Raw genomic sequence first — 71,914 nt, 5'->3', positions numbered from 1 at the left:
GAGAGGGACAGGGTCGGAGGAAGGGTCGCGTACCTTGTAAAGGGATAACAACTTATCTGCTTCTTTGTTCTCTAAAAGACACCATACCACGGGGAATTTAAAACTTGTAACGAACTTAGTTTAATAGAACTTGATTTATACTAACATATGAAACTTTTCCTTTTTCGAGCATTTCTAGATCTGAAGTATGGATTTATAACATAATAACAATTAATTTCAAAAGTGAACCTTGCGTTAATTAATGAATTGTTAAATAAGAATAGTATTTGATGTTTATAGAATGTTAAATAGGATTATTATACTTTCATGTTAAATACTGAAATCTGATTGGTTTAGACGCAGTTGGTAATCCGTTCTATTACCCTCAGCGTTAGCAACACACTTGGCAACGGGTAACACAACGAATTGTAACATGCGCGTACATTATGCGCGTACGGTTCGCCGTAGAATTCACTTCATTTCTATATAAAAGCAGTAAAATTTTCTTTAAAAAGGAAACATTCAGTATAATAAGATAAATAGTGCCTGTTTGGGAGGGTAACTGTTGAAATTGAGACCCCTCGAAAACCATTGTCAACCTCCGCTTCGCGTCGGTTGACAATGGTTGTCTCGGGCTGTCAATTTCAACAGTTACCCTCCCAAACAGGCACTATTTATATAATAGCATTTGATGTTTATAGAAGTAATAAACGTAAGGCCACACCAAAATTAAAATAATTTCTTTTTCGTCGGACATCCAGTGAAAAAAGGTATGAGCGGGTGAGCCAAAATTTTTAGGCGGTACATATAATAATTAGTGCAAACGATTATATTTTTTCTTCTTTTTATTGATCTATAAATTAAAACTATCTAAAATGCAAAAAATAGAGCCATAATAGAGCAGAAAACGGTGCAGAATTTTCTGGATGCGGGAAATTAATAATAATATCATTTGTATAGTTTTATTTAAATATACGAGCACGCGGGGTCCGACGAACAAGAAATAATATTGATGTGGCCTAACTATATGTTTAAAAAATTAAAAGGAAATATAAATCACATTCATTTTACTTTATGAAAAAATAACCAACGCATTACCTAGTGAATTACAAACGCCAGACACCAGTTTGATATTGTCCAATCCAATTATGTCATATAATGAATTTTTTGTTTTCCCTGTCCTGCTTATAAATCGTATCTATGTAATTAAAAAAAATCATTAAAAAGTGTCATGCTTTTCAATTATCTATGAAATAAAAAAAAATACTTTTCTTGAAATACAAATGAAAACCATGGAGATTTTATCTAAATATTTAAAATTAGCCAAACTTAAATGTATCACCACTATGAAAAATATTAAAGAGGTTTTGTAAATCGTGTAAAAATGCATGCAATAAAGAATTTTTAAAAGATACCAATGCTTTCCGATCAATATAGTTGATGGGTCAAAATGTCACTGAAAAATGAATAGACTGGACTTACGCGACTGTCTGGCTGACCAATGGTTACATTAATGGCGGCACACTTCCACTCCTTCCCCTGCTCTGTAACATTTCGATACCAGATCGCCGTTGTTTGGTCGTTTAATTTCACTTCTAGTTTCTCTACATGCGATCCCAGCATATGATAGTTAAAGAGCAAACAATATTTGGAAGGTGGAATGCCAATGCTCTCAAGAGTCGCAGTGACGTTGTGGCCTATCTTCCCACCGTGTGAGTATATATAATAAACTGTTTGGAATAAATAATTCATTTGAACTCATTTTTTTATAATGTGTATTTTCCCCTGGGCTTTAAAATGTTTTTTCAATGATGACAGATGATTGAGTAAATGCTAGTTGATTTTTTCTAAAAAGCTATATGTATTTTTAACTGTACGTTTTTCGAAATGTTAACAATATTTTCACGAATATATAATGACTGAAGAAAAAAAAATAAACAAATCAAAGACAAACGCACGTCCATGATAGGCGCTCTCAGGGCCCGTTTTTTCCAAAGGTGACTTATCGTCGGTTCTACTCCAGTTTTGGTTGGTCCAGCCACAAAATCCATCCTCAAAGTCACAACTAGTGAACACATTTCCTGCAACCGAATTTAATTCGTTCTAGTAATTTTTACTTAAGTTTTAAAAATTTTGTGGATGCAAAATGTTAAAACAGCTGCAATCTGTTAACTGCTATTTAAACGGCCCACTGTTCCAAGGAACACCCCTTGTATTTTGATATTGACTAGTGTACAATACCTTAAAACAGTTATGGCTTTCCTTACTTCTTCCAACCCCCAAGCACGATATTTACAAAGAATATCTCAAATAACTGTTTAGTATAAGAATGCAGTGACGTACCCTGTTAAACGTGAACTTTCTTTCATTCATTACAAATGGATCCCATTTTCCTACATGAAAATTGTCTTATTTGAGTCTATTAAAAAATTTAATACGATCTTTTAGGGTTTTTTGTAATATAATAAATCATACCTTCTATCATAAAGCCTAAGGTGAGGAAGTGGACAGAAATCAAGAGACATGGCCGGCGATTCAACTTCTTCATTGTTGTTTGTCAGTCCAACCAGGAAGAGAAATACATTGGCATAGGACCAGTTATTTAAAAGAAAATGTTGAATGTCTTTTATTATACATGTACCTTGAACACGGTATGAATTCAATGCGGTTTATCCATATTTAATTGTTCGAAAATTTGACGCTGATATTATAGAAAGTCTTCAGGTCCCTTTATGAAAACTTGTGTGATTTCAAGAAGTTAGTGAAGTTTATATATATTAACTTACTGTCAAACTGAAGTATTGAATATAGATCGCTTGAATTACTAGTAATACTTAATTAAAGAAAAACCAGAGGAAAATTCTGATATATTCGGGTGTAAAAAAAATACAGAAATCACACAGTGTTTTGATCCTTAAAGGTATAAACAATGAATCGAGACATTCATTTTTCATTCATGTCGACGCTTATACAGCAGAATGGCATGCAAATAATAAAGGGATTCTTTAAAACGAAGCTCTCTTTAAAAATATACTTGGAAGTAGACTTGATTACGTCGTTCATTGCTGAAAGGCCGCTTTTTTACGGCTTGAATTTTTTTTTAATTTAGGGTGTATGTGGATTGTAACCAGAAAAACCTAGTTGAATGGATGTGTAAGCACTCGTTCATTTATATTTAAAGACATGGTGGTTTCAAAAATTAAATTACGTGTTGTTGAATAATTATTTCTATTCATATTTAACGCAAGCCTTCTATGAGTATTCAGTGGTCGAATTACATCAATTTGGTTGTCAATCGTTTATTCAACTGAGAGTGTATTTAATTAAAAAGAGTTTAGTTAAGAAAAGCAAGTAATCCTTACATTTCCTTCCCTCCTTTCTATTTGTATACAAGTACATGTTAACATTCGTGGATGTAATAAATATAATTTCTATGACACAGAATGACGGCATTTACATGTTTAAACTAAACAGGAAAATGTATAAATTTCAAGTCGTGAGTTTACCAAGAGAGCAACTGACAAAGTATTCCTAATACGGTTGTGGTAATTGTGCGAAATATATCCACACTAGCTCCTGTTACGTTGGGACATGGAAAAAATAAAACCTCATGATCTGTCCTCGACCGAACACTAATTTACACATCTTTTTCAAGATGTCTGAAGAAAAAAAGTAACTGATTGCAACATTAGCAGAGATGTTTTTGAATATCGAAGTTCCATGCCATTTAAATTGGGGATTGTATAAATTGTATAATAAGCGTAAGTTTCAATGCCATCAAAGTTAAAATGGTCTAAACTATATATCGCGTCTATAAATACTTCTAGAATATTAAACAGTTTTAAAATCGAAAAAAAAAATTGGAAAAAATACCTTTTAGAATAATTTTTAATGTAACATATATAAAAGTACAAAAAAAAAACAATACACAGCAAACATGTTACTACGAACCATAGCAATAAAGTTTGTTCGTTGCAATATCATGATTCTTTAAAGTGAACTAAATTTCTGATTTTGATCCCAAATCAATATCACAATCATTTGTAATGTTGATCTTGATTTCATTTACATCCGGCCAAAACTGCGGACTTAACGGCTTGGAAGATCCATCGATATGACTGGAATTGCCATCGAATTGCTTGGAAACTCGGTATTTCTCTTGACTTTTCCCTTTTGGTGAACACCTAGTAAAGATTTAAAAACAAACTTTGTATAGATAATTAAATTTAACATTTAAAGCATCAGTTATTTGCGAGAAACAATCGAACAAAAACATCGATAAATTTTGTTTGAATATTTTCCTTTAAAATGAAGTTGAATTTCATTTAGTTAAAAAGTTGGACGTTGAATTACGAAACTTACTTTGAACATCGGCGACAACAAATAAATATCCCGACAGCTATCAGCATCAGAATAAACGGACCAGCAATCGCAAGACCCATGAACATATATCTCCCATATGAATCTAATGAATATGAAATAGCTACTTTGAAAACTTTTAGATAAATATTTTTGACATTTTAAATCAATGGTCATATGTAGATTTCTTTCCTTGAAACAGAAGAATCATTTATATAAAGCAAACAAATCTAAAATGACTTATAAAAATGTTTCCTCACTCAATCAGTTCAGATTAGTTTCATTGAAGCATAATGATAATATATGAGAAATAGCTGATGTAACACCAATGGCATTTGTGGTCCAACAACAGCTAAAAATGTATGATTGGGTATGATAGATGGACTAGTACCTGCATCGTTGATCGTGGTAGTACTACTCAAAGATACTGGCGTGGTTGATTTTAGTGATGATGACGTAGAATTAAACGTAGTGGGACTTAAAGTAGATTCTAGTGTAGATTTAGCGGTCGTTATTTCTTCTGATGACGTAACTGTTGAAGCTGAGACAGTTGTGCTGGTCGATGTACCTTCTTTCGATGTTGTAAGTTTTGTTGTTGTCTTTTGTGTTGAAGTTTCGGTGTCAACGGGAGTTGTTGTCGTCATGGTTGTTGTTGTCGACGTGCCCACAGTTTCTGTTGTACTGACTGGCGAAACTGTTGTAGTATTTCCAGAAGTCTTAGCTGTTGTCTCTGATGACGCAGTTCCTGTCTCAGTTGTTGTTGTGATTCCAGTCGATAGAGTCGTTCTGATCTCTGGCGTAGATGTGGCTTTAGTTGATGTTAAAGTTGTTATTGATGAAGTTGATTCTGTGGTTATTGTAGGGCTTACAGGTGTTGTTTCAGATCCAGAGGTGGTAGTTTCAGTTATATCTTTAATTTTAGTTGTTGTTTCATGCAAATTTGTAGTGGTGGAAGCTACAGGGTTTGTTGTATCCTCTTTCACTGTGGTTGAAGGGGTTGTGAAAGTTGACTTTGTAGTTGACACGAATGTAGTTGATGTTGAAAGGTCCAAGGAAGGCGTGACACATGAATCTAGTAATAGAGAGAACAGGAAGCATTAACAGTGGGTGTTATTTTTTTATAAACTGATATATGGCGTTGAGTTTTTTCTTACCTTCATCGTTACAATATGAATCTTCGTAATAAGAAAGTTTAAGGTCGTCCAAAGAAATTGTTCCCGAATATCGAACTTTTGTTTCACATGTTATGCGTATCTACAGGAAAAATAAAATATGATTTATTTTTTTAAAAATTTCTAGATGTCACAATCATTTTATTTAAATTGTATTATAATTAATATTTAAAGGACTGGTTCAACCAATATGTTAAAGAACATGCCAATTGTTGGCTTATAGATATTACAATTTTTATACATTCGTGTTGATTTGTTAAAAATGATTACAAATTTGCTTCCAAGTACCTCGTATTTTTCAAAAGTGGTGATATTCATTGTTGCAGACTTCCACTCATTGATCACGAGCTGTGACGAATCTACAGAACTCCACAAAACACTGGTGTTTATACCACCATGCAACGACACTGTAATTTTAGAACCTATTCCGGTGACGTGATAACTTAAGGATAGATACTGGTCATAACTGGTTCCGTGAATATTCTGCTTAGTTATGGTGGCTGTGTTGTCAGTGGTTAAACTAGACATATGGATGAAGTATTCTGTAAGATAATGAAGCAAAAAATAAGCGTTACTTTAAGGTATTCGATGTATAACGACCACATTTTGTACCTAATAAATGAATGGTCCGATATTCTTAATCATGATATCATTTTGAAGATGTTATCAAATAAAATTACTCCACCAAAGGAATTTTCAAAATATTAATTATGGTCCAACTAATTACACCTTGAATTTTGCATTGAAGTCTATGGGCAACGTATGTTTTATTAAGATATTGTAAAAAGTAACATAAAATTGGTAAAACTCTCTTGGTTAATACATGTATAAACTTTCTCTTTATTAAAATATGAAATAAAATGAATCATTTACCGCAGATACTTTGGCGAAATTAAAATTTTCTTTTTTTCATCAAGGGGAGATAACTCATTAAAAAATTAAGGTGCAAAATGACCGGCTTTTTATATGTTGTCAGTCATGTGAATTTGGTTCATTTCACTTTCATTGTTATCTAGCAATACATATTTAACTAGTTTAAAATGGTTCAAAATTGTTCAATACCCCTTCGTTATACATTGAATACCTTAACAAAGGTGATACAGAGCATTGAGAGATACGTATACGTGTATCGATGAAATACGTCATATATTATAATAATATGACTGTTTTTAAATTGCTTATTATATTTTCAACAAGGAAAGACTCAAGTTTATTAATTTGGCTAAGTTCTATATTTAAAAAACAATGAATGTGAAAAAGCAACATGCCTCCAAACTCTTCATCTTGATTCGGAACGGAGGATTCGTTTGATCCATACTTTATCCTGGTGAAATTGTTAATTGACCAATCACAGTTCTCTAAGCCCGACTCAAATCCACACTTGTAATTAACTAAAGAAAACAAGTAGTTCAGTAGTAGTATTATATGTTCACTTCAAAGTACTTGAACTTAATAATTTATTTTATTTTATTTTTTTTTTGGGGGGGGGGGGGGGGGGTAATTTAATATTTTTCAGTTTAAGGACAGTTAGAAATTGGCAAACACTAGTAATATCTTATCTAAAGACAAACTGTAACTCACTATATTTAATTACTATATGTTTTCTTCTGTATTACCTGCCAAAGGCTCCGAATAAGTAAACGAGACTCCAGTGTTGTTGTTAACACCAAATTGAAACAGCTGAAAAATGCACAAATAAACAATTAGATTTTTAAATTTTAACTACATAACCTATTCAAATTCCTGTTATATATATTTATAAGATGTACACAACTACGTGTAGCAGACCTTGATCTCAAAGGACTCTGTCAGTGGCCCTTTAGCGTACAGGTATTGGCCGTAGAAGAAGTAGTACCACTCCGTTCCTGCAAAAACCACCGGACTTGTTCTCGCATCCCAGACCCACGAGCTTGGAATTCTACTCGCCAGGATGACGCTCCCATGTTTGCTATAAAGCTCTGTAATAGCAAAATTACTGCTGACATCACAGGGACTAATCTGTGCCAGTTTTGCCCCAGCTCTGTGTACATGAATACATGTAACCATATCTTTATTCATAGTTACGTAGAACTTGGGAGACAAAATGGGCTTAGCGCATGTGGTTGATTTCTATTATTTTAAAATGAATCAATGCTTGTAGAAATGATACCTAAGTAGTTGTCTGCCATCTCCTTGTATGGAAACCAAAACTGAATGTTGAAGGTCCCCGCGGGCAATACGGCAAGTGTGCGACGCTCGCCTGATAAAGATGGTAGTCAAACAATTCTAAACAATTCGATATCGTGTGTTAATTTTTTTTTGTTTTATTACAATATTAAACTCTTTAAGCAACAAGAACTCAAGATTTTGGAAGATCAATATGACTATCACAACAAATCAGCTGATCGTTTCCATGACAGCCAATGTCTTACCTTGGTTCTGTTGCTCGGTGTCAGTGTTAGCAATGACAATACAGGTCGAGTTATCTCCCCCGCATACTCCACATTCATCTAGAACTTGCCCATTCAATACATTGTCACAACCAAATCTCTTAAAAATAGAGAAGAGGTACCTCATATACATGTAGATGTTACTAAACATTACTCGTCGAATTAAATAATCATATAATTTAATGTAAGTACATGTTATTCATTTAGATATACCTGGCAAAGACCATCCAGACATAGGTAGCGAGACCCCGAATTTCGAGGCCAATTGTATAAATCCCAGGGGTCAGATCCTCCAGTACAAACCACACCGTCCGGCATAAACCCGAATCTTGTGAAGGTAGGAATGGTGTGCCCGGGGGCGGGGTCACAGGTCACCTCGCACTGACCATGGGCTTTTTTGCAAAAAAAAAAAAACAACCCTTATTGCGTCTTAGCTACATGTATGTATTATTTACATCAAAAGAAGTGAATTAAAAATGGATTTTAATTAAATATCAACTGTGATAATGTACTAACAATATCCATGTCAATAGCTTACCTGTGTCGGAATACCTTGACCCCGTTTCGTTGTAGAGGTCAGGGTCGATCACATTGTTGTCTCTTAGTCTCTTGCACGTCTCACTTGCCCGCTGATTTCTCAGTGTTAACTCATCAGAACTGTCATTAGCGCAAGGCTTTGTAAAGCACAATTTTGTGTTAAAATGCCCATATTTACTTATCATTGCAAATAATGTTGATGGAAACAGTAATGCACGCTGGTTAAGTGTTTGATCTTTTATTACCTGTGTATTGCAGATTTTCGCTTCATACGCTTCTCCAGCGCAACCATCTAAGTTTATAGGACTTTAAAAAAGAAGATGCACTAATATTTTATTTATCTTTACCTCATATGTACATTTTGAAATAAAAAAAAAATATATATATTTTAAACCGATTGAATATGAATAAAAGTTCGTTTATGGGGAAAAAAATGTTACTAACGCTGGATTGTCACACTTCCGTTTCCGGTAGTTGATGCCACGCCCACATGTTCTGGTACACCCCGTCCAGTGCCCCCATTGACTCCACCCACCTTCACGCTTCACCAGATTGGTTAGTTTTGCGGTTGATGCATCGACACAGCCCATTTTAAAGCAGATCTTTAAAAACAAAGCCCAATTTTTAGTTTTCTTAGATGCATATACATGTATACAACGAATTGGTAAGACATTGAATCAACCAAACAGGAATCTAATGAAATCTCTCGAAAGAAAGGAAATACCTTATCTTTTTCACAATACATGCCAAAGATAGAAGTCCATTCTTTGAACATCTGACCGTAATTTATTTGAGCACTGTTGTGATTGGCACAGCTGTATAGCACACACACCTATAAAATCAAATTTCATTTACAGCAGTCTCTTGAATATAAAGAGAATATATGTAATTATTCGTCTGGGTTGTCGTCGATGGTCTTCAAAATTACAATTATGATAATATATAATTAATTGTTAAAAAGAAAGTTTTAAAAAAAATCATAATATGAACATCGTCATTTTACTGTAATCGTTTGTTTTATTTGTACAGATAATTATACAATTGAAGTTTCTATCGCTGGCATCTTTTTAAAGTTGATAATCAGTCAGAAATTCTATTCATGACTATCCTCATAACATTATACAACACTTTTTTATTATAAATATTTTACCCCTAGTTTTGGATATTTTCGAAATTGATATCCGGTTCCATATTTCAGCTCACAGACCTGATCTGGAGAATATATTTGACCTGGAACACAAAAAAACCCCCAAACTGCTCGATGAAGTGATGACTTACAATTATGTTAAAGAAGTCAACACAACTTGATCATACTTAATTATTTCGTTAATGGTTCAGCCATTTTTGTGATAATATACCTGGTATCGCAGAGATTAGAGTTACGTTTGCAATACTTTCAGGAACATCTTCTAGTGGAATGTTTTCTTCCCATAAACAGTTTTTATTTCCAGAGCTGTTAACAAACAATTTATGCAATACATTTAAATTTGAAATTTTGGTCAAGTTATGCCTTCACAACTTTTTTCACCGATAAAACTAGAAACGTATTAAGGAGTAATTCATATAGCATTCGTTAATTCTTACTTTAACAAAACAGCCATGTCTTCTTTGCTACAAGTGCTCCAGCCGGTACCAAATCCTCCCATTAATCCTATGTTATTTCCGGTACACCCCCTATCAGCATCATGGTACATTCCTAACCTTTATTCGAAAAAAAAAGATATCTCTGATAAAGATAATAAATTACGATAAAACTCCATGAATAACATCATATTGCATTTACCTTGTAGAAAGATTATTTTAAACAAGAGGCCCATGGGCCACATCGCTCACCTGAGGAACAATAGGTATGATAAAATCAGCTTAATGGAGTCATAATACAAACTATCTGGACAATGTACAATAATACATGTAGATCCTGTATAAATAAAATCCATTTTCCCCTGGATATTCTTATGTTTATAATCATTAGTCCCCTTTCTGACAGGATGATTTTATAGTCATGTCATATGTTGAGTATTGCAGTTCTCAAAAAGATCCTTAACAATAGTTTATACATCGGATATAAACGTACATCAAACTCTGAACCTTCTCGTGAGGCCAAAGAATTGTCCTGGGGCCAAAGTCTTAATAATTATAAAGAATCATCTGGCTGATTAGTTTCTGAGAAGATTTTTAAAGATTTACCCTATATATTCCTTTGTTAAACTTTGACCCCCCATTGTGGCCCCACCCTACCCCTGAGGATCATGATTTTCACAACCTTGAATCTACACAACCTGAGGATGCTTTCACACAAGTTTTAGCTTTCCTGGCTGATTAGTTTTTGAGAAGAAGATTTTTAAAGATTTACTCTATATAATCATATGTTAAACTTCGATCCCCCATTGTGGCCCCAACCTACCCCCAGGGGTTATTATTTTCACAACTTTGAATCTACACTACCTGAGGATGCTTCCATACAAGTTTCAGCTTTGCCGGCTGATTAGTTTCTGAGAAGAAGATTTTTAAAGATTTACTCTATATATTTATATGTTAAACTTCGATCCCCCATTGTGGCCCCACCCTACCCCCGGGGGTAATGATTTTCACAACTTTGAATTTACACTACCTGAGGATGCATCCACACAAGTGTCAGCTTTTCTGGCTGATTTGTTTCTGAGAAGCAGATTTTTAAAGATATACTGTATATATTCCTATGTAAAACTTCGATCCCCCATTGTGGCCCCACCCTACCCCAGGGGGTCATGATTTTCATAACTATGAATCTACACTACCTGAGGATGCATCCACACAAGTGTCAGCTTTCCTGGCTGATTAGTTTCTGAGAAGAAGATTTTTAAAGATATACTGTATATATTCCTATGTAAAACTTCCACCCCCCCCCCCCCCCTTTGTGGCCCCACCCTCAGGTGAGCTAAAAAGATTAAGTTTACAATACAATAAGTTGTTAAAGTTGGTTTCTGGAAGAACAGACTTTGAACATTTTCTTAATAAATATTGACAATTTTTTTACTTTTTTAATCTTTAGTTTTTAAGATCTGTGTACAAACATAGAATTGTGAGCAAATCTTTGTATCTTGCTTATAATTCGAAGCTTAACACTCAAATATGGTTAGTAAATAGAAATTGTAAACAATTAAACACAAGAAACATGCACTATAACAATTTATTTTTTCGAAATGAATCATATATATATACATGTATATACCTACATATTTCCGTCAGCGATATCAAAAGAAAAGCCGAATTACCGATAGAAGGAATTGTATTTCAGTACCCCTACATCAGATTTTGCTTAATTTGCGCAGGTAAACAGTTAACTGTTTGATTTACCGAAGTATCTGTTTGAATTGATACGTAAAAATCACGAAATACCTGTAGACGATAGTTTCCAGGTTTAAAAGCGTAAATAATGAAAACGAAACGAAAATCCGAACAAGCTAACACCAACACACTTGTTTGATCCTTGTTGGAACAATTAGAAAATTAATCAATAAACAATAAAAACAGAGGGAAATGCACTTTAGTACGTTGTTAATGCATCAGATTTAATCATTTTCGCAGGTAAACATTTACCGAAGTCTATGTTCCAAATACAAGGCGATTGTTTCCCAAGTTAAAAAGCAAAATGAAACGAAAAAATGAAAACAAACTAAAACCAACATCACAAGTGAAAATGACAACGCGTTGAAATATTTAACCTCAATTTACTTCACAATAATCGGCACCAAGGTTATTTCCATGTTTCATAGATTATATTCGCACGTGAACTGTTGCACAACAAACTGCCAGCTTCAAACAAAGAACCTCGTTTTCGAGATGCGGTAGACTGGCGATGCCTGTCATAAGACCAGTCTATCGCAATGAATTGCCAGTCTACGATATATGGAATAACGAGCCATTCTTTATAAGTATTTTCGCAATTATCTCAAATTTGGAACAGAAATCGCCTATAATTTTTGCAATTTATATTTTCCTTTCCCTAAGGATGATTTATGCTAAATTACGTTAAGATTAACTCGGTAGTTCTTGAGAAGAAGATTTTTAAAAATGCACCCCCCTTTTTCTACAGTTTCAAGGTTTTCTCCGCTTTGAATACAGATCGGACTTTTATTTCTGCAATTTATATTCGCCCTCCCATAAGGATGCTTTGTGCCAAATTTGGTTGAAATTGGATAAGCGGTTTTAGAGAAGAAGTTCAAAATGTAAAAAGTTTACAGACGGACAGACGGACAGACAGACAGACGGACAGACGGACGACGGACAAAATGTGATCAGAATAGCTCACTTGAGCTTTCAGCTCAGGTGAGCTAAAAACGTAAGAACATATTTACAGATGTCCAATTTCGTGCGCCGTGGCGGCAAAACTGGCGGCGCCTGTCGCCGTGTCCACGGCACAGTTGTAGGTCGGGTTACACACAGAGTTCTGGTAGGCTCGCCCCAGGACGTCCAGGTTGGTAAGACTTTGTAATAGAGGAAAGACTGACCATAGAAAAATTGATACATAATCATAACTACACGTCCGGGTTGGTCAGACTTTGTAAAAGAGGCAAAATTAAAAGAAAATTTATTACAAATATTATAATATCTAAACGTCCATGTTGCGGAGATCTTTCTAAGGAGGAAAGAATAAAAATTAGACAGAAAACTATTATTGTATGCCCGGTCCCACCATCATCAATTTTTTTTTTTACATAACTCAACTCAGTCCTCAACCTTTTAAAGGAAAAGTGCATGAATTTGTAGTAAAAACTCAGACTTAAGGCTGAGTATTGACTAGAGGAAAGTTGTTTTCGGTGGGGCCAGGTTTGGTAGGATTATTATCATGAAATGGAATTCCCGAAGAAAAAAACCACTTAAAATATTTTTGAAATTAATTTGCATTTGTTAAGTATTTTAACTTTTTGTAGTTAATTACACATGTAGTTTTTAAAGCATTCAAAGTTCAATCTTACCCAACATGCATGTATCGTATATCGAATGGCCCATCACCCGCAGTTGCCATGCAGAATTGGTAGAGCACGCTACCAAGGAGACTTGTAGATGTGTTATACCATGCCTAAATATTACGCTAGTTATGTAGATATTGCCATATCTTGTATTGCATATGGTAGAAAGGCAAGTCTGATTATAATTAGTTTGTCTGATTGATTGATAATAAAAAGTTTTTTAAAAAACGTGCAATGGTTAGAAACAAGTACATGCAGAATTGTATATATTCATGAATTACAAATACAGTACCCTTCAAAGTATTTCGCAAAAAATCCTATTTTTTGCATAAATGACGGTAATAATTGAAACATACCGGATTTTCCTCGAAGAAGTGAACTTTCTTTAGTACGATTTGTACATTATAATCAAGAATGTCGGCCCTGGACCATTCCATCTGAACCTATAGACATATTTTACAGGTGTTAAAAATAATGTTTCTGATATTTAAAGTTCTGGGTGAAAAGTTTCAAACCGTAGCTGAAAAGTTTCAAACCGTAGCGATAATGCGAACTTGGTCTGAAAAGTACGTTAACACAGTTTAATCCTACATGAATGTATAATACGAAATCATAAATATAATTTGTTGACTAAAATATGAATTTCATTCCGTTTCAATGAGCTTATATATTGAAGAGATCAGCTTTCTATTCAGACTTCCTTTTTGTAAATTTTCAATATGAGAATTACACAATTCTTTAAAAAAGCAAGCTTTGATCGCTAAATATAGATATTACGTGACATCAGAAATATCATATATCCTAAGCATGAAATGATTCATTCCATAAAAAAAATTGACCAAGCATCGTTAAGAAATTGACGGCTTTTAGCGAAGTATTCATACATTTGAATTGAGATGGTATACAAGTATACTCCAAATATAAATTTTATAAACAGAGACGTCTTTCTTCAACCCATGGGCAACGAAGACTCCATTGATACCTACAGCGTAATACTTGAGAAGAATGTGTTGCAGCCGCTTGGAGAAGTCTGTCACCAGCATGGTCTGTGTGTAGGCGGCGTCCGTGTACACCGCCATCTCTATGGTGATGTTGTGTGACGTCACCGACCGTCTGATTCTAGCACCTTTATACCCATCCAAACGTTCTGTAATGCGTTTTAGAGTTATTGATACTTTATACCAGATACCAGAAAAGAAAATAAACTTAAATCTACCATATGAATGTATTCATACTTGTTACATGATTGGAAACTTCATCCTGGGTCTGTTGGCCGATTATGATCTGCAGGTTGTCGTTATCAGCGATTTCGGAGATCGACTCAAGGTACAGCGCATGTTTACGTGTTTTCACTAAACCAACCTGAAATAAAGATTCCAAAGATTAATTTCTGATCAATTATATAACTCCTTCTTAGGCAACTTGAAACATTAATAGGTCAACCAAACAAAAAATATCTTATATTACTCACAATTTTATCACAGAAAGATAAGGATGCTTCTCCGGAATGTGACGTCACAGTTCCGGTAAGAAAACAGTCTGGATGAGCACCTAACCATTGCTGGACGGATCCATTTCTAAAAGTAAGAACCTCAGCGGACGGATGCAGAATTGGTTGCGGATTGTTAAGTTCTATTTCATAGTGTTCCTCGGCGTATGTAAATCCCATTTTGTTTGGCAGCAACACATTTGAAGACGTTGCTTCTCTTTTGGTCCTATCTCTATTGAATAACAAGAGCTTTACCGAAGTATCGTTCCATAATTGCATGTCCATTTATACATGTACATGGAGGTACTAATACTAAATAATAAAAAAATAGTTTGAATGGGTCACATTTGCACGCGAAGCACTGGAAAGTGATGGTGTTTTAAATCCATCATCCTAAGGCTTGCTTCTTCGAGGAATTTATAGACTGTACAGTTGCAAATAAGACTAACATGTGCATCAATTTTGCTCGATTTTTTTTTAGTTTTTCAGGTTTAATAATTCTTTAAGGAAAAAAACGTAAAAATTGCAGTTACATAATGGCAGATATCTTAGTCGTCTACATGCGTATTGAATCCAAACCCAATTTTAATCGATTCTTGGGTTGTTTGTCTAAAGGCCAGTCATCAGACGACAGAAATGGAGCATGCACACAGGATATTGGTGAATTACCTGAAAGCTCTGGAATCATGGCGCAGTGTGGAATATTCGAGGAATCGGATTCCACGGCTTTCCAGCGAACTCAGTAGTGCTTCATCATCACTGCGTTTAGTTTTGCTAACATGTACCTAAAATAATGGAAACTAAATAAACACACCAAAATAACTAGAAACAACTTTCTTCTCTCCAATTTTTAAAACGTAATTGAATGTTACTTTTCAAAAATTAAGGAGTATCAAGACCAGGAGTTTTAGTATTCATGTATAGCAAAAATGTTATTCATCAATGACTTAAAGTAATGTTTAAACTTGTGCACAACACCGATTTTTTCGTAAAATGAACATTTGTAAGAAGAAAGTTGCGTTGGTATTTATAATCAGATCGCTTTTCTGTGATCACAATAATTATATTTATTTTATGTACAGTGAGAGAATAGTAAGAAATTATGAAAAGAGGTACACGTATTTAGTGAGATGTAAACAGGCATTTTAAAAAAAAACCGCTTTACTTTTATCTTTGCCATTAATAGGCATTCTTATTTAGGTCGATAAAAGTGGGTGTTTACCATTCGGTGCAATATACAGGGTGCGCAATTTTACGTTCTATTGCGAAACACGCGCACGTGTACAATGTATGCATGTACATATTCGCGGTCAAAAACAAACGCATAATTATGTCAATATAAATATACTTACACTAAAAGAAGCGATCCAAATGAATATAAACAAATTCCTTGCTTCAGGAAGGAAGAGCATTTCATCCCTCAGACAAAAACATGGTCCAATAGAATAGTAAAACCTTTCACGTGCTTTCTTACTTATCAGAGATGAAACTGCCAAAAAAAAAATCGTGGGAACGTGACAAAAACGAAGGGATCCAATAACTCATTTATGAAATCATTCTACAGCTACGGGGAAAATATTACGGCTTTTCATTTTTCCCCAGTAAAAAATTTGCATACGGGTATTTAAATGTCGATCTACCTGGGTGCAAAAAATTTCAGTTCTGCCATTTAATTCTTTTTAAACACCGCAATCGCAATCTTCAGATGAATCTGCTTGGATAAAGAAACGCCACAGTCAATTATGACAAACGCGAGCCAATTTAAAATATTTTGATTCAAAAGATCATGTAGTGTATGCGAAAAAAAAATTGAAATGTTAATTTAAAAAATAAGGTTCCATTCGTCTGATATCATCAATATATTTTCAGTACCGGTTTATGTCAATATTTTAATCCCTGTATAAATAGAATTCCATTTCTAATGTTTGATTATTACATCAGTTACATGAAAAATAAAGATGACGCAGTCGGCACATATAGACACAACTAACCTGTTTTCCTATAGCGTTTGTTTACTTATCTTTAGAACATGAATAAGTAAAATCCTCATAAAACTTATTTTATGTGGATTAACAAATTAAGGATATATCGCCCCCCCCCCCCCCCCGCACTTTCATAAACAATGGTACGCGCCTGCATGGACTGACTTACGAACAATGAATTCTATTTTATCGTGAACTAACTTATTGACCGTTTCACTCCAACGCTAGTAAGCATAACTATGGACGTTGAGGGCCATTCTATAAAACTGATATATCTATATCTTTGTCTTAAGTTCTTCACAAAGCGCATACCTTTTTGTATGTTCTGGTTTATTCTGTAGTTCTGTAATGATGTGTAAAAAAATGTTTTGAAAATACGATTTCTTTTTGTGTCCGTCTTTTGTCTGTTATATAACAGCAGTGTACTGTTAGTTGTTCATGCATTTTCCCTCACACTGGAACCTCCTCTTCCTTTCCTACTACTGTTTGTAAATAGAATGTCAACGCTCCTTGTGTGTTGTAGCATGCCGCACCATCAAAACAAAAATATGTCATGTTGTAAATTTTGAATTTACCGGGTGGCAGTAAATACAAAATTTACAACATGACAACTCGGTAGAGGTGAAAGTGAGTGTTCATGACCCCTAGTTACTTGTACCTTTCAACTTTGTATCCCTTTCTGTTCAGTTTTCTGCCAGGCAGAAAAATCTCTCATTCACAACAAGTAGAAGTATACATGTAGTATAAACATACATTAGTTAATTTAAAGTGGGTATTTTATTCTTAATAATTCAACAATAATCATACACTGGTGCTATAGACATACATATACACATACTTGTTTTCAAAAAAAAAATACACAACCTGAGCAGATTGTATCCGCAATATTTTTATTACAAGCACAAAACATACACTACACATTTAACATATCACTTGTAGCATAACAAAAAAAAGGCCCTACATTTAATGCTTTCAAATGATGACATGACAATTGAGAACAATCGAAAAAACATGCATAGATGTATAATAAATTATAGTTCTTGAAAATACAATATTACATTAGGCATAATCAATCCAATGGCGTTAAGACGTAATAAGTCAATCATAGTCTGGACAAATTTCTATATCGTAATCAGGATGCTGTTCTATGTACACCTGAATATCCTCTGTCGTGGTAAGATGACTACGACTGTCTCGTTTTGAGAAACCCTGGAAATTTCCAGATACCCTGCACTGCTTACCCTGCAAATCCCCGGATCTATACCTAAAAGGTGCACAATTTCATCAAATGAAATAGAGTTATCTCTCTTTGACCATATAGTTATGAAAAAATTAATACTTTCTTTAAAAAAAAAACTTTAATAAAATGTAAGTTCATTAATATGTGGCTGTTTAAAACTTAATCAGAATAACTGAAAAATGCAGTTTGGTTAAGGTAATGTTAACTTTCATGCATTGCATTATAAATTCAGGTGTTAGATAACAGTCAGGGTGAAATTCTATTCAAATACAAATAATATATCTAGCAACTAAATATCTAAAAAATGATAAGGTAAATAATAAGAATACTATGATAGTGATATTGAGAATGATGATATTAAATTACAAAAAACACAAATTCATCCTTTGTCTAAAATCAAGAAATAAACTAAAGAAAATAATGAAAGAGCTGGTTAAAGAAAAACAGAGTATTATTGGACAGGAATGGGTTAAAGAAAGTACGTACCAAGAAAACCATGCAAAGACAACAACCAAAATTACCAAAAAGAAACATCCCACTGCTATTCCAAGAATAAGCATCTTATTAAATTTGTCTGAAAAAATTAAAGACATGATTGAATTTCGAAGCTCATGCCTGAAAATAACAACTAAAAAAGGTTTTTGGTAAGATTTTTTTCTTGAACATAATAACGCTTAAAAATGATATATTTATATAGGCCATTTATATTTTGATAATTTTAATTTTCCCTAAATAACTACCTATAGCTGCAAATGAATAAAACATAAATCAATATTTGGCATGAAACAGCAGAAAGAAATATTTGCGTATGAAATTACGTCACAAGTTTCGATATGAATTGTTATAAACATTTTCTTTCATCTAGTGAAGGCAAGGTATTTTGAAGAATAGTCTTTTTATAGATCGATGTTTTTAATGACTCCTCATAATGAATTTGTACTGATCAGTTTAAGAACTATTCTGTAATGATTCTACTTTCAAGAGTTTATTGAAAATATTTTTTAAAAAACCCTTCATTTCACAATCATTCTAGACTTAATACAATTATGATGTGTATAAGATTGGCGTTGATTCTGATTTTTTGAACTCGGGTTATCAGCAGACCTTTGGGTTGTGTTGGTGGAGTTATGGTGGAGGCCGAGCCCGACGTTGTATCCTGTGGTTTAGGCGTGGTAGTAATTGTAACATCTCTTGTGCAAGCTTCTGCAATCAAACAGTTCATAAGATTCAAAAGATCGCGCACAATAATGAATTTGTTTTCTGTTGCTATTTGAATATCTCGTGATAAAATTTTAACCCTTATATTTCAAAACACTGTTTTCAATCTGCTATAATCTGTTGAATTTGGAAAAATTATCAAAATCCTATGAAATGAATACAGATTTATGAATTCATGTCATGATAGCTACTATCATATGTAGCATACCTAACGCATTGCAAAAGCTTCCAGTGTTGGGGAAAAGCTTTACATTGTCAACAGCAATCGTGCCATTGTCTGCGCTTTTCGTAACTCCTTTCAGTAAGATCTGAAATATAAAGAAAAAAGTTAGTTGTTCGCATCTAAAATCAATTCAAAGTCTTCTGCATCAAATATAACTCAATTAACTGTTCATGTGTACATGAAGACCAAACTGCCAATCAAATTAAACTAGCCTACGCTGACAGTGTACGTAAAACTGGCATATTCACCTTATCTGTTTCTAACGTGGAAATGCTAAATGCTGCACATGACAGAGTATTCATTTTAGGATTTGCAGTCCACCCGATGACGTCATCGGGTTTGCTTTCCCAGAATACTTTGATGTTGGAGCTTGTTCCGGTAATGTGATAGTTAAAGGCCAAGCACTGTGAGTGACTTGTACCTGTTATATTTCTTGTAAGAAGGGTTCCCTCTGTGTCCAATGAATCGCTGGCAATGTAAATAAAGGATTCTACAAAGAAAACATAAAAAAAAATCCATAGTTAAGACGTCATCTACATTTTGTGAAAAAAACACAAGAATAAAAGGGTAGGACATTTTAACGTAGCTCGCGGGTTTGCTGACGTCACAATAGGAATCGACGTAAAGAGTTGGCCATCATAGTAAACTCATAATTTTTTTTTTAAATGACAAATGAGATATTGAGAAGTATAAAAGAAAATATTCTAAAAAGCTTATATGCGGTTTATGGCTGTTTATGCAGAGATTTATAATATCAAGTGCTGAAAATTTAAAGACGCCACATACATTGTCACATTTTGTTCTATAAAGATAAAGAATGAGTGTGCGTTAGAACTCTTCCATTTAAAGTAATGTTTTAAAATGGAATGTATGCATTAACTTCGCTTTTTTTAAAAATTATAACTTCCGTAATCTGTACTACCGATTAAATTCTTAAATTTCTTTTGGCTTGAGATAACTGTTTTATTCGATTACTTACTTATAATGTCAGTAGTTGCCTGGCATTTTATTTTTGCATTGATTGACTCAGAGTTTCATAAAAACAAAAATAGCAATTTTCTGTATCTTTACAGCCTTACATTAATTGCATTTGATAACATTCACAATAATGTCTAATAAGCAATTACATGTTCTAAAATGTGTTAAACAGCTAGTCTTGCCAATAAATGAATTTCAATTTTGGTGTTCTAAGAAGTAAGGAAATGATGACGTCAGGCTAACGTCGTAATGAAAATATAAGGTTTTGAGAAATCTTTTAAATCTTTAAAGTTTTTTTGCCAAAAATTGGCCGAGAACACATACAGATATTTTTTTATGAATTGATTCATAATTATCTCCTCTGTTTTTGTGTTGAGTATGATTAATTTCGTCTGAATCGTTTAAAAGTTTGGAGCATAGTTTTGTAATGCGTTTCTCGGTTAAAATGTGCATTTTACTATATAATTCATTGAAATGGCGTTGCTTAATTTTATTAATGACACTGTATTTGAAACACGATAACATTATTACCGCGCAGACGAATCTTAAATAAATTTTAGAAATAAAACTATAAAACCTATGGATCACGTGGACAAATTTTCAAGGTAGGTTTTCTCACAAGCAGGTAAACCCGCGAGCTACCTTAAGTACTTGCCCCCAAAATCAGATTTGTCCGGTGGGTCGAGTATTTCTGTGGACCTGTACGAGGCTTTAGCAAAACCATTCATAGTGAGCCCACATCCCGTAGAGCCCTCAAAATCACAGTCGAAAATCACTGCAAACATGGATGTAAATGAATTAAGGACATGTTGTTTTTATTATTAAGATAATGGGAAAAAGACACAAGGAAAAGTATTTACACGATTTCTAAAAAAAAAAAAGAAGGAAAGGGGTCAAATTTACCTGGTTTAGATTCCGAGTATATGTAGTTTACACCAACATTGCCGTTGGCCTCATACTGAAACAACTGTAGATATTCATCCATATTAGTACCTGTCTATTTTTTTTTACTATGATTTATATCAAAAGTTAATAACAGGACTTCATGCATTATCATTGATGGTGGGTACCTTGATCTCACATGTTTCTTTCAGTGGTCCTTTAGCGTGAAGAAACTGTGTATGGAAGTAAAAGTGCCACTCGGTACCAGCGAACACTATTGGGTCATTTCTTGTATCAAACTTTCCGGAATACAGGCTGGCCAAAATTACCTTCCCTTGCTTGTCGTAAATTTCTATGGAACCAAAATACTTTTTCTTTAAATAAACAAAACTAAATTTCGTTGTGTTGATAGACAAATAAATCTCATCAAAAGAAAACAAAAGTCACGTTACCTAAATAGTTGCCGCCCATCTCTTTAAAAGGAAACCAAAATTGGATATTGAAGGCTCCAGTGGGGAGTGTAGCAACAGTAAGGCGGCCACCTGTTGAAAAAACAGAGTTTTAAAGTATTGCACTTCTAAAGTAGTCGTGACAGTTTAATAATAAAGGAAAAAATGTGTACTTCACCTTTGCTTTGTGTCTGAGTGAACACTTGCGATACCACAGTACAGGTAGAGTTATCTCCCCCACATACCCCACATTCGTCATACGTCATTCCGTTGTATTTATCGTCACATCCAAACCTCTTATAAAGTAAAATATCATTCATTTTCAACTAAATTCATTCTTTTGACATCGAACATAATGCCAGAATCAGTAAAACGCAAGTAAATAACCATTAGTGCATACATACCTGACATAGACCGTCTAAGCACATGTAGTAAGATCCGGAATTCCGGGGCCAGTTGTCTAGATCCCAGGGGTCAGATCCTCCAGTACATGCCACACCGTCCGGCATAAACCCGAATCTTGTAAAGTCTGGGGTGGTGTGCCCGGGGGCGGGGTCACAGGTCACCTCACATTGACCGTGGTCTTATTTGTAAAACAAATCTTAATTTTAGGTTTGTGTGTATCTTATATATATAAAAAATATATTTGAATACTTTAAATTTGTCATTTATTTATATTTCAAATAATTTTGAATAATTTTTCAGACACCATTAGGCTAAACTATCTTCATTAGTAGTGTGTACCTATATTGGAATACCTTGACCCCGTTTCGTTGTAGAGGTCAGGGTTGATCACATTGTTGTCCCTTAGTCTCTTACACGTCTCACTTGCCCGCTGATTTCTCAATGTTGCAAGGTCAGAGCTATCACTGGGACATGGCTGAGAACAAAAGAAGAAGAAATACGACGTTTTACTAACAAATATGTAACTTCGGTTTTACAAATCTGTAACATCGATTTTTTACCAATCATTTTTCACCAATAATCTGAAACTGTTACATCGATTGATCATCAAATATTTGTTGAATCGATTTTTTTTCAAATCTAGATAGAAAGAAATCGCTACTCCTGGTCAGTGATATGAAACTTATGATGTTGAATTGTGATATCTTAACAAATCACTGTTCTATGTATAGATTTATAGATAACAATGAAAGCACTGTCAAAAGATACTATATTAAATACCTCCTTATTGCACGCTTCAGCTTCGTATCCATCACCTTGACAACCCTCGAAATTGATGGGACTGAATAAGGAAGAACGTTTGTCAAGTTATCTATAATAGTTTTAGTAATAAAAAAAAGATATGCTTCTAGATTTTATATATACGTTGTTCGATGCTTATGTCATTTTCGGTAGACAGGGTTTACGGTCAACTCCACTCCCCTCCCCCTTTTAAAGGGTAGCAAAGTGGACCGAATTTCATTGACCACGTGCTTACGCTGGATTGTCACACTTCCGCTTCCGGTAGTTGATGCCCCGCCCACATGTTCTGGTACACCCAGTCCAGGGCCCCCATTGACTCCACCCACCTTCACGCTCCACCAGGTTGGTTAGTTTGGCGGTTGATGCATCCACACAGCCCATTTTAAAACAGATCTTCAAACAAATTAATTTTTATGTTGGTGAACATACATGTTCATTCGTTGTCTTTCTTAAATAATTGAAACCGTTCACTTAGATGCAAACTCTGATCAATGATTATCGTAATGTAAACGTAATTTTTCGATATTTGATAAAATGTAAACTTACTTTACTTTTATCACAGTACATGCCAAAAATGGACGTGCCTTCTCTAAACATTTGGCCGTAATTACTTTGAGCATGATTGTGATTGGCACATGAGTATAGCACACACACCTACAAGATAATCCAACAGTTTCAATCAAGTTGAAGAATTGTCTACAAAATTTGAGTGATAGTTAAAATATATAATAAGATGCGATTTTTTAAAAATTTGTTATTTTACAATATAAATTAAGTACTAGTAACTTGAATTTTTTTTATTTAAAAAAAATAACGTAAGAATCTTTCATTCTGATCTGCAGAAACCGACTATAAAAATTAAAATAAGTAAATTTTATCATTATTTCTTTTATTAGTCAAATTGTACCTAATGTTAAATCAAAATATCCATTTCATTACATTAAGTGCATTGTGAGTATCAACTAGTTTAGTAAATAGATCTGAAATTAATTTGTATCTTACTGAAATATACACACTTTATTTGTTAATTCAGAAGTTTGTTTAGCTTCCTTATAAAGATGGGATACAAAAATGACAATTCTTCAAAATTTACATATATTCACACAACCTCCTAGAAAAGATAACTTGTTTGAAAATTATCGATTACGTCCTTTCGAAGAAAATCATCCGAGGAGATTTTGATCTTATTAAAAAGGTAGTAAACGGATTGGTTAAATATAAATGCCAATTTTAAGCGAAGTAAGGATTTTTTTAAATTTAAGCTAAAATAGCAAATGTATAAATATTCATACATCCAATTTTGGATACTTCCGAAATCGATATCCAGAACCATACTTGAGTTCACATATCTGATCAGGCGAGTACTGCTGACCTGAAAAGAAGTGGGGTAAATCGATGTCTGAATCAAAACTCATATCAGAACTTATAAATCAAAGTCTATTAATTTTACGAATTTGTCAGAGAGAAATAACTTAATATCCGAATACCCGGTATACTGGGACTGATTGCGATATCAGCCAGGTTCTGTTGAACATCTCCGGAAGGAATATTTTCTTCCCAAAGGCAATTTTTCCCTCCTTTCCTTTATTGTAAAATTACAGATTGTTAGTAATTTTAAAACGACCGTAAACAATAACCGCACGCGTAATTTAATTGGATACTACTGTCTACATGGAAATATTCGCTCCCGTTTTATTTTCGTCCTTTTCGCCCTCGTTGTTAGCGGGCGAATTTAAGACTTGGCGAATTCTGATGTCTTCAATTATTTTTCTTTACACACAGCTGTGTCTTGGTGAATTCAAGACGGGGCGAAACTGTTTGCAAAATGGCGAAAAGGTAGAAGGGCGAATATTACACGGGGCGAAAATAACCCTGTACACAGTATTGTATCAACTAAGCACATGGTTGAATGAAGTTACGTACATGTTTGTTACTGACGGTCTTATGTGTCAGAAATATGCCAGTAGCTAACCTATTAAGTGATTTGTTCTTTCGAATACCAAAACTATATGTAAATTGAAGACAAGTTTGACATTCATTGAAAACAAAATGTCACGGCCGCCATTTGTTGAAATCTAGTTGTAAACAATGACGAAAATCATATGACGCGTTTTATCGAATGACATTGCGTCATTCTAGTCTGAGCAAAAACAACGTTACAGTATATCCCGCGCGGTTGGTTGTAAAACTCACTGCAATAGAGCGTCCATGTCGCTTTTACTACAGCTACTCCAACCAGTTCCGTATCCGCCCATCACACCAATGTTACTTCCGGTGCAGCCTCGGTCGGCATCGTGCATCATTCCCATACTACAACAAAATTCGTGAATTTATGAATAATATATAACCATTTCTAATAACGATTTGGATACTATAAAATATGCATGGTTTTTTTTTTATTTCATAACTAACTGTTTCAGAAATGCTCTCTGGTCGTATCCTCGTATTCTATTCTTTCAATGGTCGCGTAACATTTCACGCATAATTTAAACATAAATGTTGTTGTAAAACAATGAATAGACTGTCAATTGTCATTCTGCAATCAATTATTTTTCAATTTACGATGGACGTTTTAGGTTACAAAAATATATCTGCATAGTAACTAGATCATTTCAATGCAACCTGTCTAATACGAAATCACTCTGATAAATACGCGTGATTTCACAATGCCGTAAAGCCACGGTCGGTCTCGCTTCTCTCGGAGAAACGAGATTATATTTTCCCACACATACTTATGTACCAGTAAACCTTATTTCTGGATTAAAAAGTAAAGAAACCTTGAAGGGTGTCTAATTACATATATTGTATATATATAAACACATGCATGGAGGGTTTATAACATTCTACGCTGAAAGTTCAAGAAAACCACCTCTACATCCCAATCGAAAACCCTGCACCACTGTTCAAGAGATTACATGTATGTACGTACCCTTGTCGTTTCTGGTAAAGTGATCAGTGGAGAGTACAGTATAAACACAATATCGATGGAGAATTCAAATCAGTTCATATACACATAATGTTGTAATCTACATTGACAAGTCTGATGTGGAAACATGGTACATGTTAATAATTAGGATAATTATGATTCATTGCATACCGGTATTTATGTAAACAATATTAATTGTAAAGAAAATATTTACAGGTGTCCAATTTCATGCGCCGTGGCGGCAAAACTGGCGGCGCCTGTCGCCGTGTCTACGGCACAGTTGTAGGTCGGGTTACACACAGAGTTCTGGTAGGCCCGCCCCAGGACGTCCAGGTTGGTCAGACTTTGTAATAGAGGAAAGATTGATAGAAAATTGATACATAATCATAACTACACATCCAGGTCGGGGAGTCACTGCAATGAAGGACAGAGTAATAGAAAAATATGATTGTCTAAAAAAAATCGCCTAAAAAAAGGGCTTTAAAATAGGTTTACTGCATGTATGGTAAATATTTTTAGTTTCCAATGCAATTGCGATTACTTCCCATATTAACATAATAAAAGTGACATAAAATCGACGGTAGTTTTTTGAAACAACCTATGCATGATTTATTTCACGAAATTAAGTTTGCCAGTATAAATTAGCAAACAGCTGTAAACATCGTTTTGGGGTGGTAAACATAATTGGTTTTTAAGCCCTGTGTTGGTGCTCTTGTTGACTAAACAGTCTTGTCTTCCAGCAAATATTTCCTCTTTTTGTCATAATTATGTTATGTAATATATAAACATATGGAGGTATCTAACAAACAAGAATATTAAACATTTTTCAAGTCATACACTGTAACTATAGAAATAAGGAAAAAAAATGATGACGCACACGGGTTTATCTTTGTATTCGTGTACATATTCATTTACGTATATATTAACTGTGGAAAGCATGTTATAATGTGGTAAAACAGAACAGTCTCTTACCCGACATGCATATATCGTATATCGAATGCTCCATCATCCTTAGTAGCCACACAGAAAGTGGACAGCACGCTCCCTAGTAACGTTGCCGAGGAGTTGTACCAAGACTAGGAAATGGATGCGTTTTGTTTAATTAATTTTAAAAAAAATAATTAACTGATTTACCGAGAGATGAAAGAGATAATTAGAGATATACATGAATGAGATCATTTCTAAATGAGAGAGAGAGAGAGAGAGAGAGAGAGAGAGAGAGAGAGAGAGAGAGAGAGATCCTACAGGGTTCGTTTCATAGAAGTGAACTTTCTTCAGAACAAGTTGCACGTGGTACCCGAGCATATCGAACCTTGACCATTCCATCTGAACCTGTTGATATATTTTTTCATTGTCAGAGTTTTGGTCCACTTCATTACGCAATTAGTATCAATTATTCAGAGTCAAAAAGGATTGTTTTATATCAAGGTCTGACTCAATGAAAATCAATGAACATTACATCACAGTATCTTAACTGTCAATCTTTTCATTCCATTACAAAGGTATGCGATAAAACATACCGACACGTTAGAGCTCAACTTTTCAACAATTTATCCGATAGACATAAATCTTTTCTGTTATTAGATTTTTTGTACCAATTGTTTTAATGACAAACGTACGGCGTAATACTTGAGAAGAATGTGTTCCAGTCTCTTGGAGAAGTCTTTCACCAATATGGCCTGTGTGTAGGCAGCGTCCGTGTACACCGCCATCTCTATGGTGATGTTGTGTGACGTCACCGACCGTCTGCTTCTTTCGTGTTCTTGTAGCTTCTCTAAATTGGCTGAAGAATTGGTCATTGAAATGAACTAAAATCATGTTCATTATCTTTATTTGTCTTTGTTTTGTCAAATGTTTACCTCTAGACTCAATTTTTTGTACATTTATGTCTAAATATTTAAATAATTACCGTGTAAATGATTTGATGGAGAATCCCTTTCTTTTTGTCGCCCAACAAGCACCTGTATAGATCCTCGTTTTGAAGTTCCAGATAAAGAGTGTACATGAAGATCATTGTTACCAGCCTTTATAATCCCAATCTGAAATAACCAAAGTAATTTCTATAAAGTCGTTATGCGTTTATTGCTTCTAGGTATGTCTTTTGTGATGCCAAAATTGTGTTATTTAGGTCTAGTCCCTGCGGATAAATCCTCTAAATAGCTCTAAAAATAGGGAAAAAAAGTTATATGGGTGTGATAAATCTAACCTGACCTATTTGCACTGTAGTGTATGATAATTTTTAGATAAATCTTTTTTCAATTATCAGAATCAATTACATTGCACATTAATACTCCTAAAAAGTGTAAAATTACTTGGCATACAGAAGAATGCGTAAGAACCAATTTTTCTGGCATTAAAAATTCATCAAAGGATGAAAAATACTAGTGTGCACTGTATTCACAGATGACTGATCAAAATCATATTTTTAGTACAAAAAGTTAAAAACCAGGGTTGATAACATGGGATGAAATATCTTAAATTCAGCTCACTGGGCTTGAAATTGTTTTGATTCTTCTGTATTTTGACGAAATGCCTTCTACTTTGGCGGTTAATGAATGTTTGATTGAAAGTGCCATTAGAAAAAAAAATTAATCGCTATTTTCGCTTTTTTCTAAATTCGCTTTTACTCTCCGATAAAATAGATCATATTGACCACATAATTTTACTGTTTCTATTTGCATCCTCATTTTTTTAAAAATCTTTTTCAAATTAAGTTCGTAAAAGTAATTAAAAACCAATAGGTTAAATTATCACGAATAATACGTTGTTAATTTTTCAAAATGTAATTAAGTGTCTTGCTAGCAGATATTAAAACTGTAGGCTTTCAGCTTTGATATAATTCGTTATATGGTAAAATTGACAAAGAAAGAGAAGCAAAAGCTTTTCTGATAAAAGTTAATTAAGTTTACGTACGATTTGATCACAGATTGAAAAGGAGGCAATACCAGGATGTGACGTCACGGTTCCAGTAAGAAAGCAATCTGGATGATCTTTTGTCCATCGAACACTTGTCTCATCCGTTTGAGAAAGTATTTCGGCCGATGGGTGTAAAATCTGTCGTGGAGTACTCAGCTGTATACTGAAGTTTTCCCCTCTGTATCCAAACTGTACCTCAAGTGTTAACAACTCACCCTTCGCTATTCCTCGTTTGAACCTATTTATCATAATATGGGAGATCAATCGAATGCACTATACTTTGTCACAAAACAGTACATATTTTCAGGAAATTCAACCCTCAACATATTATATAATTTTTGTTTCTAATTTTATGTATAAACTTAAGAAACAGTTACTTATAGTATAATAAATGTTGTTAAACACAATTTTAATTTCGTTTTTATAATACATGTATTAGTTATACCTTCATGTTAAACACATAGAGAAACTTTGATTATTTCATGTATACCTGATATCATTGTTGCTGAACAAAAGGTTTGTCGACTCTATGTCGGTCAGTCCTTGGCGTTCCATTTTGTTCCTTAAGAAATTCGAACCAGTGTGTCCCGCCGACAAACACGAAAGCTGCGTTATAAGAAATAGGATAGTACCTAGGATGTCTCTCAGTACTTTCAAATTCATTTTTATCACGAATTTAAGTTTTTATTTAAAACTCCTGATAATGACGTCATTTAAAGCTGTGACGTAAAAAAAACTACGCCAAAAGAAATGCAGAAAGTAAGAATATTGGAGTAATTTTTACTTGAATATTCAAAGTTCAAATTCGATTGTTCTTTAAAACCGAACAAATGATAAAAGAGAGAGAGATATGAGCATTATTTTCAAATTCATATCAATCGATTAACACGTAATAAATACCATTGATAAATAAGATTTATACTTACGAAAATCGATAACCATAGAAATGATTTAATATCCATTTATGAAATCGTCTGTGAATTATCTCCTCCCAAACTTATAGATTGTCATAGTTATATTCCAACGTCTACTTCAAGTTCCGAATATACCTTAAATAGCGATTGAAAAAAATTTGACATTTGAATATATAATTATCGATGAATACGGTATTGATTTAAGGCACGCCTTCTTTTTTCACTCATACAGGTAGATAACTTGAACTCACCTTTAGGAAGTTTTTGATTAGAAACCGCAGGATTCAATCCACGATTTTCAGATCAAATAGACAGACAGCAACCAGAGGCTGCGATGGCATTACTTCTGGTAAAACCATCATCTACAAACCATATTATCGGTATGAACACACACTGATACACACACGTGGTAAACTGTAAACAAGTCAACACAACAGTTCTCCCTACATGTCACTGTATTGCTAATCTTCCTGTTATCACCGCATGCATAAAGCGAAGCTTAATTAAATTTCATTTTTTGACAACCGACGGCAAAAATACAAAATTCATTGCGAAAGTTCAGTCCCGTAGATGTCGTGCGGATACGTAATTTAGAAACACACACGTACGGCCATTAAAATCTCAACAGTCGGCTTTTTTCCTCCTTTTATAGCATCCCATCGCGGGGATAGGTTTAAAGTACCCTTTGTTAACTCACCCAGGACGAACGGACACGCATGCATGTAGGTATTATGGCGATATTGTCTTTAAATATTCGGAATAATTAGAGTTTCAGTTTACGTAAAGTCATTGACAGCTCGCCATGTGATCGCTGACTTCTCAATGAACTCTAACCTCGGCGGCTTGAGAGTGCGAACGGAAAACGATGGATGGAAGATAAAAATTTTCTCCCACTCCGCCGCAATAAATCTTGTTAATTTGATGCTTAAATTAAGCCGTCTGTCTTTGTCCGTGTAGAATTGGTCAGTTTGTGAAATCATGCAAAGCAGTTGATTTGTTTCTGTTCAAACGCGTAGAGGGACGCCCTATGCATCTAATTTGGTTCTGTTTTGTTTTCTATGCAACAGAGTCTGTGTTGCGGTATCCTAGCTATAAAGACGTTACTAAATTATTAAGGAACATTTTACTTATTCTCTTTTTCATGCTATCTTCAAGTGCAATATATTTCGTGCATAAATGAACCTTAAAGTTAAAATGATATTAAACCGGAGGTTTTCCCTTTTATAAGGAAGTTTATTCATTCCATCACATGTGGTAAAGTGCAGTTGACGTATTCTAACATATATTTAGTTACACGTAGCAAAGGAAATGTTGTTGTATTTCATCTCAGATCAAAGCTGTAGATATAGGATTATTTTCCTTGTTGGTCCGAGATTTATAGGCGATGTCAAAAGCAAAACATTCACGTTTTTTTTCCTACATTTTGGTATGTCATTCCTTCTTCAATTACATGACTTGTTCATATTTTGGGTGGGATAGGGTATAGAAGGGACGATAAAGATCTCTCCAGCCTATGTATAGTTTGGTAGTATTGATCTAAATATCCTGCATTGATAACCGGTTTTACAAGCAGAGCAGCATAATATGATCATACATGTACATGTATGGTAGGTGGGCGAACAGTATACATACTTGTTGAACTTAAAGTATTTCATCCTGTCACGTGATTACTGATCGATAAATTACATGCACTGACATTTTCATGTACACATGCTCATATGACCTGCATGGAAGGTACCCTGTCAATTGTTCAGGTCTTTCCGGTAGAGCTTGTCGGAAAGACCCCAGGAACTGCGATTGGGTACCCTGAAAGCTGCCGGGATACTTAATGATTATCCCATTTTGATGCAGGCTTTTACATCCGATAATATAATCCTTATGAAAGGTCGTTATAACGTATCCAAAAAAAAAGATAACAGCGCTTATCTCTATGAAAAATTGTTCAATATTGATGTTGTCTGTTAGAGTTTCCGAAATAAGTCCATATTTGTGCAGACTTTACAAGCGTCTCTAGGCAGCAGAATTCAACAAAGTCTAGCAGTAAAGGATCCCAAAGGGGCTTTTTTACGGTTGCCGGACAAAGAGTACTTATCGGGACGCATAATTTCATCAGCTAAATTGGTGCGCTAAGTGGTAAATCATCCACAGTGTCATTTTGTCCCTTATACTGAATATAAATAAAAATTAATTGTATACGATACGTCACACTTTCAAACTCTCGAGCTTTGAGCTAAGTCTCTATAGGCAAACTCGAGAGACTCGAGAACTCTTTGCGTCTTAATTCTTGGTGTGTGTGGTGGTTATTTTTTAATTTGTTACAATTGAAGAGAATGAGACAATTTTTTGAAAGAGTTTGGCCAGATATAATTGACTGATGGCGCATGATAAGACCAAGTACGCACTTCCACTCGATGTCGCCCCGGAAGTGAGTTAATCATCACCAAACATTTTACTGTAGTAAAATAACCTTTTTTTCTGTATGGTATTGCGCTTCAAGGATGGCTTGGACTTTGTCATTGCTTTATCTTTTTGTACTTGGTAAGAATTTCACTTTTTCTGATCCCATTTGCAGTTATAGAATAGACGAAATGCTTCCGACATGGACGAGAGGCAATTTTCCATTTAACAAACATCACTGATCTTAATATTTTTTCCCCATAATTATTCATTTTTATTGACCTAATCATATAATAAACAATATTTTATCACATCCATGTTTATTGATTTTATTTCCCCACGAAATAAACCCCTGGTAAATGCATGTTACAGGTGTGTGTGTACTGGAGACAAATGCCCAGCCATGGCTTTGTCCCACGGCAGGGAACTGTGCTCAATCGTTGGGGGAAGAATTCAACGAAACACTAGCACAAATAGATGATTCTTACGTCATAGAGTTCTGTCTGTGAGTATGAACTCTAAATTTTTATGATATATATATATAAAGAATTATCCTGAATTTCTTATAGTAAAATATTGAAATAATTGTCAAACTATAATATTTTTATCTTAGTCGCACAAAGTTAACAGTAAACTATTAAATTTATTGTACGAAATACGTGTAGTATTAATGCTAAACTGAATTATTAATAAATTTTGCACTAAATTCCTGTCTGATTTTTTTTTGCATCGGTGCCAACAGGAAGAAAAAGGATTTCCAAACATCATGTTTGAATGAGGCCGTAGTTGATTGCGAATGGGCTGGAGACGAAGAGGAGTACTACAGACTACGAAGCGTCCAGAGAAATACGCAAGGAAAATGTTCCGAACGTAAGAGCGAACGAATTAGGTATTCTTTGTGTAGGAAGATGTGATTGCGACATCCAGTTATTCATCATCATCATCATCATCATCATCATCATCATCATGGCAGTCTAAAATGTTGAAGGCGTTTAGATTTTATTCATTTGGCGGTGGGGGGGGGGGGGTGAGCGGAAAGGAGGGGGGGGGGGGGGTGTTGTTAAGTTGATTTTCATCTAATATTGCTAATGTTGATGTATGTACCCATTGATATTATGCTAAATCTTTATTTACAGTTTGTCCAGTAATGGAGGATCTTCAGTTGTGTCCATCCCATGTAAACAATGTTTTGTTTTTCGAGAAGAAATTTCACCAATTTTGCAAGTTAGTTTTCTTTCAACTGTAGATAAAGTTTTTGTAATGTTTGTTACATTCACTCACGCGTGGTCGTATTAAGATTTTCTTCAACTAAAAATACACTAAAGACCTGCTTACGTTTCCTTTCCTTTCGGCACAGTTCTTACAAAGAAAGCCTGGATTGCAAAACCACTGCCCTGTCCGGGGGCTCACAATGTAGCTTTGGAGAGAAACTGTTCTCACGTGGGTTTGATGACGACACAATCCGCGTGTTCGAATATATTTGTGAATCCGGTGAGGATGGCATGCAGCTAATTTTTTAGTAAAGGTTTGAAATAAAACGTCCAAATATGTTCAGTGGTGGCATTTATGTCATAAAATTGGGGAATGGATAAAAATTATTATTCTTACAATTTATGTGTTGAAGTATATAAATAAGATTGTTATTATAAATAGAAAAAACTTATTTATTATTTAATAAGCATTTTAGCTACTTTTAGCTACTCATTGAAACATAATTTTTTGCTGATTGTTGGTGATTCAGCATACAATGTGTTGCAAATATTCATCTTTTTTTTATTGAAAAAATTGTTTTACCGAACTTATGATATCCTTTTTTTATTTTACCAAACTATTTATATTAATAAAGAAATTTACGACTCGTGCAATTCTCAATACAGCAAATGTGGGTCTGGGATCTTAGATGTTTTAAAAAAAAAATCTCAATTTACTTATTTTATTACCTAAGGGAGATATGGGCTATAAACTTAAATATAAAATATTAGGGCTAAAATTCCCATTTCTTTCTTTTTGCGCGGTAAAATATTTATTACTGATACATTTACAAATTATTCGCACGTATTAAGGTAACGAAACTCAAACTGTTTTATATATGAAGCATGCGCATTAGTCCGTTTCATTGTGGAAAATTAGAGATTCATTGTCCAAAACGAAAAAAAAAACTTTTTATATTTTTTTTATCAGTAAATCTAAATAACATCAGTTCAACCAATAAGTATGTAATAGACATTTTACATCCTGTATGAACACGTATGTGGGACGCGGTCAAATTACTAAAGTTCATAACTTGATAAAATTGAAAAACAATTTTTAAAAAGGTTACTTTCTTATATTAATTACTTTAATCGTTACCATGATTTTTGCTCTAAGCCTGTATGTGTCTCTAGCCGGTATGTTTCACTTCATTGTGCACTTTTTTCCCGCCAGGATGCGCTGACATTGACACCGCGTGGGATGTCCTGGAGCGATGTACGACCACACACAACCTGAACCTAGCGGGATCACAGTGCAAGTACTGTGTCAAATTATAAAAAATGATTCATAAGGAAATCAATATTTAGTACACAATCATTGCTTAGAATTTTGATTAACAACTCTAGGATTGAATTTTTGTACATGCGTGTAAAATTCTGCAAACGTTTAAGGGTGCCTTCTGAAAACATAAGTAAAATTAAGTTCTGATATTAAGAAAATAATATTCTAACATTATACATGTTTGCTTTTATTGTTAAATTAAAAAAGAATGTTATCAAGTCTAGTTTGAGAGGATAATTATGCAAAGTGGGAATTCAAATAAATAATGAAATACTAGTATGTAATCTTTGATGCTTGTATTTTTTAACTGTGTATAATCTTTTGCATATTGATTTACTTAGGACATACCAAGACCTGGAATTATGCTTATCAACGAGTCAAACATGTCCTCAGATTCACATGATGGCGCGTTATTTTGCGAGGAATTATACAGATTACGTGATGAAATGCCCTCTTCCTATGCCCGTCATGAAAACTACAACAAGCAGTGAACAGGAGACAGAAGAATTAGACCCCGTACTAACAGACGACACACCAATGCCCGAACTAACAGACGACACAACATTTTCGAAATTGGAGGGAAATTCGAAACCAAATCAGGACCCCATAGAAGAAACAAAAGAAATGGTAACAAAAGAATTATCCACTACCACTGTTAAGGGTAAGATTTTTTTTTTAAATTCTTGTAAGTTTAAAACCACGATCGAAGTGTAAAATGACAAAGGAACAGAAAACCCATTGTCTGGCGTACCGATACTGAATTGATCACCAACCCAAGCAAAACAACGAAGGAAGACACAACACCGGTTTAATTTCCATTTATATGGATTTGTTGGATATATTTAAAAAACAATCATTTAAAACAGAATGACCAGGATCATAATCCAGCAATATGATAATCGCCAGTCTTGCAATGTTTCATTTTAATTACCTGAGCATCAATTATCAGGGGGTAATGTTATCTTTTGGCATGTCGTACACATAAATAAAGTTTCCGTACATTTGTTCCCAGACTTGTAAGAACTCGCCACTATCATGATCAATGGCGAGGAGTTGGGGACCGGACATGACGTCACCACGAGTTACGATGAGAGTCAGAAGATGACCGTCTGCGGTTATCTGGTGAATGTTCTGAGATTTATACCCGGCAACGTACACAACTCGATCCCCGCGATCAAGGGCTACGCCGTATGGACAGACCAAATCACCATGGCAATATTTAAAAACTTCCCGGCCCATGGTAGATACACAGTGAAGAGAACTATCGCTCTCAACAGTGTAATAAAGTCTGTCTTTGGCAGAAAGACACACGCAGAGAATATCGGAACCGGAAATAGGAATTGTACGAACTGATGTTCCGTTAAATAACTTCACTTCAGAATCGCAAACGACCACCATTTTATTGTCCACACTGCGAATTTGGTGGCAGTGCCCCCGAATTTTCATATCTTTCGCCATTGAGAAATCAGTGTTATCAATGAACTGAATAATCTGTTCCTCTGGTAAAGTAAGAGCTGATTCAAGTTTTGAAAGTACCGCAATTCCACCGGGCTTGCTTTGTAGCCGAATTTCTTTTTCAATTGTTCCTTTAGATGAGTATACAAACAAACGCGAGTTGCTTTCGTGACTGGTTATCAACATTATTCTTCCCTCTGGTAAGAAAGCAGCATCGATGACTTTCAGTTTGTTAACATAAATCGTTTTAGAAAGATCTGCTTCTTTTACCCCAATAAGATCACTTGTTGATAGAGATAGCTGTAAGAAATCTGATTCTAAGCTCGATCCTTTCGATACGTTTTGTTCCAGATAGCTTTCATTTAAATCCATTGTTTTACTGGTAGAAGAAGCGTCCATCTTTTTACTGCTAGAGGATGCGTTGAAATCTATTCTTCTGTTACATGGTGATAGATCGAGGTCAACGGACCGGAATGACGTCACTGGCGAGGAACGACGTGACGCTAGCGGGGTTGACGTTACGAATGACGTATACGGAGTCTCAATGTTTGGATATGGCGTTGTGGTGATCGAGACATCTGCGAGTGTCGTCAGATAGTGCTTAAAATTGGTAGCAGGAGAACTCAGAGCGAAACGGAATTCAATGCGTTTCATGGTAGCTTTCTGTTTATGTATGTGGTCATCATGTTCATTGATTTGGTGTTTCAATTTAACCATTTCTAAAAAGAGCTTATAGTCACTCCCATACTTAACGCAGGTTTGTAAAACCTTCTGGCAGTTGCTGATCGCTTTCTCGCGATATTGAAGATGTTCGACTTGTTCGTTCATATCCGACAGATTTTCTTTGTAAATGACATCCACACTCTTCTTGCACCGTTGTTCCAGTTCGTCAATATGTTGGTTTACTTCCTGTCTAAATTTAGCAATATCGTTCTCAATGCGGTGATGCTGCTGGGTGAAATCGCTGATGTTTTTCTGTCGATCTTTGACTATTTGCGTGATTTCACAGTTTGCTTGCTTTAGTTGGTTGGTAATGTACGCGATCTCACCACTGTTGCGTATACCTTCAGCCATGTCTTCGACAGGAAAAACAGAAGTGCACTGCTTGTGACTCGTTGTAACGCATATGATGCAACAAAGTGCATCGTGATGCTTGCAAAACATCTCGATCCGTTTATCACGGTGCTGGACGCAATATTCATCTTCAGTAAAACGCACTAGGGTGGGTTCATCTTCAAGGTCTTTTACATTGAACATCCTATGATTCTTTAGAGCTTTGTTCGTCTTGTGGTATTTCGAGCAGGTTTGGCATAAGGCTTCTTGGCATTCGCTACACCAAGACTCGGCCTTGATCATATCCCCGCGAGATTTGCATCCGTCACAACTTTCCGACCTCTTCTGCAACTTTTGCTTTTCAATTAAGGTGTTGATCATAGCGTTATCTGGCAATGCCCTGGCCCATTGTTTTGGATCTGTCTCGGAACACGTCACAAAAGTCTTGCAAACTGGACAGTTAAATCCATTTTTGTCTGTCGACGAGCGGTTACTATGATGAAATGCTTTTTGCATCGATTGGATGTAGATGTCTATGCATGGTTCACAAACTGTATGCAGGCACGGTAGATACTTTGGACGAGTGTAATTTTCGAAACACACCGGACATTGCGTTACGGTGGTTTTCTCTCTTCGGCTACCGTCCATGTCTGTTACACGCCCAAACTTTCGATGGAAAATGACAGGTTTCACCGTGTCAACTCGTCAAAAATTCGTTTTCTGTTCCTTTTGTTATTTTTTTTTACTTGCTGATCGGGGTTTTGTATTTCTCATTAAAATGTTTGTTTGAAGTGAATCGACGCAGTGAATTGGTTATCTATTGTATGTTAAACACTTTAAAAGGCCAACGTTTATTGATAGAATGATAACAAGTTCACTTATTTTATTAACTCATGTTTTTCCATTTTGTTTATTTTCTCATTGTTAAATTTCAATGTCTTTTTTTTCTACTTTTGTAGTATGTTTGATTTCACCACCTTCTTATTAACATTCAATGCATGTTAGCTTTTAAATTCTTTTTCATTGTGTCGCTAACTCAATGCATATTCTATTGCTTTTAGTCCCATTTCCGTCCTTTTTTCTCCACCACAATAACTTCGCCTTACATTTAAGGCTCTAAACTATTTTGTACTCTCCATAACATCCATTTCTACTCTCTAACTATAAACATGGCTAGTTCCTGTGAATTCTGTACATATCTCAGATACCGACCCGCAAACGCTTGAACAAATATTGTTCAAGAAACCGCGATTTTTCTTTCTCGCGAACTGTGATCTTTGGGGTAAGTCGCTCTTAACATTTTTCTTATCTAATTGATCAATTGTTGACTTTGTTTTCTTTGCAAGCTAAAGCACATTGTTCTTTTAATATGCATTTAAAGATCATTGAACTTTAATTTCTGTTGATATGGCTTTTTAGTCTATTGCTCCGAAAGATTTCATGTTAAATTCCCATTTCATAAACAAATTTTGAAAAATTCGTTTTAGTGACAGACGGCGGAACAGTTTCTACTTTGGATGTCTGTCTGTCGACGTTGCAGTCCCTGGGGCCAATCTCCATTACAGACAGGTAAAACCAACCGGCAACAAGCAACACACTTATGTAAAATAAGCAATACAACCCCCACCCCCCCCCCCCCCAAAAAAAAAATTGAAAATAAATATAATTTATGTAACGTATCATACACCCCCCTCCCCTCGAAAAAAAAAATATAATTTACTGTAAAGTATTATATTCAGTGTGTATGATTTTTTTAGCATTTCAACATGTTGGCGTAAATTTGATTTAGTGCGTTTCTGAATCTATATATTCGTATATATGCATAACATTTGGCAAAGTACTTGAATAAAGATGAGTTCTACCAAAAAAGCAAAAAAAAAATCACAGTCAAACAAAATACATGTATATTTGCAATATGCCAGTATTTCTGTGCTTGCTAAACGGCATAACGATTTCTCAAAAAAGATTCAGATATCTTTTTTTTTACAGTTTTATTTTGGTTTCTTAAAGAAGTTTCAAATAGTATTCTGTTTTATTGTATCTGTTTCAAATAGTATTCAGTTTTATTTTTATGTCCTGTAACTCCGTTTATTTTTGCCAGTGCTTACTGTGACAGTGTACTTTGCCTGGTCGGTCAGGGCGTCCAATTCGACGACGTCTCTTTAATGGAATTGGAAGATGTTCTTGAGCAAAAATTGTTAGAACGTTGGAATTCGTGCGGCAGCGCTGGTATTCTATAGTACTACATGTACTTACAGTATATAAATCTGAAGTTACTGACAATTACTCGCAAGGCACGATTGTGACTATGAATAATTTTATAATACATAGTATAATTGTTATAATTATGAGCTAATGGAATGCAATATTTCTTAACATCCATTAATTTTACATAACATATCTTTTTAGTCAAATTAATTTGAATAACAAAAAATTCTTTTACTTTTTTTTAATCTTAATATAATTTTTAAAAACAGATCTTGGCTGCTTTAATAAAAATATTTATAGAAGCTTTTATCCTCACTATTAAAACAGACAACTTAGTTACAGCTGATGTATCAGACACAACAACAGATAAACCAACTCACGACGTCAAAGAAATGGCAACAGAAACAAGAGACAACACAGCTCAAGATGTAACCGACTCAGCAATAACAACAAACAAGCCGGCCCGAGTGACAACATCGATAATTACAAAAACAACAAATATACCGACTCCATTTGAAACTGACATGAAAACAGAACTGACAACGGCAATTTACAAAGCAGAAGATACACAAGCATTAGAAACCTCGCGGGGAGCGATATCTGGCGACAAAACGGGTTCCACTTCTGCACTGAAGACAACAACGAAGTATGCCGCAAAGACGGACACTTCGCAGCCTACTAACCTTCAAACAAAGCAACTTCCGGCGACATTTTCTAAGACAGAAAATATTGATACGTCTGTTGGAAAGCTTTTTGATGACGAAAACAAAGGGTTCATCGTCATCGATAAGCTTCAAACCATTTATCCTTCAACGAGCGATCGTAATGACAGATACTCAACTAATACCCTGTCTTATCTATTGACTTCTATAACACCTCTCGGTTTTTCGTCAGTTTCTTCTATTCAGTCTAACTCGGCAGCTACTTCGAACTCAAATGGTATGTGCATGATACGTTATTTTAATTGCATTAACAGTGTATCAAAAAATCTTTCCTTATCAATATGCAGCTTGCAGATTTGTAAACATATACATATGCGACTATTTAAAATCTTTTTTTTTAGAAAAAGATGTTGAACCCGCACCCGAAAATGCCGGGGCCAATACAGATAGCAGGGAAAATCTCGAAAATGGTAAGTCATCAACATAATCTATATCAGAATGTTTCTTCTTTACATACATTTCGATATTTATTTTTTTTACGAAATTCAAAGAATTATTTGAATATATGTGCTAAATATAGTTACGTGTTATATTTTTTTCAGTGGCTTCCAGACAAAATATGGCTTTCTTTCCTATTTGCATAGTATTTGTATGTACCAGGAATTATCTTTAAGTTAATTAGTTACAGCAGTGTGATTTATGAAATATATGTGATCAAATATATCTGTACCTCTGAAAGGTGATATGCTGTGATATTTTGCTATTAAATATTTGTAATTGATGAATAAATGGTTAAACAAAATAATAAATTCGGTTTTTTATTTTTTTATTTTTTTTTAAAAGAATAACATATTGGTTTACAAACATGAAGTCGGTATGGCATCGCATGGAATTCAATCGCTACATAAAAATATATCATGTAAAATCATCATGTTGATAACAAACACTTAAAGATGCAAGATTGTCAACAAATTAACCAATGCATTATATCACCCTATAAAATTATAAAATATGATTTACTTAGCTAAAATCAATAATTAAAAAAGAATAAATCCAAAATATTCACCTTTAAATATGGATATTTTTTTTCTCTAATTTTATATAGAGGTCTTCTTTTAAAGGAGATCAAAACAGTAAAAAAAAAAAACGGCTAAAAAAACGGCACGACAATCGAACCATTGATACAAATCTTAGTGGTGACAACCAAAGCTATCTTTTTGAGGAATATCCAAAACCAAGATGTCCTTTTTCATTATTACATAGAGATACAACAACGCTTTAAGGGAGATGTGCGGCTATCTTGTACAATGGAGAATAAAAATGTAAAAAAAAATTGAATTGGCTTGTTCCTGCCCAAAACTGTTGTCTAATGATGAAAAAGCAATGAATATAGGGTTTTACATGTTATTTTTTACGCAAATTACGACTACCACGGTATCTGGGCTGTCAGAGAAGAGATAGGGGAAAGGCTTACCAAAAATTGACATAGTCCAGATCTAGCAAATGAAAGGTGCCTATACATGTAGGTTCACGAAATTCACGATATAAGTTCGTTTAATGATGCTTAATAACAATAGCTTTGTTTGATAGGGTGAATCGGGGTTAACTTTGCGTTACACACAATGAAAAATCAATTTTAAACTGTCATTTTCTATGAAATATTTAGAAATTAAGTAACAAATCTCGTAGTTTTGCCTATTTTTGACTAATAAAACATTTTTAGAATGCCTACAGTCTCTCCAGAACGGCATTAAGCACCTAGACCTAAAAAGTATCCTTGCTAAGTCTTTCTTTAAATAATTTAAGATAGCTTCAAAAACAAACAAAAAAGGATGGTGAGAACGTATATATGATATAAAACTTATCAACAATTATTGATTTTTATCCACATATTTTTATGGTAAATTATACCAAACCCCTTTTGTTGTTTCAGTATTTGTGAGAATATTTTTCTCTATTCCTATATACCCCACCCCCACCCCCTCTTTGTGGTCCCTTTTTTCTCTAGGGTATCATGGTTTGATCAAACTTTAATCTACTTTTACACAGGTTTCTGTTTTTTGGACTGAATGCTTTTCCAAAAGATTTTTCTTCCAATGTGAAAATTTGACCCCCCCCCCCTTCAATGAGGCCCCATCATACCCCGGTGATCATCATTTGACAATCTTAAATTTACACTGTCTGAAGATGCTTCCAAACAGATTTGTGCTTTTCTATCCTAATAGTTTTTTGAGAAGATTTTTTAAAGATTTTCTCTATATATTCCTATGTAAACCCCCCCCCCCCCCCATTGTGGCCCCTACCTCCCCTGGGGAACATGATTTGAACAAACTTGAATCTACCCTTTCGGATGATGCCTCCATACAAATTTGAGCTTTTCTGGCTTAACAGTTTTTGAGAAGAAATTTATAAAAAATATAAAGAAATAATTTTTAATAATTTTGAATTATCTCTCCTTTAAAGAGTCATAACGCTGTTTACATTATGTAGACCTAGTATCCATACACAAGTACTACTAGTATTCGTGTGTTTGTCTTAGTAATCTCTCGTATGACCTTTACCAAAATTCCTTAACAGCATATCCAAAACTGTCCGATCACATGTAAATAGTTAGGTGCATCCTGACTCCATCATTAATACCAGAATATGAACAATGTTACAATAATACATTTTTTTATTTGATATTCTTCTAATATGTACAACCTGCGATAGATTAGCATTAAATCTTGTAGTGTACATTCAAATTTTGTTGATGAATGCTAAGGAGACAGGAAATGTGCAAGGGAAAAATTGATAATTTTTTGTCATTTTAGAAGCATATATAAGCAATAAATGCTGAAACAAGAATACAACATCAAATCATAGGTAATTAAAAGTTATATGTCGAATCAAAAAACGTCATTAATTATAGAATGGATGTGTATGAAATGACTTCAATCTGTAAAATGATATTTCTAAATTAAAAAAAAAACAACATTACAGCAATTTTTCTTGTGATTCATACACAAGTGAGCTTTGAATCATCGGCCCTTAACCATTCTTGGTCGTCTCTGTTTCCACAAAATCCACTTAAACTTTCCAATGAGCGCTTCTATTTAAAGTCACTAGTGAGGCAGATACAATGTCATTGTGTAATTTTGGTGACTCTATAACAAGGAAATCTAGTAGTTCTCCTTATTTGATATGACGTGACAATCTCGTATACTTATGCGGTTTTCGTTTACTAAACAAAGCTAGTATTGCTTAAAAAATAGCAGAATTTTGCCTGGTTTGCCTGTTTTCGGTGCGTCAAATGTCATGTTGTAAATTTTGAATTTACTGCATGGGTGTGAATACAAATTTACAACAAGACATTTTGTATTTACACCCACTCAGTTTATTTAAAATTTACAACATTACACAAACATAACCGCGTGACATTCAAATCGAATCATTAAAAACAAAGGCAATGCAACCCATGTAAATCGAACACACCATCAAGCATTGACCGTTCGTGCATTTAGAAATTTTTATCAGTTTCGGCAATTGCCTGTCAGGAGCATTTTCCCATGGTTGTAAGTTTGTGAGACACGATTGAAGGAGCAACATTTTCTACACTGTAGTATGAGCATACATCGAATCACACCGCCGGATTTGTCAAAAACAATGTAACGAAAAATGATAGGAATGACAGAATAATGGAAACGCTCGACCTCCTGGAAGAAGTTGCACCTGTGAAAAAAAAATTAAATTAATTAAATTCCTCCAATCAAATTAAAACAAGAAGATATTGCGATTGATCTTGAATTTAATTTTTTTTATTTTTAATTGTAGTAAGATTTTTTTTTATTAAAAGGGTTAAAAAAAATCTTGAATAGAACAGCTGAATATTTTAAAGCAGAAATCGTAAAGGATTTACGGCCTATGAAGTGAATGTTACTTCAATCGATCCCCCACATTGGAGAGGATCACACATTTAGGTACTGGATTGTGACGACCAAACTTGGCATTATAAAAAAAATGATTCATTCAAAATGAACATTTCCCTTCAATAATGCGTGAAGTATGCAGAACCATTTTAACAAGACCTTGGACTTTCGGTACGACGTAACTATCATGTTCATGTGTCAAAACAAGTTAAAATGACGGTGGTTTCGAGTGAAATATGCGTAGATTGTATAGCCAAGATTTATGAATATACTATAGACTGTGTGTCCAGCAATAAAGTAGACAGGCCTACGTCACATTGCTATTTGACATAACTACCCAAATTCCAAGCTCCTGTTAAAATTGTTTTAAACTTTCAAAATTCATACCATTTCTTTTACATTTGATGAGGCCGTAGTTGTGGCCTGAGCAGATAGGAAGGTCTTCATCCTCATACGAATCCTCCTGAGTTTGAGCACAGGAGGAGTTCCGAAGATCCTGAATCAATATTATATCTCTGCGGACGTTAAAAGTACAGTTCCTTAAAACGCCGCTGCTAAGAATCTTATTCACTTTGTCTCCAACAGTGGAATGCATCGCTCTGATATCTTCATATCGGGTTGTTTCTTTTTCATATAGACAAGCTGTCAGCGAAAGTAACCGCCTGCAAAATGGGAAATCATGACTGTAACAAAATTAGTAAAAAATTCAAAATACCTTATGAAAGATAACTCAAATGTAACAAATCCATAACTGTGGTAGGACAATAAACAAAGAAGGGTCAGATTACTGCACTGTCAATTTTTGTAATGGTTTTAGTACATGTATGTACCATTCTAAGGAGGACGTGGACATATTACACAATCATTCAGATTTTGTGTCTTTCATATGACACACCAAAAAGTCAAGTAATCTTACAAAAAAAACATTCAAACTTGGCACTTTGCAACAGACTGTTTTCTTCACTCGCATCATACAAGTGCAAATTCGAGTTCATTGTATTACATTTTATGATTACATATATTAACATACAAGTATCCTCTGTTAAGGATGACGTTTACTCAGAATGAAAAAAAATTCCACTGATGATAATGAAAAACCAACTATTGTGTGTTATAGACCTTTTATTAAGGTCTTCCGTTGGAAACGGAAGACCTTTCTATTATTGTGCGGGTTAAGATTTTTCTTATTTTTCTTTTTTTTTTTTGTTTCCTAGACGCGAACTTTGAGGCTTCATATCTTGCTCATTTCTGAACGGTTTTTGCTCAAATTTGCAGGGCTAATGTACTTTACAAAACACTATCTTAAGCAATTCATAAAATTTAGAATTCCCTTTTGGTTAAAGAGTTATTCCCCTTTTAAAATTTTTTAGGGCCTTTTGTTTCCAGACAAAGGCTCCGAGACTATGATAGCAGGGAATGGGAATCCAACGAATTTGAATAGCAGAGACATTGTAGTGGTGCACATCAGTTTTTGTTTTTCGATTACTTTCCTTATTTAGAAAAAGGTAGGGGGTCAAAAAACAGGATTCAAAAAATTGCAAAAATTTAGACATATTTTCCTTTATATCTTTTAAACGAAAAATAATTTGTTAAAACATGTAGAATAAAAGTTGTGCAGAATACCAAGGGCTTTTATTTGACACCAATAAAAAAGGGCTGGACCCTTAAATTAAGGGCCAATAGCCCCTAAAAGTGTTTGCTTTATAACTCAAAAACGGTTAGGATTTTGATATGGTTGTCGCTGGAAAAGTTGTTTGTTGGGATCTCATAAAGGTCGTAACAATATTATTTTGTAAGTGATTTGTGTAGTATGAGTGTAAAAAGCTTTACATGTTGACATGTACCTGTTTTCATTTGAAAAGTAAACGAAAGTCTTTGTGCGTACAACTGGCATAAAGTTGCCGCAGAAAGTATGCTGGTTTATACAGGAGGCAATAATTTATTAGAATATTTTTTTGTTGTTGGAGTACATGCCTTTTTTTTAGGAGTTTAAGTCATTGTTGCTAAGTTCTTATAGTGCACAATCATTAAAAACGGCAATTGGAAAACAAAACATTCTTTTTCTTTTCTAGTAAACCACAAAATATGGAATTAAAAAACTCTATGCATTACATTTTATTTATGAACTCCATGCATTTAAAATCTACCTTGAATCAGAGCTGTGTGTATGTGTACCATTACGTAAGTTCTCCCTCGCCCGCGGCCGAGAATATCGGTCACCATGCTCGCGGCTGGACTACCTAGCGGTCAGCGGTTATCTAATACACGAGAGCTGTGTCTCTCATATACATGTATGAGTTTATTTAGCCGCGAACTCAAGAATTGGTTTCGTTTTGATTACACACAATTTTTTATGGATTAAACGATTGGGTGTCAATTAAGAAATCGTTCAGTTAATTAATAAAGGCAATGTCATTCTCAATCTAAAGCAATAATAGACACAGATCAATTATGGGTTTTAAGTTTAAAATAAATAACTTCTATTTGATAGAGTATGTTCATTATACTGCAAACTTTTCAAATCTTCCTGGGTTCTGAGCTGTGCCTGTCTGTGCGTTGTACATGTACCTTTACGTAATATATCCTTCGCCCACGGCCGATGAGATCAGCCACGGCTGCACTACCTAGCGGTAATTAAGCGGTTATTTAATAGACAAGATTCTCACACCGCGACGCACACTTACATGCATATGAACGTGTTTGAGTTAATATAGCCGTAAAAACGGGAACTCCATCTTGTATTTATTCAATTGAACATTTGAGTGTAAATGAATATTAATGAGCGATATTACTCCAAATCGTACACATCGTAAGACATAAATTAATGGTTAGTTAAATTTGTTAATGTAAAATATTTTAAACACTGTACAAATAATGTTTTAAATCACCCCCCCCCCCCACACACACACACAGAAATAGTAAAGCTTTAAATGGTGATCGTCCCTCGCACATGGCTGAGGAGAACTTCGTGTTCTTCTACATGTACCTTATCACGCGTTCATGTTTCATATTTTGCACGGACACAACTACATTTTATTATGTTTTCAACTAGTATATTCGTTTAGGATGAAAAGAAAGATGAAAAGATAAATTCATTAAACTTGTACAGTTGATTAAGCATTGATTTATAGATAGCGTACAAGGTAGTTTAAAAATCAAATTATAATCAAAGCTCCATGTAACATGTTTGCGGTAGGTGCTAGCACGATAAAAAAAAATGTCCTGAATTGAGGCATTCGATGATTTTTTTAAATTTTCACATAAATTTTAAACAACTTTAGATTAGATTCTATCGGTCACATATTAATCCCTTCTGTAGTTTTTCTACATGGTCGTTCGTTTCTTTGTAGAAGCGAACTCATTGCTGCCCCCCCCCCCCCCCCCCCCCGTCCCGCTGACAGGAGTTCGCGCTGGATTTTTTTAATTGTCAAGATCTATCGAAAATCATTTTTGGTGGCTTCTTTTCATGTGTAACATTTTGTTTCACTTTCCTACCCGTTTGTTTATTCGGTCAGTCTGTGTAAATTCAATCGCCACGTGCGACCGAGAATCTTGTGTCGCTTCAGCGCACACAGCTCTGAACATATATAGCCCCAGGTCATCAATTGTTATATAATTGAGTAACAGTTGACATTGTGCTTTTACATAAAATAATAAATAATAAAATCATCCAGAAAAAAAGTTACCGTAACTCAATAGTCAATACCAAAAATAAAATCCGTATGATTGCAAACTGAAATCGGTTTTTCAGTATTCGGCGGGATTTGATTTTTCTGCTAACATTAGTATTTTTATTGGTTTCAGAGATTACGATGTAAAAACACAAACAGTAAATACACCTGATATTATTTACATTGATAATGTTGAAAAATATTTAAAATTAAATTAGTCACATTCGTAAGATAAAAATGTTCTACGAACAACCGATTATTTTTTCCTATGTCGTATCATTCGTAAATAAGTATGTTCTGTACATATATATACATGTACCTCAGAAAAAAATCAAATGATTACACAAAAAAGAAAGTTGTAATAAGTATTTCGGAATTTTTTTCTGAAAGTAATTTCACATTGTATTGAAAAGAACAAGAAATAAAAATGATTTAATTTTTTGACTCAATATTCGTATATATTACCGGCGCTTCGTACATGTGTAACGGCGTACAGTGTATAGATTATTATAATCTGTTCGAATTAAATACCATGCGTAAAGATTCCCATAATAATTACTAGTAATCGCATGACTGTGTACATTGTAGGCAAATCCCTGTGTGTTAATTACTTCTAAGACTCTTTGTTTTCCGTTAACAGTGGTTTAAATAATTTTCAGATAATTAATAAATTTTTTGTAATTTAAATTGTATGCTTCATCAAATACTGATTCCGATTACCTTGAAGTCATTAATTTTCCATTGGCTATTGACAAAAAAAAAGAGACGCTTGACAATCCAATGAAAACAAATACACAGAGTTTGATTGACAGGTTCAGCCAGGTGCAGAAGACACCCGATGTACACAGTCAAATGGTCTCAGTAAGAGTTATCGATGTAAATAAATAAAAAAATATATATGCTTATAAAAACATGATCGTTTAAGTTACAGCGAAGTACATTGAAGCGTTTTTAGGGGTTTACTCCAGAAAAGTTTATACCTAATGTTTTGACTGACCTTTGTCCAATCAGATCGTAGCTGGGCGGAGTTAAGACATTGCCGCTCGTGACTTGAATGAGAGAAAGAAAAGAGAGAGAGATTATAAGTGGTGCCGATAAAGGAATAATCATTAGTTATAAACTTGCAAACAAATTAATTAAAGTCTGTATATAAAAATTACATGTATATCCTATATTGTATAACTTTAAAGCGTTTTAAAAACGATGGTGAAAATTTCTTCGGCCGCGCGCCGTCGACAACATGCACATGGATAAGAATGACGTAGCTTATATCCAACTAAATTTCCGAGCATGGAGTCCGAGAATACGGACATTAAATATTTTGAAATGCGAACGAATGATCACTTATGAACATGATGAATTTAGATGTAGTGTAAAGGAAAGGCAAGGAAGGCGGATGCTTAGTGGAAAAGTAAAACGTCTAAGGTAAAGAATGTTTCACACTGAGTAACCATGAAGAAAGTTTTTATACAAAGTAAATTTACAACCTATGTTTAATTCCAGAAAGATTCGTCAAACTTTGACTTGATTATTAACGGTAACACTTGTAATAAAAACAGTTTCTTAAATATTCGTACAGTCTTCGATGTTTGACATTACCTTATCCTATTACTGATGTATATCTAGATATCGTTGTTCCCTGGTTAAAGAATTTCAAAACACTTCAAAGTTTCATAAATTTATAAGATATACTATACTATGTCCCGAGTTTTTTCTTCCACCACTTTTTGCTTGATATATTCAATATATGATTCAATAATAGTAAATACCTTAGTGCTCAAACTACGTTCATCCACTTACATGTATATGAAAAATGTCCAGATTATGTGTTGAAACGCCCCCTCTACCGCTTCAGGTTTAAATACACATCCCAATATTGAAAGTCTAAGGGGATTTTGCATTGCATCAGCCATTGATAAGCCCGGATGATAACGTTAAAAAATTGCGCGAGGTATCCCGATTACTTCCGAATGAAGAAAAGATGTAAACATTTCCCATTATAAATATCCGTAAGAAAATTGTTTTCGTTCCTGTGAAATTTTATGAGTGAAAATTGTTCAATAAAGATATCTTGATATATTCCCTTTCATCAATTTCAGTTGTGTTTCTTTCACAGGTATGTGTATTTTTATTAAAAATCATCAAAAATTGATGGAAACAATAACTTGGGACATACTATAGACCGTGATTTTTCACTTTATACGATAACTATTGTTGATAGGTAGTTCACTCATCTGCGTCATCTATAATTTACTCCATTAACCAGTTAACTCTCTCTCTCTCTCTCTCTCTCTCTCTCTCTCTCTCTCTCTCTCTCTCTCAAATTAAGTCACGACCAGTATTGTCTCAACTCCGCCTTCTACAATCTGAATGGACAAAAGTCAGTCAAAACACTACGTAACAACTTTTCTGGAGGAAATGCCTATTAAAAGCTTCATCATTTCTTGTAGAATTTTTTTCATTAAAATATCTACATGTACAAAAGAGTTTTGCCAATCACAAACAGTTTAAAGTAATGTAAAACACGGGCGCCATTTTGAAACAATTAAATTGTCAGGAGTTCCAAATGAAATCTGATGAATGTTTCACGCGGTTCTAGCACGCTTTGCCCGAAACGATTTACACGCTTTGCCCGAAACAGTAAACGGTTTACACGAAACGCTTCACAATCACACGAAACGCTAAACGGTCTACACGAAACGTTTGTCGCACGTAAGTCGCACGTTTTTGGTGTAGTAGTACGTTTCAGGGTCTGTAAATTTTGTCATCACGCAACAATTCTAAACTTGCACATAGTTTTAAAAAATTTAGAAATATTTTTAAATAAAGAAGTTATCTTACAGAAAAGGTTACGTGTTTTGTAGGCGGGTTCGGTTTTTAAATCAAAGTACTGATGTACTGACGGGAGTTGATTTTATCGAATATTATTTATTTTAAAATCAACGATATGCTAGTTTGCTTGGCAAGTAGTTTGTAATCTGCATTTAAATTATGCACATTTTTATAATATTGTTGTGAAGTGATGTTAGTAATTGGATTTATTTATTCGTTAGTATTAAACGTGACAAGTGGTGAGGGGTAACTTAAAGTTACTACCCACCTGAGTTGTGTCTTGAATAGCCTAGCCGACCGGGGGACGTCTTTACTATTCCAGGTTATGTTCACAACTGAGGAATAATCAATCAGCTGATCGGAATGCCGAACCCGATCTTAATTACATATACTACATTCCTCCCCATTTTAATAAAATCACACCGTATGGCACAAATCAGAATTTCCGACTTAATGCCAAAATCTTAAAATCAAATGTTGTATATTACACATTTATTTTCTTACTAAAAATCACTATACACAATTATAAAATCAACACAATCTTCCTAGACATTCCTTAAAGTCCTCTAATAAAATGTCATTTCCCTTGTCGGACAAATGAATTCCATCTCCCCTAAACAGTGATTTATTTTTCCAATAAATTTTATTTATTTTTATTTTTTTTAACAATATGATCTTTGATGTGCCCAATTTATTTACTACTACTTTCCCTCCCTTTTCTTCAACGAATGATCCTAGTTCTTTATTAATATAAATTTTCTTCTTTTCTCCCTCCCAGCCATCAATTCTACCCCAAAATCTCCTGGATAAAACTTCCGAAAAAATCAAAATTGTATTTCCAAATTTTTCAGTAAACAAACTTATATCAGTTTTCATTTTCTTGATAAGAGGTAGTGAGCTACAAAAAGAAATATCATTGGATCCCAAGTGAATAACCATGATATCAGGACTATTGTTATCTGTCAGAGAATTAACAGTTTCGACAAGGGAACACCATTTCATTCCAAGTAATTTGAACATTTTTTAGACCAAGATCTGAGGAATTTAGCATTGTTGATCTTTGATGTGCCCAATAAATAAATGAAGAACCCACAATAAGTATTTTCTTGTTTTTCTGAAGATTGTTATTTTTCAAATAAACTGTATGAATTTTATTCATGTCTAAAAGAATGCTCAATATTTTCCAATGGTATATACTTGTGATATTTTGAGCTGGGTAAGGCATTTTTGTTAAAGGGAAATGTTGTTTTGTCTCGTTCAAATAATATAAGATTTGTTCAAGGTCATCCTCTTGCCAGATTGCTCCTTGACAGGACATGAATCGTTCATTAGTGTTGATGAATGATAGTGTTTTGACCATGTCAAACTTGGCCAAAAAAATAGATATCTCTTCAATCCATCTTTGACCATGAAGGTTAATATCATATCTGCAATCTGTGGAATCATCAAAATGTTCTTTTTCCAAATGTAATCTTAGAAACCTTTCTTGGCCAAACCCTAGTTCACATTTCCAGCAAGATGTTCTAGGATACATAAACCAAGGAATATGTTCTTGAATGACATGTCTTCTTACATGAGTAAACCTTGAACTACATACAGGACACTTTTTTCCCTTTTTACCTAATGTAGAACCTTTTATATGGTCTAGGAGACAATCTTCTTCATAATCTGGTTCAAAGTGACTCTCCTCTAAATCAGACATTTCTAAAAGAATTGTAATTTTTATTTACAATATTATATACTGTAACTTAACACTAGTTAATATAAAATTTAAGCATGTTTTTTTTTTTTTTTTTTAATATAATTATGATAAAAACAAATAATTCATGGAATATGTTATTCACATGCATGCAGAGAGATTAATTTAATCCTGTACGAAATCCGCCAAGTATTTGGGTCTCTGTCTTGTTCTTTTTCCTCTTGTTATATCCTGATTTGTTCTATCTGCAGAATTGGAGTCTGAACTAGCACTCTGATGATGCATCAGAATATCCGACGCATCATCCCTAGCATTGAAAAGGTTAATAATATCAGAAACTTTATCTTCAGACTCCAAAGCTGCATTTAGAGATTCCTCACTAGTCTTTGATTCTTTGTCATTCTCATCAAAAATTTTATTTCTGATTCTTTTAACCCAGCCGGGATAATCCAGATCTTGACAAAGTTTGATGCGGTCATGATGTACAACAGTTTCTCTATTTCTCTTATCAATGACCTTAAATAAGACAGGTGATTTGACTTCAGTTACAATGTATGGACCCTTCCAAGGTGATCTTAGTTTTGCACTTTGACCCACTTTTGTAGCTGAATCTATTCTAAGAACAACATCTCCAATATTATATGTATTTTGATACAATTTTGTGTCATAATAGCGTTTTTGTCTATTTTGAGCTTTGCCAATATTATCACGTGCAATTTGATGACATTCTGTTAAGTTTGTTCTTAGGTCCTGTACATACTCAGGAGCTTCTTTCTCTGGATTGTTTAAGTCACATGTACCTAAAATTAAATCTATAGGTTGGGTTGTCTCCCTTCCAAGGAACATAAAATTTGGTGTGAATTCAGTCTGTCTGTTTTCTGTTGCTCTAATGGCACCTGCAATCTGTTGCAAATGAAGATCCCATTCATGTTGTTTGTTCTTAAGATAGCATCGGATTGCTTGTAATACTGAACGATTATATCTTTCCACTTGACCATTAGATTGCGGGTGGTAGGGTGTTGTTCTCGTTTTATATAGCTATTTGTAACAGATGACACAGTTTTTGCATAAGTATACCATCTACATTCTTTCCTTGATCTGAGTGAATTTCTGTGGGACAACCATACTTAGATATAAAATTATCAACCACAGCTTTTGCTATTGTTTCAGAATTGTTTTTGTTACAAACATTACAATTCTGAACATAAAGTTTTGAATCTTGAGACATGCCATACCAAATTGCGCATTGTTTTAATTTTTCATAAGTTTTGGTTTGACCTAAATGTCCTGCTGTTCTGTTGTCATGACATTGTTTTAAAATTTCTGGTTGCATCTTTTTTGGAACAACAAATAAATATCTTGTATGTATATGGTCTTCCCATAAATAGTACAGTACACCATTTTTTACCTGTAATTGTGATTCACATGCCCACAAATATCTAACACTGGGACTACTAAGAGATAACTCTTTCTGAGATGGTTTTATCCCAGACTCTAACCATGTCTTAATCTTGTAAAGATCATAATCTTTATCTTGTTCTTCAGCTAACTCCTCTGGAATAAACATATCTGACAAACCTAGAGGAATTGCATTCAAATTGTCAACTGATCTTATTGTCAAGGGAACAACATAATCTATGTCATTTTCAAAAGTAGACCATTGTTGTTTTGCTCGCTTACAAAAATGACAACCACCACAAGGTAATTGATTTAACTCTACCCCAGGCTTATAGTCATTACAAAGGTTCAAATCATCTGGAATTCTCGACAGGGCATCAGCATTGCCATGATTTTTACCAGGCCGATGTTGTAAAATAATGTTATATTGAGACAATTCCTCAATCCAGCGTGCAAGTTGACCCTCAATGTTTTTGAAGTTCAAAAGCCAGATTAAACTATTGTGGTCAGTTCTTAAAATGAATGTATTTCCTAACAAAAAATGTCTGAATTGTCTTGTAAAGGTAATTATTGCTAGGAGTTCTTTTCTGGTGGTACAATATTTTCTCTGGGCTGGTGTCAACACTTTACTTGCAAAACATACAATTTGTTCTTTACCATTCTGAATTTGACATAATTCAGCACCAACTGAATTATCTGAGGCATCTGTATCTAAAACAAAAGTATCTTTTGAATTTGGATATGCTAATGTCAATGCCTCAATGATGCATTGTTTAATGATATCAAATGCAATCTGATTCTCATCTGACCATGTAAATTTTGACTTTTTAGATGTTTTCACTAGTTGATACAGGGTATGTGTAATTTCAGCATAACCTTTTACATGATTTCTATGGTAGTTTGCAAATCCAAGAAAAGACTCTAATTGTTTTGTATCTTTTGGTATTGGCCACTTCTTAATTATTTCAATACTTTCAGGATTGACTGATATACCATTTTGACTGACTAACTTCCCTAGAAATTTTATCTCTGTCTGATAAAGTTCACATTTCTGAGCTTTTAATTTCAAATTGAACTTTTCAAATCTAGAAATGACAGAAGACAGATTCCTAGTATGAGAAAGCATGTCCCTACCTAGAATAATGACATCATCTAAGTAAGCTAAGCACTCTTTCCATGTTAGACCTCTTAAAACTTCTTGAATAACTCTACTGAAAGTAGCTGGACTATTGCATAGTCCAAATGGTAATCTAACATGTTCATATAAGCCATATTTGGTGGTAAATGCAGTTTTGTGTCTATCTCTTTCATCGACTAAAACTTGCCAATAACCAGAAGCCATATCCAGTGAACTGAAAAAGGTATTTCCCCCTAGTGTATCTATACAATCTTGTATATTTGGAATGGGGAATGCATCTTTTGTTGTTACTTTATTGAGGGCCCTGTAATCAATACAAAATCTCATTTTCCCATCTTTTTTTCTCACTAATACAGGGGGAGATGCCCATTCTGAATTTGAGGGTTGAATAATGTCTTTTTCAAGCATTTGATCGATGTAACTCTTTTCTTCATTTTCAAAACCCATTGGTGTTCTACGAAGCTTTTGTTTGATAGGTCTTCCTTCGTCAGTGTTAATTTTATGTGTTATCTCCCCATTAAATAGCCCTAAATCAAAATCGTCTTTCGCAAAAACATGTTGGAATCTATTTAACAAAGAGAAAACTTCATGATGATCTTTCTTATCTAGATTTGTAATTGATCTCTCATATAAATCTTGCATGTGCATAGGTAACTGAGATGTTAAATTGTCTGAGGATGGGTTTTTAGCAGATGTATCTACCTCAATTGTATTGAGAGAAAATTCTTCTTCATCTTCCATAGAGATTAACTCATCTATTTCCATACCAAAACCTACATTCTTACCCTTTTTTAATGTTATGAATCTATCTGTAGGGTTTCGAAAAGAAATTTTTGTTTGTCCCGCACTAATTACAGAATTTGGTGGTAATAACCCATCTGAAATATTTTTGTCTGTCTCAACAAACACAAAGCAAATCTTTGAAGGGTTTGTCAATCTGAACGGGTATAAATTTAACTGATTGTGGTGGTATAACAGTTCTTTTCTGCAATGAAACTCTATATATCTCAACATCATTCTTTGAACCCTCTGTTTTGATTTTGGTAATAGGTATTAATGCTTTATCTACTGTCAGAGTAAAGTTTTCCAAATTGATGATGCAATTGTGAGCTCTCAAAAAATCTAAACCAAGTAATAAAGAATCTGCTATTTCTCCCACTACAACATCCCATCTTTGTTCTGTAGGCCCTATTCTTAACTTGACCTGTTCTGCTATTTTGCCATTAATGATGTTATTTTTTCCTGCTCCTTTTAGTATGATATCTTTCTGAAGTAGGGGCTTTGGTTTTAAACTCTCAAAAAGTTCATAATTCATGACAGTTACTTGGGCAGCAGTATCTATAACAGCATTGATTGTTTTGTTGTTTACAATACAGGGAACATAGAGAGTGTTTTTCAATTTGTTTTTGTTCCTGTAAAGTTCTTTTTCTATGGTTTTAAATTTTACTTTAGGAGGAGGCCTATCTGATGTATCTGAGTAGGTTGAAGAATGGCCTACATCTCCAACCGATTGAAGTTTAAAGGCTTTGTCTGAGGTGACGGTGACCTATTCTTAGACTGAAATGGTAAACTACTACTTTTACTGATAGGGCATTCTCTCGCAAAGTGCCCTTCTTGGTCACACTTAAAACAAGCTTGTTTTCTAGGACTGCTAGAAGGAGATCTAAACATTCTTGTATTTTCTCTACTGTTTGATCTAGACCTGTTTGTTCTAAGAATTTGAAGAATATCATGAATATTGTTTTTCATTTCCCGATTATCTTCTTCAATTCTTTTGACCCTTGATTCTAATTTGGAGAGTCTTGTCTGATCTGTGAATTGATTTGATGCTTGTTTTGTATCGTAAACAGCCCTAACTTTGCTTATGTTTTCATCATCATCCTCACTCTCACTTTCAGAACTCTCAAACTTCACCCTTCTTGTCTCAGACTTTCTCACACCTAGTATTAGTTTTTGGTTTGTGACTGCAGTTTTCATGTATTGTGTTGCCATATCTAGTGTAAGTGGGTTCTTGTCCATGGCAATGAGGGCAGCTTGTTTGTTGTAACAACCTCTCAAGAACGCATCTATGGCCACGGTTTGGCGGCAGTCTTCTGGTGTGTCTGGGTATCCATCAGTGGTCATCTCTAGAACTTTGTCTGCAAACTCTTCAACTGTCTCCTCAGAACCTTGTTTGACATCTTGCAGTTGTCGTCTGATAATGTGGGGAAGGTCTTTTTTCCCAAACCGTTCATCAAGCTTTGCACTCAGCTTTTTGAAACTTTTCTGGTCTGAAATTGGTCTAGAGCTGAAATATTTCAAAGCTTTGTCTCTGAGGCATTCAATCAATTTGTCCAGCTTTTGTTCTTCGGACCATTTATACCGGGATGAAATGTGGTTGAACTGTGTGAAGAAAGGTTTCCAGTCATTTTTTCCGTCAAATGTTGACATCTTTGGTGGACTAGGACCCTTTGACTGAAGCGTATCTGCAAATCCAGTTGGGTTTGTTGATGATTTCCAATACACCCCATGTGGTGCCAGCTTGTCGACTTCCCTGTTGATCTTTTCATCTTCGAGTTGTTTTAGCTTATTTTCTAACTGTTGCATTTTGTTTATCCACTTACTGTCTTGGTCAACTAGTCTTTGCTTCATGAGTGCAAGTTCATCGTCCTTAACAGTCATTGTTTTACTAATTGTCTTTTCATAATGAGATTTTGTGTTTTCTAATTCTGTTTGAAATTTTTGTTGTAATTTATTCAGTCGTTCTTCATGTTCTAATGTCAAAGTCTTTTCTAAAGAATCTAATTGTTTTTGTCTAGCAGTAATGTCTTTTTCAGATTGTGCAATTTGAATGTCCCTTCTTTCTATGTCTTTTGCTTGTCTGAGAATTTCTGCTTGTAACTTAGATACTTGACTTGACAGATCTTCAACATTCAACTGTGTTTTTTCTTGTTGTTTCACTCTCTCTCTGAAAACAATCACACCCTCACTCACAAGGGGATCCCAGATTGTGTTTGGAACTGTTGACATTGTTTTTAGGTCTTCTAATGACAAAGAGCCCCTCTCATCTCTCAACTTAACAATAGCCCCAGCCCTTTTTTCTCCAATGTTTGGAATTGATTTTAATTCTGCCAAATTGGCATTGTTTATGTCTACAGGGTTTGAACTACTCGCCATCTTAATTGATTAATGAACACCAATAAAGACAGAAGAAATAGACGTATTGTTGACTTCTCTATCAGAAAATCCGACAGAAAAATCTCGAGTGAATTTTGTTTTTAAATTTGTTATCAGAAAATCCGACAACAAAATATGTAATTTGTAAGAAGAAGATACGAAATGAAAGAAAACCCCAAATGACATAAATCAAAACAAATATTTTAATTGATAATACCTTACGAATTCACAAAGAAAAAATATTTGGCGCGAAATCCAAATACACAAATTACACTTCACCGATCGAATAATCCTGCCGACAACGCCAATGTTGTGAAGTGATGTTAGTAATTGGATTTATTTATTCGTTAGTATTAAACGTGACAAGTGGTGAGGGGTAACTTAAAGTTACTACCCACCTGAGTTGTGTCTTGAATAGCCTAGCCGACCGGGGGACGTCTTTACTATTCCAGGTTATGTTCACAACTGAGGAATAATCAATCAGCTGATCGGAATGCCGAACCCGATCTTAATTACATATACTACAATATGATTTCTCTGACTTTTCCGACAAGAATTTCGAGAAAACCTCTAATGAATCATGTTGTGTTATATTTTGAAATAGAATTGATTTCATCAAACTGTGTTTTGGTATTCCAAATATTTCAAAAATTGTATGGATCCAACCAATAATGAACTCTAGTCTCGTTCAACCAGATCTTCGGCTGTCTCCGTTAATCTCCGACAAGTAAGAGATACCAGGTCACGTGATAGCTTGATGATGCGACCTCTAAATATAGACTGACTCTCTACTTGCCGGAGATGTAAGAAGACAGCCGATGGTTGAACGAAACTATATATTGAACTCTGGCGTAGGAATACACACGACTACAAAAAACTTCTAATTGTTCGTACCATTAAAAATCTGACTATTTCCAAGGTATTTATAAATAAGTTTCCTTTAAAAAATGCTTCAGCGTATATAACATCAAATTTATCGATTATTTTCAAGAACGAAGTCTTGTCAGCGGCGATGATTTGTGCTTAGGTGCAAACACAGTTTCAGTTTCGGTTTGCTAGAGTAACTGCATAGGAGAGATGATTAAAATCAACTCCCCAAAAACACAATTCCTGACATGAATCATGAGTACATGTAACAATGCTTGCTACCCTCTGAAAATTTAACTCCCCATTAAACATCTCATTTTTAAAAAAATGTTTGAAACGATTACATAAACTGTGTTCGACAGATAGTTTTCCTTAAACATTTTCTTTCTTTCTTTTTCAAAACACGTTTTATATACAGGCTTTCAATCACAACACATTTTTATAACAAAAGCAGAACTGAAAGTTTAGTCATTATAATTTATTGACACCATATCACATACATTTTCAACTCGCAGCAACAACGGAAGACCTACTCGTGGCTTTGCCACGAGCTCTGCTCTAGTTGTAGTGTTATTTTTCATTTTCAAAAAAGTAGGTCAATGACCTACTTTTTGAGTTAATGGCCATTGTATATTTTTGGAAAATTAAAGGAAAATCACTTAAAATTTTACACTATGATTGAGATTTTCTTAATTGTGAAGATAATACAAATTGCTCAACACTTTTGAAAATGAAATACAATTTATGAATGACAGTGACACTAAATACATACAAAGCATTAAGTTTTCCTTCACAATTTTTATAAATATTCCAGTCCGAATTTCCTCTATCACTTTTCAAATTCCTACCCATTTTTGTTCCAATTTTACAAAAAATTGAATGATGATAATATAAAAACATTTATAGTATTAAACTACTTTTATTGGTCTTATTCTGTTGGCATATAGTTTATATGAGGTCAATGATCAAAATTTTGAGATATGGTGTCTTTTCTCGTTTTTAAGCATATTTCAATATTTTTTAAATTCATGCCATACGGTTATCATAATGAATAAATGAGGTAAAACTACCAGAAAATATGCAAAATTATATAGACTAAAATATAAAATCTTAACTTTTAATATTCGAGTACTTCCAAAAATGTTTTAGCAGAAAACAAAATTGCAAAATTTAGTCCGAATTTCCTCTGTTTGGCTAAAAGTCTATTTTTGTTTTGGCATAATTCCATAATATAGTAGAATTATCGAATGTTATGTCAATAATACTTCATTTCACAGATACTTTTTGTGTTTAGAACAAATTTTACTCATGAGATTGAACTTTATAACAATCCGAATTCGAGAACTCAAACCCTGAGTAAACAACACCCTTAATTGCAAGTGTCAGTAGTCCTGAGTGTATATATTAACGCAGGCATGGTGGGGATTGAATGTTTTTATTTTGCATTTCGTGGGAGGCAGATATTGAATCACAAATGCTTCATTGTCATTGGCACGACATGTATGACAATGGACATCATTGACAAATGTTTCTACATGAGCCATGAAAGACAAATGAAATTGATATTTCAGATTGACATAGATTACCCCCAAGGCTATTATCAAGTTATAATGGCTCAATTAGAGATGTGGCCAGTGGCTCTCTAGTTTTCTCAGATATTCTTTTCCAAAGACATTAAGCAGGAAGACCAAAAAGGGTTACATGTCGGGGACATACCAATGAGGATCTCGTATAACGCCTCCGTCTTCGAATGTTATAATATACATGTACTCCACTCTTTCTCTCGCTCTTTGTTTACTTGTTCAGAATGCATTCCAATAGAATGAATTACATATTCATGTTATGAATACATGTAAACAGTGAACATGCTCATTGGTGGGGAAGAAGGAACTGTGTACTTACAGGCACATTTCTGTTGACGGCTGATTGTCAGTAGATAACTTTAAGACTTCCTCATCCACACACTCCGGGGCGGACGATACCGATGCTGAACAGGAGAAAAACAAACCAAACACACTAAACGGTTATTGTTTCAAATACATGTAAACAAAGCACAAAGAACATTCAGTATATTGAAGCTTCGCTTTCGCCCCGATCGCAGTTAAATTAGTTGACAATTCAAATGGGATTTGAGCGAAGAAAAAGAAGAAGTTGAAACTAACGTACATGTACATGTAAATAATGTATTTGTACCGCTGCCTCAAATGTGTGATGGAAGAAAATCAAATGATAATTTCGTAATTAAGCCATATTGGGGCGAAATAATTTGCAAGAAATTCATTTTTAATAATCGGTAAATACAAACACTTTTATTTGTACCTCTTGGTACATTATGTATGTGAAACCTCTAATGTACCAGTATAGATCAGATCAGTGTATCAAAATAAACGGTGCTATTTCAAATCAAAACATGTAATTATGTAAACATTATTTTTTACGAGATGCCCATGCTCATTTTTTAATTAAAATTTGTGTTTTGCAAGAAAATAAAAGACAGATATTATAATTACGTCCTTTTCAGATTTTATCTATAAACTGCATTCAGTCGTAAACTCACTGAACCTTCTTGACCTCGGCTTGCTTTTAATGTGAAGGTTAAGTATTGAAAGTGTAAACCTCTCTAAAGAGCACGTAGGACTTTCAGCAAAAATATGTACTTCTACTTTAATGAATTATTAGGTACAAACTTGTACCAACTCACACAACTCGTTTGATAAAAACCGTATACCATCGCAAATTATGAGAGATCCTATATATATAAATAAGAAAGACAGTTTTGCCTGTAATTTTTAGCAGAAGAAAAACCTCATTGTTGTTAATAACACGTTGCTTCTTGCAAATCAACCCAGAAAGAAACAGATGCAAGAAAAAAGGAATTGTTGGTATTGTGTTGTACCTGTGATCTCTCTTGTTGTTGACTCCATTGTTTTCACTGTCTTTGTTGTCCTTTCTGTTGTTGATTGTTTCACAGTAGTTTCTTTCTTTGTTGTGGCATCTTCTAATCTTATTGGTGTCTTTATTGTTGTGGGTGTTGTTGACGTCATCGTTGTGGGTGTTTTTGACGTCATCGTTGTGGGAGTTGTTGACGTCATCGTTGTGGGTGTTCTTGACGTCATCGTTGTAGGTGTCTTTATTGTTGTGGGTGTTGTTGACGTCATCGTTGTGGGAGTTGTTGACGTCATCGTTGTCACTGTCGTTGACGTCATCGTTGTCGGTGTTGTTGATGAAGGTTCAGTTGTGGGTGTTGTCGTCGTCGTCGGTGTTGTTGTCGTAGTTGTCGTCGTAGTTGTTGATGTTGTTGTTGTACAGATAATTTCCAGTGCGTCATAACTATAAACATTTTTGAAAAGTTGTGTCGCCTCACGACAGACTTTGTCCGGATTAAAAACACAACTCTTAAAATTGGTGTGTGATCTGTAAAAAAAATCATTGAAGACTTAAGATTTAATCAATACTTTGTGTTTAAGAAAATTATCACTTAAGTTGTAATAGAAAAAACTGTTATTGATAAAAAATCAATATGCAAAGTTTGAGTTTTATATTACATCGTAGTTTGTTCTGAAATTTAAAAACAAAAAGTATATTTTGTTAAAAACTGGTTTTCCTGAATTCACGAAACATTTTTTATACCCCATGTCATAAAAAAAATACATGTATGTATCTCAGTATTATCATCGAAAACAACTAAGATCAGCAGTGATCTAATTTTGATCTGATAGCTTATATCCTGTACTGAAGAAGGTGTGGAAGAAAAATATACTTAATAAAGAGATATCTGTGTAGGAAAAAAAAGCAATAAGGATGAATAAAACGAGAGAGAGAGAGAGAGAGAGAGAGAGAGAGAGAGAGATTAGAGAGAGAGAGAGAGAGATTGTAGAGTACTTGCTCGCATTGAGTTGTGGGGTCCTCTTTATCAATATTTTCGATGTTCCAGTAACAGCTGTCAATGACTCCTATTGTCTCGTCCAGATTCACACATCCTAAAGATGAACATGGCTTCTAAGTTAGCAATTAATCATTTTTCTGAACGCTTTTATTAGTTAATGTACACTGTATTTGTTTTTATCGACATAGTACATTGATCGTTGATTTTCTAACATTCATACAGATATCATTTTCAAATGTTACCGGTAAGGCAAAGTTGTTCGTAATGTCTCGGCGTTGGTTTCTTGACGATATCGATGAAGAATGATTGATTGAACTTGCAGCTCTTCAATATCTCCGAAGCGCATGAAAGACTCTCTTCGTATGATCTACAACGCAATGCCGCATAGAGTATGATAAAAACCGATATAAAATGATGATTTATTTGCTGTTTTCTGAGTAACTATGTAGAAATCCATATCCGAAATTATTTTCATTGACTCATTAAAATTCTGATGAGATGATGATAAAAGCCGATGGAATTCCTGATTGATATGATGTTTTTAAAATAATAATATTGAAGAAATTCCATATGCGAAAAATATTTTCATGGACAAAAAGAAGGTAATGTTATATGTACAAACGCACGTGCAAAAAAGTTGGTATTTAGATTCCCGATACGCTGAGTATAGAATCTTGCTCTCGCATGTCTGGAATTCCAGGTAGTTGCTACAACCTTAAAAAAAAATGAACGAATTGAATTTTTGGAATTCAATGTAGTTGTTACAACCTATAAAAAAGTGAACATATTGCAGGAATGTTGATCTTCTGATAACAAAACCAACGTTTTATCTAAAATTAAGGAGGCTGGTTGGTCAACAAAGTACCCATCAGATCTACCTTGATTTTCAAGATGTGATTTGTTTTCTTTTTAGTTATTTTTAATAAAGAAAAACTTCATTTACTCTTTCAATTTTGGTACTGCACTATATCTTATAATTAATAGAGCTCTTCTTCTAAAGAAGATCAATACACAGTCTAAAAATGGCCACGACCATCGAACCCACTTAAAAATTCAACGAGAATCTAACAACTTACTTTCATTGCAAAGGTTAGTGGCATCTTTCATTGTTTCATTCCACTGAATCGCTAAGTGATCTTGGTCAACGCAGGACTTAGAGTTAGTCGTATAGCACTGTGTTATTGAGTTACCACTGATTGTGGACCTACATCATACAGACAAATATATTCATAGTAAAAAAAAGTCTATAATTTTAAAATATTTATATGAGTTTCTTCTAATAAATAAAATCAAATCGCACTCATGATCATATCTTTAGTGTGATTTTTTTCAAACGATGAAAACCAACAGAAAAAAATAAGTAGGTGTTTGCATACGTAGCAATTTCTATCTTAAAGTGTTTGCGGATATCTTTAATATTGCATAACACAATTAAACTTTCTGTAATCTCAGATCTCTGCAGTTAGCAATTCAAAAAACCCAACAAGTTCTTTGAACTCGCTCACACTTAAAATCCACTATAATTTCCACTTTCCTTCCAGTTTGACATCTTTAATTTACATTACTTGTTAGTACACTCACAAACATAGGTCTTTTTTGGATTCAGTGATAACCTGGTCAGGTGATGAAATGGACGATAACAATTCTGAGTCATAGAGTTCTTGTAACTGAGATGCACATTTCTCGGCCATCGAAACATTGCAAAGACCATGAGCGAATCCAAAAATTGTTGACACTGAAAAATATATATTGGTCAATATGTGGATCATATATGAAGAAATTGTCTAAATATATCTGTACTATAGATTTTCCCGTTCCTGACACATGTTAAATCTAATACAGTCTTTCACACTGTGGGTTTTTTCGACAAACTTGATACTTGATATTGTATTCAATACTCAAACGAATGTTAATGTTTTACACAAAGTTGAGAAATATAATTGGAATGCCACATGTATATCGAAGTACTTGTTGTAAATGTAACTGCTTGATTCGATTACATAATTATCATGATTTACGGATGCAGTTAAACGAAGGTTTTTTTCATATTACTATAGTATTACATTTCAAAGCAAAAAGACAATCTTTAATGGAAAAAATGCTGTAATTCTTAATGAAAATGGCTTTGTACGGAAAGTCAATTTTTATAATCTGAATTAGTCAAACTTTTTAAATTGCAAATTGAAATATGACCATATCCAAGTAAATTTTAATCATTTTAAAAATAACTATAAAATTCATATTTTTTATTGGAATTCTTCATTACGAGGAGATACAAAAAAGATTCTCGAGGAACGTGTCGTCTGACCTTAAGAGATTTCCAGGCACACCAATAAATGTATAGCGTCAATATAAAGCATGCTAAAAATATGTCAATTGATGTCTGTCAAAATATATATGAATCGTTCTTTATTCCTGTGCCACCCGTACCCCCCCCCCCCTCCCCACCCCTCCCCCTACACACGTGCGCGCGATCTTCCACACGTAACTCCAGAACCATTTGTCAAATCAGCAGCTAGTATAGAAATTAATGCTTTGTGTCGTTTCATTTTCATCGACTTTAATTGTGCTTTTCGATACTTTGGCTATCTTTGAACTGATTCAAATCTGCAAGCTTGGCACTTACGGTCTGTGAAGTGGCATTCTAAGTACATGTATATGAATGCATGGCATCGAACTTAATCTCGAGCTGGCACCAGATTCCTTTTGAGTAGATTCGTATGGCCACTCTTATGATTTCTCTTATACACACTTAATCTTGTTTGATGCATCTAGGTGATAAAGATGCTGGCATTTTTTGGACTCACTCACTTACTTATCGAAGTGAAATATGATTTAGTTCGACTGATCCAACACTTTCTTGATAAAATGAACGGAACAGGGAAGTTAAAGTTGGATTTGGAAAGGGGGGAGGATGTGAGCATGATGCCTGCAAGTATTTCTGTTGAAAATTATGTGTTATTGGCATTGATATGGCCGTGCTCAAGTTGTGAATTTCAGTAAAACCAAGCTCAAGTCACACAAATTAATAAGCATCCAGCTAAAATATTTACTGATATCAGTCTTATCGTGTTAATAATAACATTATTGTGGAAAAGATTTAAAAAGACTTTTCAAAAACAAGAACAAAATTTTGATGAGCTTTTTTTTTAAATCGATGTATTCATTAAATCGTTTTGCAATTTCTACTGCTTTGCACAAGCAGATTTTTGTTTCGTTATGATCTTTCATATTATAGAGGGTGTAAAGTACTGGAATGTCATGAGAATAATTACATTTCATTAAATACATGTACGTAGAAGTATATACATCTAAGGAAGGAAGTCAACATACATTACAAACTATTTCATTTATTCACACATAATACACAACGCAAACCGCAGACACACACGCACTTGTAAATCTACGTTTACAGTGACGAAAGTCCTGGTTTTGTTTGTTTGGCGATTGTTTTTTTTTTTCATACATGTACGACGAATGTATTTATTTAAAAGCAGAAAAAGTACATTATGCACCAAACCATATGGAATATGCTACACTAAAAGTCATAATAACGATTATTTATTGTTGGGGGTAAATGAAATACTAAAACCTGTAGATCTTAGGGAAAAAATCAGTACATTTTTGTTTCCGGAAAATTGCCCCATATGATATTTGTAATATAGAGAAACATAAAGCATTTTAAACCCTTACCTATGAAAATTAATAAAATTACTTAAACATGTAGTTCTTAGAAAAAGAAAGCAGAAAATCTCTGTATCCGGAAAATTGCCCCATAGGATATAATATAAAGAAACATTAATCATTTTAAACCCTTACCTATGGAAATTATTAGAAATACTAAAAGATGTAGTTCCTCCGGAAAATTGCGCCAGAGGATATTAAAAAAAACCCTTACCTATGAAAATCCAGACGCTGGTCCCCATCGTAACGACTGATGTTTAGCACTGGTTGGCTGTCCTCACGTCCTCCTCATACTAACAGACTTTCTTTTTTCTTTCTCTCTCTCTCTCTCTTTCTGAATAAGTTCAGGAAGGCGAACGTCTTAGTAAACAGGAAAACAGCGTTTTTCTGGCCTGCAATCACTTGAATCACAAAATGCGCTAATGCACTCGGTTGATACTTTGCGGATTATTTGATACGTGTACAAATGAATCGTACTCCGTTATACTTATGTAAATCGCATTTGGGATTGCTCTTCTCCTTTTTTTTTTAATCGGAAGTAATTGTAAGTGATAACAACCGGGAAATTAAAGACTTTTTGAATTTCTAAATCATTCTACAAACGGTCGTAATTGTTTTTCCTTGCTCCGCCTCGCTACATGCAACAATCTATGATTCTGACGAGAACTCCGTCGAAATATAAAATACACTGTTATGTCAATATTTTTCAAAAATTTCCTTTTCCTTATGTGTCCACTTGAGGTTTTGTTTATACCAGCGACGTATATATAGGATAACAAATTAAACGATAAAGAAATAGAGCAAATCAATTTCTTAACAATCAAGCAAGAAGAATATTCGGGCTTTATGAAATACTGGTAAACGCCGTTTTATGTAATGATAACATAGATGTACATGTACAATCAACATCATAGATATGATGAATAGGCCGCGTTCGTTCTAGAGGTTGGTGTTTGTGTGTGTGTCCACAAGTCAAGTACACTAATTAGAAGAACATTCCTATTTTTGTGTCCACTAATACGATTGAGATCTAATATGTTTAATATGCGTTTTCCCACTTCACTGCTTGTTGCAACATGATTGTACAACTTTAGGCATACAGTGACACAACCCAATTACAATGAATTGGTATCTGCGTTGTTTTCGAAATTTCATGACGTGTTAAGTTTTCAATGACTTGGAATTAATATGGCGGATGATAACATGTACACTCAGCGGTTAAAGAATGCTTCATTACTGGAAATGCCTGATAGCGCTGGACGTATGCTCACTTTCTTATCTATTGACATGTAAAAAAGACGTTTGCAAGACGGCAGGAGGTGGGCTGCAGAATGTTTAATGCAGCAAATGGGATTTTCCCTTTCTACCGAAAACCAGTAGTTTTATAAACATTTTACGACATTGTTCTTATGGCAGATTAAGAAAAAATATTTTGTGTTATTTCTTATCGTGCAGCTGCAAAATGAAGACAATATGAAGCAATTTTGTTCGTAGTGCAATATTCACACGTTCTTGCATTACGCTATCTTAAACTTTTATTACCCGCTGACTACTGATGATAAAGAAAAAGATAAAATTGGAGGTTGTCTGACAATATAACTGCATGTTTTTAATGGATGCAGCGGGATTTATATAGCATGTAGATACTTGTCTGTTCGTCCGCCTTGAAATATCCAGTTACCTCTATCATTGATACATTGTTTGGTTTTAATCTGTTCTTTCCCCCTCAATTAAACGTGTATTTTCCAAACATAACTGCCAGTGGAATTTGGCAAGGATACAGCATGTAAACAACAAATATCGATTCTAGTCAAGTAGATTGACAGTATATAATTTGAAGCTGGTAACTTGGTCTTTTATCCGAGTTCTCAATTGATATGTCAGCAAAGTAAGTGAACTGTTATTTGCGAACGAGAAAGTTTCACGAGACCCAATGGTACCTCGTTATCACGAATATATCTCGTCGCTATTCAGTCTTTGAATAACTCTCATATTCATTATTCTCACTGAAAAAGGCGCAATCGCGAAGATTTTTGTCATTTGTCAATCACGAATGAATCGCGAAATAAAGTCGACGCAAATAAAATCTGCTTTACAGTGCTACAGATTTAATCCGCTTATGTTCAAAAGTAAAGTTACTAACTTTAAATAAACTTAAGTATTTTGCAGATTTACAAAACAATTAACAGATGGGACAACAGATTACTTCCGTTATTTTTGAAACTCAAAAACACTAGTATATCGAAAGTTCTACATGTAGTTTAAACACATTAGAGAAAAGCATTATTTTTAGATGAGTGTCAAGTTTAAATAAACGCATCCCTACAATTACTGTATACAGGGGTTATTTTCGCATCGTGTAATTTTCGCCCTTGTACACTTGCAAACACTTTCGCCCAGTTCTGAATTCGCCTAGAGATAATTTCATTCTCTCATTTAAGAGAGATAATTTGAGACATCGACATTCAGCCAGTCTTAATTTTGCCGGTTGACAACGAGGGCGAATGGGGCAGAAATAAAACGAGGGCGAACTTTTCCGTGTATACAGTATAACTATGAGAAAATATGTATTTACGCCATATATACATGTACAATAACATTTCCTCATTACAATAATATAAATTATTGTAATGGCGTAAATGAATGGTTCTAGTTTTATCTACACCTTTCAGACATTATTCAACAACACAGCGGAAACACTACTGGAAGGAAACACGTATTGTTATATCACGGATACAGCTTTTTAACGCATGTTACAATCATTGTTAAAATTTTTCAAAACCGTTCACCGATATGCATTTCTCCATACTATGAATATTGAATACCAGTATCGATTTTGTTGGATTGACAGGAAAGAACTCTTCCATATCCCGTTTTCTTTTATTTCATCTTTAGTGTTATGATTTTTACATTGAATGAAAAATTTGAAGAATATAATATATGCATATTTCTTGTTATAAGTTGGTGCTTTGTTGAATTAAAAAAAAACACCCAAAAATCATATTTTTATGCATACTTTTTGTCGACATAATATTTACCGCATTCCTCTATTAATTGTCATACTTGTTTCATTAATTTGTATATCATTTGGTGCATTTTTATCTGATGATAAAAAGGTTGAGGTGTACATAAATCAATGTGACTGAACGAAAATTGAATTCGAAAAATTCTTTTTAACTTCAGCCTTTTTCTTAAGATCCAAAATAAAAAAAATATATAACTTATTCATTTGATAAACTAAGTAATAAAAAAAACTTGCTAGTTTGTATAGTACATAATGTTGAACAACTGCGCACTAAGAATTTGTGTAAAAGGTGAACTCCCTGTCGTAGAATTTTAGATAAAATCTAATGTTCCGAACCTCTTACACTGCTACTGCAAGTAATTACAACGTGCACAATTTCTTTAAAAAGGGTATCATGACGTCATTGCTCTTCTAATGATAATAGTGTTTTGCATTTAGCCTACCAATGAGTTAAAAGGGGGTGTATGGTTCACGATCGGTCAAATGATAGACTGGAGCATGCAGTCAAATCGCAAAACTTAAGATACGTTTTAAGTGTTAGAATGAATTTCAAACCCATGTCTTGGGCCACATAAAGTCACATCGTTTAATAATATACATGTATGTGTATGTGCAGTATGTACTTTCTGGAGACCGATGGGTGAAGCTTTCGACCACATGACAAGATTTTCCACGAAATGCAGTGACAACGGGAACCATAAACAGATGACATTAGCTTGTGATTTTTTTTTCTACCATGATTTCTGCAAACAAAAAATTGCTCTATAAAAAGTTGTTAAGTTGAATCATCCAATTCTATAATGTACGTCTGCAAAATGAAAGTTCCTAAACTTTCTCAACAGAACAATGTGGTTCATTTACGCATTTTGTCACGTGTCTCTGATAATACAAAACCGTCATTAAGAGTCGAAATTCTCTCTTATTCTCTAAGTACTTGAATAACTAAGGGATTGTTGAAACATTAAGTTGGTGGCCTTTGTGACCAGATTGCGTTTTACGGCACATTATTATTTTTTTTATCCAGCCAATGAGAAATAAAAAAAATTAAGAATTCAAAGCATTTTCCAGTAACTCTGAGTGTCATGCAATTACCTCGTGCAATAAAATCATATAATACAAGAACAACACTTGATACAATATTCACGAAAGCAGATTTGACATATACGTCAAATTATAACGCATTAATTTTGAGTCGTCCCTTTTCAAGCATTTATTATTTTTTAAATCAAGATACGTGAAATGAAAATATTTTGCATATTCTATCAAAATCTTTATTGATTTGAACAATTTGATTTTTTTCAAAGATTAGATTCTTACTTGCTATTATAAAAAAAGACCACAAATCAAGGGATCGCAATTTTTTCTAGCTGTATGTTAATGTCTGGGTCTTCATTGTGCTCAAAAAGGAACGATAATTATATTTGAACAAGTAAGCTTTTAAAAACATGTAAGTATTCGGTACGAGGCCTCTACGCGTATGTACATGTATATACAATGGATATGCAATTGAAAATTTTTAATAATTTAACGGTAAATAATCGAGATGGAAGTCTAATAACATAGCACACAGTCACTAACGGATAAACTATGCAGTTTTCGTTTTCAATATGAATGCTTTGTTTGAATACATAACTGTATAGATAATATACAAAATGGCTTGAACGCATGCGCTGTCGACTGGCTAGATTCTTGTCATAGCCCAAGTGACATTTTTTTCATTTTATACTATCACATGTATGTCATTAAAAAGACTAATACTAGTAATGAAAATGAATATATTATTTACAATGTTTTATGTTTTGTCAAACCTGAAAGATGAAATATTCACCCTTGAAAATAGATATCCAATTGAAAGTATTTCATATCAAATTAATGTTTTTTCGAACGAGAAAATAGTTTTTTCCTTGGAGCATTTTTTCAAAAGAAATTTCAATGAATCGGAATTTCCTTAAAAATAAGTAGTTTTTTCTTAGGAACTGCCAATGTCTTGATAATGTATTTGAATTAACATGTATTATTTTCCAATTAGAGTCATCAGAGTGACATACATGCAAATATGAAAATAGATATGAAATAGAAGTAAGGCATGTATATCATTTTGATATAAATAAAACAACTAAGGAATTTGGGTCACATCGATGATAAGGGTAGCCTTCGTTGAGTTTGACAGAGTAGGTGAAGGAGTTGTTGAATCGAGTCTCTATCATCGTCGTAAACACTTTTTTTTGCTTTACTGGTAAAATATCGCATGAATATCGCGTTGTCCTCTTTTAGAATCGACATATATTTTTCTTAGAAAGTCCTCATTGGTAATGATTTTGAAAATCTACAAGAACGTTCCATTGAACTGTCGTATTGCATTTAATTCAAGAGTGCTCTTTCTTTTCATGTGCATGCGTTCTTAAAACTCGAACACTCGATGCTACAATTGCAGGATTGTCAGCTTTGGTCTCTATTAGGGCCTTTAGAAACATTTTAGCAAGAGCTTGGAC

At 34.1% G+C, this 71,914-nt stretch overlaps 6 protein-coding genes across 10 annotated transcripts in view; 1 reads left to right on the top strand and 5 right to left on the bottom strand.

Annotated features, from left to right (window-relative positions):
- LOC105319382 (uncharacterized) overlaps window positions 1-2,640 on the bottom strand; it is a 3,735-nt gene extending 1,095 nt beyond the window's left edge. The window contains exons 1-4 of the mRNA XM_066079336.1: window positions 2,455-2,640; window positions 1,938-2,060; window positions 1,462-1,709; window positions 1,078-1,177 (exon numbers count right to left, since the gene is read on the bottom strand). Coding sequence (XP_065935408.1) covers window positions 1,078-1,177; window positions 1,462-1,709; window positions 1,938-2,060; window positions 2,455-2,527 — 544 coding nt within the window. The 5' untranslated portion in view covers window positions 2,528-2,640. The remainder of the gene's footprint in view (window positions 1-1,077; window positions 1,178-1,461; window positions 1,710-1,937; window positions 2,061-2,454) is intronic.
- Window positions 2,641-3,849: 1,209 nt separating this feature from the next.
- Window positions 3,850-16,579, bottom strand: LOC105319380 (A disintegrin and metalloproteinase with thrombospondin motifs 16). The gene is made up of 26 exons (XM_034480676.2): window positions 16,270-16,579; window positions 15,587-15,702; window positions 14,900-15,149; window positions 14,664-14,790; window positions 14,415-14,575; window positions 13,785-13,871; window positions 13,435-13,538; window positions 12,814-12,942; window positions 10,061-10,177; window positions 9,835-9,929; window positions 9,627-9,706; window positions 9,201-9,308; window positions 8,921-9,078; window positions 8,722-8,782; window positions 8,478-8,613; window positions 8,153-8,331; window positions 7,922-8,039; window positions 7,660-7,749; window positions 7,299-7,468; window positions 7,127-7,190; window positions 6,779-6,901; window positions 5,799-6,052; window positions 5,493-5,592; window positions 4,730-5,410; window positions 4,342-4,444; window positions 3,850-4,163 (listed from the first exon to the last, which is right to left on the bottom strand). The coding sequence occupies exons 1-26, from the start codon at window positions 16,327-16,329 to the stop codon at window positions 3,980-3,982; spliced, it is 3,855 nt and encodes a 1,284-aa protein (XP_034336567.2). The 5' UTR covers window positions 16,330-16,579; the 3' UTR covers window positions 3,850-3,979.
- A 1,078-nt stretch (window positions 16,580-17,657) lies between these two features.
- Window positions 17,658-30,688, bottom strand: LOC105319381 (A disintegrin and metalloproteinase with thrombospondin motifs 5). 2 transcript variants are annotated; one of them, XM_011416902.4, is made up of 27 exons: window positions 30,103-30,688; window positions 29,864-29,986; window positions 29,428-29,543; window positions 28,935-29,175; window positions 27,931-28,060; window positions 27,641-27,804; window positions 27,267-27,353; window positions 26,994-27,097; window positions 26,236-26,364; window positions 25,289-25,405; window positions 24,583-24,677; window positions 24,388-24,467; window positions 23,642-23,749; window positions 23,331-23,488; window positions 23,075-23,135; window positions 22,634-22,769; window positions 22,294-22,472; window positions 22,068-22,185; window positions 21,893-21,982; window positions 21,629-21,792; window positions 21,462-21,525; window positions 21,214-21,333; window positions 19,829-20,070; window positions 19,566-19,665; window positions 19,244-19,342; window positions 18,626-18,713; window positions 17,658-18,163 (listed from the first exon to the last, which is right to left on the bottom strand). In XM_011416902.4, the coding sequence occupies exons 2-27, from the start codon at window positions 29,897-29,899 to the stop codon at window positions 17,998-18,000; spliced, it is 3,192 nt and encodes a 1,063-aa protein (XP_011415204.3). In that variant the 5' UTR covers window positions 29,900-29,986; window positions 30,103-30,688; the 3' UTR covers window positions 17,658-17,997. The 2 variants fall into 2 exon arrangements, with proteins under 2 accessions (XP_011415204.3, XP_011415206.3); XM_011416904.4 differs by having other exon boundaries at window positions 18,661-18,713; window positions 30,103-30,687.
- A 1,451-nt stretch (window positions 30,689-32,139) lies between these two features.
- LOC105319378 (uncharacterized) lies at window positions 32,140-40,967 on the top strand. Of its 4 annotated transcripts, none has more exons than XM_011416898.4 (12): window positions 32,140-32,389; window positions 32,621-32,753; window positions 32,991-33,118; window positions 33,385-33,472; window positions 33,606-33,739; window positions 34,673-34,757; window positions 35,122-35,441; window positions 38,776-38,857; window positions 39,390-39,517; window positions 39,839-40,435; window positions 40,560-40,628; window positions 40,761-40,967. In XM_011416898.4, the coding sequence occupies exons 1-12, from the start codon at window positions 32,350-32,352 to the stop codon at window positions 40,829-40,831; spliced, it is 1,875 nt and encodes a 624-aa protein (XP_011415200.3). In that variant the 5' UTR covers window positions 32,140-32,349; the 3' UTR covers window positions 40,832-40,967. The 4 variants fall into 4 exon arrangements, with proteins under 4 accessions (XP_011415200.3, XP_011415198.3, XP_011415201.3 ...); XM_011416896.4 differs by having other exon boundaries at window positions 39,824-40,435; XM_011416897.4 differs by having other exon boundaries at window positions 32,146-32,389; window positions 39,833-40,435.
- On the bottom strand, window positions 35,646-38,271 carry LOC136273798 (uncharacterized). Its single transcript, XM_066079335.1, has one exon. It carries the CDS (start codon window positions 37,934-37,936, stop codon window positions 35,726-35,728), a length of 2,211 nt encoding a protein of 736 aa, XP_065935407.1. The 5' UTR covers window positions 37,937-38,271; the 3' UTR covers window positions 35,646-35,725.
- Window positions 40,968-42,814: 1,847 nt separating the features above from the next.
- LOC105319376 (uncharacterized) lies at window positions 42,815-67,028 on the bottom strand. The gene is made up of 10 exons (XM_011416893.4): window positions 66,612-67,028; window positions 64,295-64,448; window positions 63,790-63,917; window positions 63,340-63,427; window positions 62,956-63,080; window positions 62,714-62,807; window positions 61,724-62,241; window positions 60,730-60,814; window positions 44,454-44,728; window positions 42,815-43,869 (listed from the first exon to the last, which is right to left on the bottom strand). The coding sequence occupies exons 1-10, from the start codon at window positions 66,637-66,639 to the stop codon at window positions 43,778-43,780; spliced, it is 1,587 nt and encodes a 528-aa protein (XP_011415195.3). The 5' UTR covers window positions 66,640-67,028; the 3' UTR covers window positions 42,815-43,777.
- Window positions 67,029-71,914: the final 4,886 nt, after the last annotated feature.

This window comes from Magallana gigas, chromosome 3, assembly GCF_963853765.1.
Source record: "Magallana gigas chromosome 3, xbMagGiga1.1, whole genome shotgun sequence".
NCBI classification, from domain to species: domain Eukaryota; kingdom Metazoa; phylum Mollusca; class Bivalvia; order Ostreida; family Ostreidae; genus Magallana; species Magallana gigas.
The sequence above is the reverse complement of the archived record's forward strand: the minus strand, read 5'-3'. Positions and strand labels throughout refer to the sequence as shown.

Coding starts and splice junctions, on each gene's coding strand:
- LOC105319380 (XM_034480676.2), bottom strand. CDS start 16,329: ATGCTCTTCCTTCCTGAAGCAAGGAATTTGTTTATATTCATTTGGATC. Junction 8,614..8,721: donor CGAAAATCTGCAATACACAG/GTAATAAAAGAT, acceptor TGCTTTACAAAG/CCTTGCGCTAATGACAGTTC. Junction 8,040..8,152: donor GTCTGGATGGTCTTTGCCAG/GTATATCTAAAT, acceptor TCTATTTTTAAG/AGATTTGGTTGTGACAATGT.
- LOC105319381 (XM_011416902.4), bottom strand. CDS start 29,899: ATGGATATTAAATCATTTCTATGGTTATCGATTTTC. Junction 24,678..25,288: donor GACATGGACGCTCTATTGCA/GTGAGTTTTACA, acceptor TTTACAATAAAG/GAAAGGAGGGAAAAATTGCC. Junction 21,793..21,892: donor GATGGGCGGCAACTATTTAG/GTAACGTGACTT, acceptor TTGGTTCCATAG/AAATTTACGACAAGCAAGGG.
- LOC105319378 (XM_011416896.4), top strand. CDS start 32,350: ATGGCTTGGACTTTGTCATTGCTTTATCTTTTTGTACTTG. Junction 32,390..32,620: donor GCTTTATCTTTTTGTACTTG/GTAAGAATTTCA, acceptor TGCATGTTACAG/GTGTGTGTGTACTGGAGACA. Junction 34,758..35,121: donor CTAGCGGGATCACAGTGCAA/GTACTGTGTCAA, acceptor TGATTTACTTAG/GACATACCAAGACCTGGAAT.
- LOC136273798 (XM_066079335.1), bottom strand. CDS start 37,936: ATGGACGGTAGCCGAAGAGAGAAAACCACCGTAACGCAATGTCCGGTG.
- LOC105319376 (XM_011416893.4), bottom strand. CDS start 66,639: ATGGGGACCAGCGTCTGGATTTTCATAG. Junction 60,815..61,723: donor AACAACAAGAGAGATCACAG/GTACAACACAAT, acceptor TCTCCTGTTCAG/CATCGGTATCGTCCGCCCCG. Junction 43,870..44,453: donor CATCAAATGTAAAAGAAATG/GTATGAATTTTG, acceptor TTTTTTTCACAG/GTGCAACTTCTTCCAGGAGG.